Consider the following 72,089-nt stretch of genomic DNA (forward strand, 5'->3'; position numbering starts at 1 on the left):
CAAAGAAAGGAGTTGCACAGATGGAGGAGAGTGAAGAGGAGGATCAGGAGCTGCATCGGTGTCCATCGAAGGTCTAGTCTCATCAATATTTTCTGAGTTAGCTTCAAGTGTTTCAGAAGACAAATACGTTGTATGGTAGACAATACTGAAGATGGAAGGAGGAGGGTGAGTAAAGATTGGGACGACAATGGACTGTACCAAAGTAGGGTGGACGAAAGGGTAGCAGGAACAGGAGATGAAGCATGGAAGAGGACAGAAGAGGAAGGAACCTGGCAGGGGGCAGAAGAGGAAGATACTTTGGAGGGGACAGGAGAGGAAGGTACTTTACAAGGGTGAAGGTGAACCTCCACACTTGTAACAGAGCCAGTTAGAAGTGAAGAACCAGATGCAGAGACTGGAAAGGCAAAATGTGAAGGTGGAAAAAAAGAAGGAGGGGTTGAAGGGGATTTGAGCAATGGGGATATTTTGGACTTCTGCAAAGTGGACGGGTGACTGGGAGGTAGTGTTGGATGAGGTCTTGTCGATACCGGAACTTGTGAGTGAGAAGATGAAGTGAGAACAGACTGAGGCATCGAGGCAGGAACCTCTGAGTCCAGGACAGCAAAAGAATTAGAGACAGGAGTGAATGTGGAAAGGGTAACCACAGAGGAGGCTGCAGAAGGCGGGACCCCAGAGATTGGGGGATGTTTAGAAACACGAGAATAAAAAATACACGGGAGTCTCCCTTGCAAGCATAGTTGAGAGTGCCATAGCATGGGGGAAACCTTTTCCCTCTTTGAGACAACTGATTTCTCGCTCATTTAATTAAATTTGGCAATGATGAGAGCAACAATGAGGCAAGAGAGAGGTAGACTACAAGATGCATTGGTATGGTCACCGGCACCACAGACTGAGCACTCGGCCATGGACCTGCAATACTTCACTGGATGACCAAAATGCCAACAATTTCCACACTATTGCAGTGTAGGGACCACCTTTGGAACCTGTAAATGATGTCCTGCTATATAAACAGAGGACTAGAGCTCACAACAGAGAAATCTTAATCGAACCACACTGCAAGGGCATCGTCTCTGCGCGTGGGCAAAGAGGACACAAGTGTCTAGTTTGAGGATTGGAGGGTCTTGGAGTTACAGCTGCTCCAAAATGTCTTGGCCAAATATCTGGAAATTCTGTTGGACAATGGTATGGGGCAGAATGACAGTACCACTACAAGAATTGAGGGAATGATGTTTTTCAATATTTACTGGAATAGTATCGATACTTGAAAGAAGAGAAAGATCATGAGCTTGGTTAGCACTCTGGACAGTGATGATGTGTGTACCACTCCTGAGAGCATGAAAGGGCATATCCACTAACATGGTACATGAGTGCCTTGCCAATACTATGGTCGGAAAGATAGACAGTAGAGGAAGTCAGTTGCAAAGTGTGTACTTCGAAACAGCATGGAAAGGAAATGCATGACATGCCAGTTTTTCTAAGTAGAATGAGAAGGAAGCGAAGAAGTATCATCACTTAACTGTCATGGGCGTTTAGGTGTGGGACCGAAGTTGGTCTGACGTGGGACGGGCGGGCAATTCGAAAATTGCCATAATGTAGAGGGAGAAGCTGGAAGCATAGTCAAAGAAGAATGGAAGTCAGATGTATCAAAGGAGTCAGTCAGAACCCGGGTACCTGAAGCGGGTGACAAAATGACACCAGCAAGAGGTACAAGGACATCAGAAATGTCCAAAGAGTGGTCATAAAAGATGCAGGGTCAAAACAGGGTGCAGTATCAGAAAGGAACCTGGGGGAGCAGGTTCATGGATTTGGGACTCCATGATTAGGTCACTTCCTTCTGTTTGTTTCATAGAAAAAAAGGGGGGAAAGACGTGTAGGAACAGATCCTAGGAGGAAAAAGGGCTGTAAATCCCCATTTGTGCCCAAGAGTACCCCAGCACCACAAGTAGCGCAGATGCAGCATGGAACCCATGCCATACCTTACCGTTCATGCCAGTAAACCAGTAACTTCACATCCACTGAGCCACCCCAGTGGATAAAAGAGGGGCGGCCGAATACACACCATTAAGCACACCTTCTATGGCCACCACCTAACGGAATCTGAAGGGCAGCTTCCAGAGATACACCTGTCACCTGAAAGTCACCCAAAACCACCCCCAGGAGGCCAGAGAGGGATCGGGACATCCCCAGGTAATCCAGATTCCACGGCAACTTACACCACTGCCAAGGACCTCAACGGAATGGGATGGACCCCAATACCTTTCCCCCTTCCCAGGAACCAGAGTGCCTGTGGGAAGAAAATAGGAAGGGAATAGAGGAGGGATGGGGAGGAGGAAAGGGAAAAAGGGGGGATGGGATAAGGAAGGGGGTATTGGGGGGTAATTAGGTTTGGTCTGAGGAAAGAGACTAAAAGGCCTAATACCTCAGACCAAGAGCCTCTTCACCTCGCAAAGGAGCCCCCCTTGAAGAGGACTCTGTTGATAGAACAAATGGAGTTCCAGCGAAATAGCTATTAGTTTGATCGACTGGAATAATCGAATTGGATGTAAATAGGGCTCAAAGTGGGCTAAATCGTCGATGCGTATATATCGGCGACACCACTAATTTCGCGAGAGTAATTCCTTAAACTTTCCATCCAATTTCGTAATTGTGGTGTCATTACATTTGGGAAAAGATTCTCAATCATTTCATAAGATTTTTTTTTTTAAATTCGATACTGAGATCAAGTTTGTGAGCAGGGGTCTCAACAGTGAAAATGGTTTTCAGTTTGTTTCCCAGTTCAATAATCCTTGAGGTTTGTGTCATTAGATGGCACTCTAGGTTTATAATCCTAGAGTTTTGGGTAAACAGAGAGCACTCTAGGTCTGCCTGGAGTATACATGGAGAGTGTTCCTGGGACCAACGCCCAAGCATCTGGACTGTGACCAGGCCTCATGATGGATTAGGGCCTGATCAACCAGGCTGTTACTGCTGGCCACACGTAATCCAGCATATGAACCACAGCCTGGCCGGTCAGGTACTGACTTTAAGAACATAAGGAACACTGCAGCAGGCCTACTGGCCCATGCAAGGCAGGTCTAAGTTCAAGTGCCTGTCTAGTGCCTGCCTGAAGACATCCAGGGGTGTATTGGCAATCCCCCTGATGTATGCTGGGAGGCAGCTGAACAGTCTTGGGCCCCTCTCACTTATTGTGTTTTCTCTTATCGTGCTAGTGGCATCCCTGCTTTTCATTGAGGGACTGTTGTCATCTGCGAAGTCCTTTGCTTTTGTAGGGAGTGATATCTGTTTGCAAGTTTGGTACTAGTCCCTCTATTCACTCTGTCAGACACTGCAACACAATGGCATCTTGGTACAGAAGAGAAAACACCTTGGACAACTTCTTCAAGTGAGAACCATTTGTTCTGAGAGGGACGCGACCTCTCAGTGGCTACAATCTCACTACTACTACTCTGCACCTCTCTTTCCGAGAGTATTTAAGTCTCAACACTGTCGCTTGATCTTCAGTTAGTTCCAGACTTTGGAACAGAACTTCTCCAGGCTGAGGGACTGACACCCTCAAATCTACCACTTTAAGGATGATGGACTGATTACATCGTCTTCAAATCTCTACTGCTCCTGCCTACTTTCTGTACTCGACTGAAGAAGCCTACTGTGTAGGTGAAATGTTTCGGAATAAAGTTGCCTAAATGTTGCCTATGTGTCTTAACTACCAACTATTCCCTCTAGGATTTTCTATGTGTATATAATCATGTATCTCTCCCTTCTCTGCTCTAGGGAGTACAGGTTTGGGAACTTCAAGCATTCCCAGTAACTGAGGAGGTTCATCACAGTTATGCGTGCTGTGAAGGTTCTCTGTACATTTTTTAGGTCAGCAGTTTCACCTGCCTTGAAAGGTGCTGTTAGTGTGCAGCAATATTCCAGCCTAGATAGAACAAGCGACCTGAAGAGTGTCATCATGGGCTTGACATCCCTGGATCTGAACATTCTCATTATCCACCCTGTCATTTTTCTAGCAGATGTGATTAATACAAAGTTATGGTCCTTGAAGGCGAGATCCTCTGACATGACCACCCCCAGGTCTTTGACATTAGTTGTTCACTCTATTGTGAGGGTGGAATTTGTTTTATACTCCGATTAAGTTTCAATTTCTTAACGTTTTCCATAACAGAGTAATTGAAATTTCTCATCATTGAACTTCATATTGTTTTCTGCAGCCAATTTAAACATTTCGTTGATGTCCACCTGGAGTCTTGAAGTGTATTCAATGGAGGACACTGCAAATTCAGGTGCCATCTGCAAAGGAAAATACGGTGCTGTGGCTTATATCCCTGTCTATGTTCTATATGAGGATGAGGAACAAGCTTTTCACTGCAGCCGACTCAGACTTCACTCGGTTGACTACTACTCTGTGTTCCATTTGTTAGAAAATTATAGATCCATCTACAGACTTTTACAAGTCTATTCATGTCAGGTTGCATCCACTTAAGGAGCACAGCATCAGACCTACTGGCACAAGCTAGTCAGGTCCAACTCACACCCCTCCGCTTTGGTATTTATCCAATCTATTTTTAAAACCCTGCATGTACAAGCCAAGACGTATCTTGCCATGAACAGGTGCTCTTTGGTGCATGTCATCCTACTCGTGCAGTGCATCTAGCTTCCCGTTCTTTATTTCTGACCAATCACAAGCCTTCTCTGAGTCGCTTCAGCTAAGTGGTGATGGCGTTTCCCGGCTTCCCACTGGTCGAGAGAGTAAAATGCAAACACTTGTCACTTGGCATCGCCGAGAGTTGGATATTTCCATCTACTGACACTCATATACTCTTGGATTTTAATCTCTACAATGTCGGTAAGCACTGATTGTTATGTCTAGTGTGCAAATGAATAGTTAGGGTATATTTTGATATATATATATATATATATATATATATATATATATATATATATATATATATATATATATATATATATATATATATATATATATATATATATATATATATATATATATATATATATATATATATATATATATATATATATATATATATATATATATATATATATATATATATATATATATATATATATATATATATATATATATATATATATATATATATATTATTTTTATTATTTTTATTTTCACACTGGCCGATTCCCACCAAGGCAGGGTGGCCCGAAAAAGAAAAACTTTCACCATCATTCACTCCATCACTGTCTTGCCAGAAGGGTGCTTTACACTACAGTTTTTAAACTGCAACATTAACACCCCTATATATATATATATATATATATATATATATATATATATATATATATATATATATATATATATATATATATATATATCTGTGTGTGTGTGTGTGTGTGTGTGTATATATATATATATGCAACAAGATCACAGTAAACAGGTGATTTCAGAATATGAAAAACAACCACTCTGAAAGAATAGAGAAATTCCAAGCGCTTTCGTGACTACTCACATTATCAAGGAATTATGAAAGTAAAGCATCCAAGGAATGTATATAAGGGGTCTGGCCAACACCTCACTATCAGATCCCACTATCAGATCTCTTAAGAAGAGAAGGCATATCAACCATGTTTTCATGGTAAGGGAGAACCAACATATTTTTAGTTGAATAAGGCTGGTTGTCCATTTTTGGAAATATCCAAAATTTATGAAATAGGTAATGATTTAAAATACCCAAGAAATGTAATTGATAAATCTTTTAAAGTTGCTAGAAATACTTTTTACAATTCAAAAAGGGACAACCAGCCTTATTCAACTAAAAATATGTTGGTTCTCCCTTACCATGAAAACTTCGTTGATATGCCTTCTCTTCTTAAGACTTTTAATATTAAAGTTGTATTAAAAAATCTTGATAGAGTAGAAAAAACTTTTGATAAAGAATTCCCCCCAAAATGCTGATGGATGTGTCTATAAGATTCCTTGTAAAATTTGCGGTAAAGTTTATTATGGTCAAACTGGTAAAAATCTCGAACTAAGATTAAAACAACATAAATATAGCATTAGAACTGGACAAGATTACAATGCTCTATTTATTCATGTAAGAGATTTTAACCATCCAATTGATTTTCAAAAAGTTGAGAAAGTAGTATCAAGCAAGTCCATGGTCGATAGGAATATAATTGAATCTTGTTTCATAAAAAGCAGTTTTGACAATAATATGAATATTTCCTTTGGTTTATATAAATTACATCCATTTATAATTAATAGAATTTGGGAAGAATTTAATAATACATTGTGGTAGTCTACAAGCCTCCGGATGCAACATCCCAGCAATTCCAGGAACAGCTGTTAAAAATTGACCACTGTCTGGAAAACCTTCCAGCTCCTGCACCCAACATCTTGCTCCTGGGGGATTTCAACTTAAGGCACCTAAAATGGAGGAATATAGCAAATAATATTGTTGCAGTAATAACACCAGGAGGCAGCTCTGATGAAAACTCACACTCACGCGAGCTTTTAAATCTCTGCACAAAATTCAATTTAAACCAGCAAATAATAGAGCCTACTAGACTGGAGAATACACTAGACCTCATCTTCACTAACAATGATGATCTGATAAGAAATGTCACCATATCAAAAACAATATACTCAGATCACAACATAATTGAGGTTCAGTCATGTATGCGCGGAGCCCCAGACCGACATAATGAGATTAGTCACGAGGGAGCATTCACCAAATTCAACTTCAATAACGAAAACATAAAGTGGGACCAAGTAAACCAAGTCCTAACTGATATAAGCTGGGAAGATATACTAAGCAACACAGACCCCAACTTATGCCTAGAACAGATTAACTCGGTGGCACTCGATGTATGCACAAGGCTTATTCCTCTAAGAAAAAGGAGGAGTAGATGTAAAACAGAAAGAGACAGGCGCTCCCTTTACAGGCGACAGAAAAGAATAACAGAGCGGCTAAAAGAGGTAAATATATCTGAAATGCGTAGGGAGACACTGGTCAGAGAAATAGCAAGCATCGAACTTAAGCTAAAAGAATCCTTTAGGAGTCAGGAATCGCGGGAAGAACTAAAAGCCATAAATGAAATCGAAAGAAACCCAAAGTATTTCTTCTCCTATGCCAAATCAAAATCGAGAACAACGTCCAGTATTGGGCCCCTACTTAAACAAGATGGGTCCTACACAGATGACAGCAAGGAAATGAGTGAGCTACTCAAGTCCCAATATGACTCAGTTTTTAGCAAGCCGCTAACCAGACTGAGAGTCGAAGATCAAAATGAATTTTTTATGAGAGAGCCACAAAATTTGATTAACACAAGCCTATCCGATGTTATCCTGACGCCAAATGACTTCGAACAGGCGATAAATGACATGCCCATGCACTCTTCCCCAGGGCCAGACTCATGGAACTCTGTGTTCCATCCTATGGAGAGGGAGCACGGACACGGGGGTCGTACCACAGTTACTTAAAACAACAGACAGCCCCACTCCACAAAGGGGGCAGTAAAGCAACAGCAAAGAACTACAGACCAATAGCACTAACATCCCATATCATAAAAATCTTTGAAAGGGTCCTAAGAAGCAAGATCACCACCCATCTAGAAACCCATCAGTTACACAACCCAGGGCAACATGGGTTTAGAACAGGTCGCTCCTGTCTGTCTCAACTATTGGATCACTACGACAAGGTCCTAAATGCACTAGAAGACAAAAAGAATGCAGATGTAATATATACAGACTTTGCAAAAGCCTTCGACAAGTGTGACCATGGCGTAATAGCGCACAAAATGCGTGCTAAAGGAATAACAGGAAAAGTCGGTCGATGGATCTATAATTTCCTCACTAACAGAACACAGAGAGTAGTCGTCAACAGAGTAAAGTCCGAGGCAGCTACGGTGAAAAGCTCTGTTCCACAAGGCACAGTACTAGCTCCCATCTTGTTCCTCATCCTCATATCCGACATAGACAAGGATGTCAGCCACAGCACCGTGTCTTCCTTTGCAGATGACACCCGAATCTGCATGACAGTGTCTTCCATTGCAGACACTGCAAAGCTCCAGGCGGACATCAACCAAATCTTTCAGTGGGCTGCAGAAAACAATATGAAGTTCAACGATGAGAAATTTCAATTACTCAGATATGGTAAACATGAGGAAATTAAATCTTCATCAGAGTACAAAACAAATTCTGGCCACAAAATAGAGCGAAACACCAACGTCAAAGACCTGGGAGTGATCATGTCGGAGGATCTCACCTTCAAGGACCATAACATTGTATCAATCGCATCTGCTAGAAAAATGACAGGATGGATAATGAGAACCTTCAAAACTAGGGAGGCAAAGCCCATGATGACACTCTTCAGGTCACTTGTTCTATCTAGGCTGGAATATTGCTGCACACTAACAGCACCTTTCAAGGCAGGTGAAATTGCCGACCTAGAAAATGTACAGAGAACTTTCACGGCGCGCATAACGGAGATAAAACACCTCAATTATTGGGAGCGCTTGAGGTTCCTAAACCTGTATTCCCTGGAACGCAGGAGGGAGAGATACATGATAATATACACCTGGAAAATCCTAGAGGGACTAGTACCGAACTTGCACACGAAAATCACTCACTACGAAAGCAAAAGACTTGGCAGACGATGCACCATCCCCCCAAAGAAAAGCAGGGGTGTCACTAGCACGTTAAGAGACCATACAATAAGTGTCAGGGGCCCGAGACTGTTCAACTGCCTCCCAGCACACATAAGGGGGATTACCAACAGACCCCTGGCAGTCTTCAAGCTGGCAATGGACAAGCACCTAAAGTCAGTTCCGGATCAGCCGGGCTGTGGCTCGTACGTTGGTTTGCGTGCAGCCAGCAGCAACAGCCTGGTTGATCAGGCTCTGATCCACCAGGAGGCCTGGTCACAGACCGGGCCGCGGGGGCGTTGACCCCCGGAACTCTCTCCAGGTAAACTCCAGGTAGAATAGTTTGTTGGTGGGTTATGCAAAGGACCTGTCCAGTTGGGCTGGCGCACGTCAGGTGTTTAACCATTGTGGGATCTGATAGTGAGGTGTTGGCCAGACCCCTTATATACCTTCCTTGCATGCTTTACTTTCACAGTTCCTTGATAATGTGAGTAGTCACGAAAGTGCTTGGAATTTCTCTATTCTTTCAGAGTGGTTGTTTTGCATATATATATATATATATATATATATATATATATATATATATATATATATATATATATATATATATATATATATATATATATATATATATATATATATATATAAAGCCCGTGTGAAGCATAACATGAGTGTACCATGTGTTACAAAAAACGCGATACAAAGAAGCTTAGAGATCTCTAGTGAATACTAGAAAGGACTGCCCTTCTAGCATCCAGCCTGTTACTGGGTTTTCATAACAATTAGTCAGTATCCTTGTCCAATTGTCCATTAATTCAGTATGATTCAATAGTGCTTCAGGATTACAACTGGTAGGCTACTAACTAGAGAAATTAAAATTGAATAAATTTATTAATAATTAAGTTGTCTAGGCGTATATCAAATTAAATTAAATCAATATCAACAAAATAATAATCACTTCTCTCATGTACAGTTGTATTGTGCTGATAGCACATATCACATCTTTGTCTTAAGTACCGTCTAGTACATTAACATTTAATAATACAATATACAAATAAGTTTGTGTGTATGTGTGTAAGTGCTCTAAGTAGTTCGCTTTGTCTCAAGACTCGACTAGACTTAAACAAGTGACTGACAAAGCCCTCAAACAAACTAACTTCTTGACCAACTGGCAATCAGAACAGTCTGCTTGAACAATAACACGACTGATAAACTGAACTACAATATAACAAGCAACTGCAACACAGAATCAGGAACAAGGAGATAATATAATGACACTAAGTAGGGACCATAAGCAGATCCTCCTCAAAAGTCACAAAACTCCCATACTACTGAATCTAAGTTCAGCATAAGAAAATCCCCGACTGTGACAATACACAGATACCAGTACAAATTAGGTCAGAAGCTACAGCTCAGGACCTGAGTTGCTTAGAGTGTCTATGCGACACACAACCTCAGTACAACTTCGAAAATCACTAAGTCTAAACAATGTTCTGTGAACAGAGTCTCCAGAACCTACAACAATAATAAGACAGATACAATCTTCTGACAAGGGCCTATAAGGGAGATTTAGGCACTTGTCAGGAATACGTCCAACCACCAAGAGAGTCTAGCCCAGACTGAATACTTCAGGCGAGGTGAGATCACCCCCCCTCGATCACGTGATAGCTCCGTGGACAGTTGCTGCCCAGCAACTGAAGCCGGCAGAGTAACGAGCAAAGAGCGATAATTACAGTAGTTAGACAGTCAAGACTTGAACTATGAGCACATAATAATATGTTATATCCTACCTAACAAAAGTAACTAAGACAAATAATAATATAAAGCGATATATTCACGATTTAGCTATTATCGCAAATGTAAGCAATATAAAATTACATGAAAAGGTAATATACATAATAATATACATCATATACATTGTGACCCATTCAAGGGTTGCAACACCCCCCAAACACGACAAACGGTTGCACTAGGAGTTGCGTTAATGTCTTTCACATTATTACTGATTACTTATGTCTCTTTAATACAATTTAATATAAAAATGTAGAGTCACTCTTGTGCCAAGTACTTTATAATTTCACAGAGTCTATATCACTAAGTTATACCCCTAGTACTAGGGCAGTACACAATATCGTATCTCTGCATTCTCGTGCTTATGTACATCAGTGTAGAGACAGGATATCGTAGACAAGCATGACACATTGAGGCTCGATCATAGTAGTGAAGAGTGCATATAAACAATAGTCTTGTGCGATAGACAGTAGACAGCATTCCACTCTTAAGTAGTGGTTGTGGAATGCTATGCAGTATGGGCATCTGAATATAAAACAGCTTAAGGTGTGTAGTGAGGGGGGGTCTGTGGCAGGACTGTTCCACCACGCAGTAACATCGCCCACACAACACTACAAACTCATCACTCAGCTTCTGTCTCCTTACGCATATATCACCACTACTGTGAATATATAAATAGATTAATTAGACATGAGTATATATAATTAACATGGGCTGGAGAGATTACGTTACTTTACTGAATTTGACATAGCAAATAACAAAAGGTGTTTGGGCATAAAATTACGTTAATTTAATTAACTGATAATTATTAAGGACGTGACAGAGCATCAGCAATTACATTACAATGACCACTTATATGTTTTATACTAATACAGTAAGGTTGGATTCTGAGTGCCCACCTCATGATCCTAGCATTTTTACTCTTCATAGTGTTTATGTAGGTGAGTGGATTGTGGTCTGAAAAAACGTTAATTTTAAATGGGGAAGTGCCCAAATACACGTCAAAATGTTCCAAGGACACCACAAGAGCTAGAGCCTCTTTCTCAATAGTGGCATAATTTTTCTGGTGTTGTTTAAGCTTAGATGAATAGTAACATATAGGATAGAGAATGTCAGTGGATGTTTACTGTTGGAGCAGCACAGCACCCACTGCATAACCACTCGCGTCTATATGTAAACAGAAGGGAAGATTGAAATTAGGACTCTTCAAAACAGGAGCAGAGGAGAGCAAACGTTTCAATCTTTTGAACGAGTCTGAACAATCTCTAGTCCAGATGAACTGAACTTTGCTACTAGTAAGCTCAGTGAGAGTAGCTGCAATCTGAGAAAAGTTTGGGCAGAACCTGCGATAATATCCTGCCATACCCAGGAATCTCTGTACTCCATTCCTATCCTGTGGCACTGGAAATTCAGAAATTGCACGAACCTTAGCCTCAATAGGAGCAACCTCACCTTGGCCGATACAAAAGCCTAGATAGGTAATCTTGGCTTGACCAAAATTACATTTAGCTAAGTTAACAGTGAAGTTGTAGTGCGCCAGTCTCTCAAACAATGCTCTGAGACGCATCAAGTGCTGTTCCCACTCGTCACTGTACACCACTAAGCCGTCAAGGTAGGCTTCTACTCCCTCTAAGTAGTGGGTCATCTCGTTCATTACACGTTGGAATGAAGAAGCCGTGTTACATAGGCCGAAGGGGGTGACGAGGTAGTTAAACAATCCATCTTGAACAGTAAAAGCAGATATTTCTTGGGCACGTTCAGTAAGCGGGATTTGATAATAGCCTCATAAGAGATCTAAATGGCTGACAAACTGGGCTCTTGACACACGGTCAATAAGGTCATCAATGCGAGGTAGAGGATAACCATCAGGCAAGGTGACAGAGTTCACTTTTCTGTAATCAGTGCACATCCTGAAACTACCGTCGGGTTTAGGCACTAAAATACATGGCGATGCCCATGGACTTTTACTGCGCTCAATAAGTCCGTGAGATAACAGAAAATCAACCTCTTCTCTCAATGCTTTATGCTTTGTTGGACTCATCCTATATGGTGATTGCTTAATGGGTGATGCTCCCTGTACATCAACGTCATGTACACCCAGAGTACAACGTTTAGGATCATCACTGAACAATTCAGCGAACTGCAAAATCATGTTTTTAATATCACCAGCTTTATCAATCCCAAGGTTACTAAGAAAATCGTCTAGTGATTGTAGAGTCACTGAATTTTCTAAACGCACTTCTATACCTCTAGAGATGCCAGGTAGACTGACGTTTTCTTCCTCTGTTCAAGGAAGAATAGATGTAGTAGGTAGAGGACTAGCGTAGTATGTCTTAAGCTAGTTAACATGGTACACATGATTAGATTTCTTTTTCCCAGGCGTACGTACCAAATAATTTACGTCGCTAAGCCTTTTCACTACTTCCAGGGGACCATCATACCTGGTTTGTAGAGCATGAACTGGTACTAATTTCCGAGTCATCACTTTATCTTCCGCTTTAAAAGAGGAAGAGACAGCACACTTGTCATAATGTTGCTTCATTCTAGCTTGGGCTGAAACTAGGTTTTTCGAAGCTAGCTCTCTAGAGGCTGTCAAATGTTGCTGCATTACTGAAGGTGAAGTGCTCAATGATGGATTTGATTTTCCTGTCCACACGTCTTTTAACACTGTGAGAGGACCACGCACTTGGTGTCCGAATATTAATTCAAATGGACTAAACGCAAGACTTTCTTGCTCACTTTCTCTCATAGTGAACAAAAGAATAGGTATACCCTCATCCCAGTCTCTAGAAAAATGTTCACAATAAGCTCTCATCATGGACTTCAATGTCTGATGAAATCTCTCTAGAGCACCTTGTGACTGTGGATGATAACTGGTTGAAAGTACAGACTTTATTCCTAGTTGGGATAATGATTCTCGAAAGATCTTAGAAGTGAAGTTAGATCCCTGATCTGATTGTATCTCTCGTGGCAATCCAACCTGGGAGAAAAATTTCATCAGCGCTCTTACAATAGCACGAGCATTAATTTTTCTCATAGGAATAGCTTCGGGATAGCGTGTTGCAGCGTCCATAATAGTAAATAAGTATTGGTTCCCTAGTTCGGATCTAGGCAAAGGACCTAGAAACACAGGCCTTATCTCTAGGCTTTATTGAACATAGAATATTCATAGTACTTCTGCAACAACAAAATATAATGACTAGTACATCTAATAATGGCTTCTACAGGGATGGTGATGTCTTGCATATGTCAAGAGAAAAGTTATAACTACAGGCCACATATTTAAACTCACCATGTAATCTGCATCACTGATAAATGGATATAGTAGGAGAGAATCACACACCATGTGTTGGCGCCCATGACACACACCAAACTGTTGTTGTTGTTAAGGGCCCCAAGAGGTGGTGCAGTATTATCCTGCTGCTGCTCCCCACAGGACCAGTATCACTACAATCTCCCCCTTCTAAAATATCAGAGACAGTAATCTCCCAAACTGTTAGGTGGGCGACGTACACGTCCCGACCTTCGTAGCCCTTGAGCCTCTTCACCAGGTTCGATATTTTCCAGCGGGGTTTGATTAACTGCTGGAGCAGAATCCTCTATTTCCATAGGGGTAGTCTCAAGGGGCTTTCCAGGAAAAAACGAAGCATCTTTCACATCTATTGGTGTATCTTGAGATTCCACACTAATAGGGATTTCAACTGGGGCTAAATGTCTTGTAGATACTGTAGTCACTTCACCATTTTGGTAGCGAATGTGGGCGTAATGTGGATTAGCTTGCAGGAGCTCTACCTCTTCCACTAAAGGATCCGTCTTGTTCATCCTACGGTGACTCTTCAGGAGAACGGGTCCAGGATGACATAACCAAGTGGGCACGGAGGCTCCCGTAGAGGAACGACGTGAATAGTTGAGGAGTCTTTCATGAGGGGTTGCATTAGTAGCTGTGCACAGCAGTGATCTAATAGAGTGAAGAGCATCAGGTAGGACAGTTTGCCAGTGTTGAACAGGTAGATTGCGCGACTTCAATGTCATTGTAACTGCCTTCCATATAGTACCATTGAACCGCTCCACTTGACCATTGCCTTGAGGGTTGTAGCTTGTTGTTCTGCTGCAGGCAATACCTTTGCTAGCCAAAAACTCCTGAAGTTCGTTACTCATGAACGAGGATCCCCTGTCTGAATGGATATAAGCTGGCATACCAAAAATAGAGAACAACTGTGAAAGACAACTAATAACAGTTGAAGCAGCCATATTTGCACAGGGGAATACATAGGGAAACCTTGAATATTCATCTACTATGTTAAGGAAATACCTATTCTGATTTGTGCTTGGTAGAGGTCCTTTGAAATCTATATTCAATCTTTCGAAAGGCTGGGTGGATTTTATGAGATGAGTCTTCTCTGGCTGATGAAAGTTTGGCTTGCACTCTGCACATACTCTGCATGCTCTGATCACTTGTCGCACATCTTCCACTGAGTAGGGCATGTTCTTTGATTTGACAAAATGGTACAGGCGTGTAACTCCTGGGTGACACAAAGCCTTGTGGAGAGCTGAGAGTGATTGCAAATCATGACATGCTGCTCCACAGTGGGACCTAGAGAATGCATCAGGTGAGATGTTCTCTTGACCCGGTCGGTACAGAATATCAAAGTCATAACACGATAGTTCCATCCTCCAGCGTAATATCTTGTCATTCTTTATCCTACTTTTGTGCCTCTTGTCGAACATATACATCACAGACCGTTGGTCAGTCCTTATGGTGAAATGTCTACCAGTTAAATAATGCCTCCAGTGGCGAACTGCTTCTATGATGGCCTGGGCTTCCTTTTCTACAGCAGCATAACATTTCTCTGATCCTTGAAAAGTTCTCGAAAAGAAGGCTACTGGTCGTCCTGCCTGAGATAAGACTGCAGCAATGGCAATGTCAGATGCATCCGTTTCCACTTCGAATGGTAGGGACTCATCAATGGCTTGAACTACTGAGTTTTCAATGTCCTATTTGAGAGTATGGAAAGCGGCTTCTGCTTCCTTTGTCACAGGAAATGTGGTAGCACTCAATGGGCGGACTTTACTTGAATAGTTGTAGATCCATTGTGAGTAATAAGCAAAGAGACCAAGAGTTCTTCGGAGTGACTTTTTGTCTTGAGGCATTGGAAGTTCCCGTAGAGGTCGTAGTCGTTCAGGGTCTGGGAATATTGAACCTCCTTCCACTACATAACCAAGGATGCTAAGCCTTTTAGTTGAAAAAGTGCACTTTTCCTCATTGTAACTGATATTTTTCTTCTTGGCGGCTTCCAAAAACTTATCAAGGTTTGCATCATGTTCCTCCTGGGTCTTGCCACAAATGGTAACATTATCTAAATACGCGTAAGTTCCCATGAGTTGCTCTTCCTGAATGAGTGAATCCATAATTCGTTGGAAGCAGGCTACCCCATTGGTGACTCCAAAAGGGACTCTGGTAAACTGATACAGGCCAACACTAGCCTGAAACGCTGTGTATGGTTTATCTTCATTCCTTATAGGGACTTGATGATAGGCACTCTGTAGATCAATTGTGCTAAACACATAGTACTGAGCAATTTTGTTCACTGTATCGTCAATTCGAGGTAGAGGGTACCCATCAAGAAGTGTAAATTTGTTGATTGTCTCAGAGTAATCGATAGCCAGTCTCCGTTTCCTATAACCATCTTTAACAACAACAACCTGTGCACGCCAAGGGGAATCACTCGGTTCTATAATACCCTCCTTCAGCAGCCTCTGAGTTTCTTTCTCAATGAACATCCGATCCTCATAAGAATAGCGGCGTGACTTAGCTGATATAGGATGGCAATCCGCGGTAAGATTTGCAAACAGCTTTGGTGGGTCTACCCTTAAAGTGCTAAGTCCACAGACAACAAGAGGAGGCAGTTCACCTCCATATGTTAAGGTGACACTACCATGCAGCTTCTGAAAGTCCTGACCAAGGATAACATCAGAGCACAGTTGTGGCAGAATAGCTAAATGTACATCTTGATAATCCTTTCCATTAACTCTGAGATTTACCTTACAAAACCCTAAGGTCTGAATAGAGAGAGATGTTGACGCCATGGAAACGGTACCTGATGAGTGATGTAGAGTCAAGGAGAGCCGTTTAACTAAGTCAAGGTTGATGAAACTCTCTGAGCTGCCACTATCAATAAGACCATCTACTTCTGTTCCTTTGATGAATACTTTCACAACTGCCTTTGACAGTGAATTTGGAGTAGCCGCAGAAGTCACTGTTGCTAGAGTCGCATGATCACTGGAATGTGTGGAGGCACTAGCTCTTGTTGATGCATTAGCACGACATACTTTAGCAAAGTGACCTTTCTTGTGGCATTTATGGCACATTGCTTCACGAGCAGGACACTTTGGACGTGGATGTCTTGAAAAACCACAAAAGAAACACACCGTACCTGCTGCTGCTGTCACTGAGGCAGGTTCCACAGTAACTTCATTGCAAGAGTCTTGGTCAGGAATTGCAGCACTTACCACTCGAGAAGGCTGAGTGGTACTGTATACTTCAGAATTCTTCTGGGCTGAATCTAGAGCTCTTGCCTGGTCAAAGGCAGCGGCTAAGTCGAGAGTTTTATTCTCCAATAAACGCTGCCTTATTATTGGTGATTGCAGGCCACTGATAAAAGCATCCCTGATGGACTCTTCACAATACTGAGCAGCTGTCACTGCTTGGAAGTGACAGTCCTTACCTAAAATTTTCAGTGCTTGAAAGTATTCCTCTAAGGATTCATCAATCTGCTGGTGGCGAGTTGCAAGGCGATAGCGTGCAAAGATTTCATTTGTAGGTTTAATATACTGAGACTTGAGGGTTTTGATAGCATCTTCGTAGGTATTACACTCAGAAATAGCCTCGTATATCTTAGGTGACACAAAATTGATGAGCAGACTTAGTTTATCTAGATCTTCTTTAGGAAGGGCTCCCAAGAAGTTTTCGAAAGTCTTAAACCAGTGCTTCCATTCCTGAGCAGGCGTTGATAAGCTGGGGTCACAGTCTAGCCTCTCAGATTTCAGTAAACGCTCCATGTTGTGATGTAGTCTAGCGCAGGATCACCACCAGGTAGCCCAGGATTCTATGTTCAATAAATTGTTGTGATAGAAACACAGGCCTTATCTCTAGGCTTTATTGAACATAGAATCTTCATAGTACTTCTGCAACAACAAAATATAATGACTAGTACATCTAATAATGGCTTCTACAGGGATGGTGATGTCTTGCATATGTCAAGAGAAAAGTTATAACTACAGGCCACATATTTAAACTCACCATGTAATCTGTATCACTGATAAATGGATATAGTAGGAGAGAATCACACACCATGTGTTGGCGCCCATGACACACACCAAACTGTTGTTGTTGTTAAGGGCCCCGAGAGGTGGTGCAGTATTATCCTGCTGCTGCTCCCCACAGGACCAGTATCACTACAAAGACATGAGAATGGATCACAATCCACGGTGATAGGAATGAGAGGTGCAGGTGGAGGTGTGTGTGCTGGCTTGCCTGTCACTTGACACACGTGGCAACGTTGCACATGATCAGCTACTGTTTCCTTCATTTTAGGCCAAGTAAAATGTTTTGCCAGTTTACCGAGTGTCTTCTTGACACCCAAATGTCCTCCTATGGGACTATTGTGAGGAAAATCAATGGCTTGTTCACGAAATGTAACTGGTAACACTACGAGATGCTTGACTGTGGTGGAAACACTATCAGCTGACAACTTACATGTATTTTTCTCCATCAGTACACCATTACTATAATAGTAACAATTATCGAGATCCTTTGCTTCACTCTCAGTAACTGCTATATCTCTCAGTCTTTCCAGTGACTGATCAACAAACTGATCCTTGATTAAATCATCATGAGTTAGAAATTTAACGCCAGGTGTGTCCTGACTAGGGTGATGACAGGGTGGAGTTGGTGTTAATGATCCTGGGTGCAGAGCATCACTAAACAACATATTCAAGCCCAAATCATTGTCATCCACTAACTCAACAGGAGACAAGGATGGTTGTTGAATCTTTGACATAGCTCTAGTAATTGTGCTGAGAGGAAATAAAATAGGCTTCTCTCTACAAGCTTCAATGGCATAATTATCACCAGTGTTATTATCAATCACAAGTGGTTCCTTACATATACAAACATGAAGGATATCGTTCCCTATCTGCAAGTCCACTGACCTGATGAGAAATACACCACTGGATATACCCATTTAAATATAACCAGTATAATAGCTTGTTTCAATGTAAATTTTGTGCAGAGGTACTTTTATAACAGCCCCTCCATAGGCTTCTAACAATACATCTATCTTGCAATAGGTGTTATCAGTTATGGTCAGTACATCTTCTCTTAATAACGTAAGATGACTGCCAGTGTCTCTGAAAGTAATTATCTCAGTTAGATGTGATTCGTCAAATCCTACTTTACCTCTCGAAAAGTAAGGACTCATCGCTGAACGAATCTTTTCGTCAGATACACTTTCTGATGCTAGTCATCTATCCTGAGTAACATTATCTAAAACAGTAGGATCAGAGGTATTACTAGGATTTTGGTGCCTTTGTTGCTCTGAAGAGGATACGACTTGTGTGGGGGCGCCAGGTGCACGACTGCTTCTCATATCTCTTTCTAACTTATAGCAATACTCTCTAGCATGTCCTTTTCTGTTACAATAGGTACATTTAACTTTCTTCCTCTCGATATCAGATTTCTGTCTAGCCACAGAGACAGATTCAGGATTGTGAGTTTTCCTGGTGAAGGTATGAGAAGTTACAGTAGCAGGTACATCAGGCCGGCACTGAGCAGCTGATTTACGTTGCCAACTTCTAGAAAAATTTTTAGTTACCTTGTTTCTCTGTGTTTTAGTACATACAAGTTTGTGAGAAATCTTGTAATTGTCTGCTAATGCTGCAGTTTCCAGAATATCCGAGGTAGTATGATCTATCAGATATTCTTGTATGTCAGCAGACATACAGTTGTTAAACGCTTCGTGAAGTAACAGCTGAACTAGAGTGTCATAATTGTTGCACTTGGCAGACCCGCCCAGGGCTCAACATGGCCGACATGGCAGGTTGTGTAGCGGGCTAGCTGCGGGATTTTCAAGGATAGCTCCTGGTCAAAGAGGCTGACCAGGTCCCTACTTAACAGAACTCAGTGTGAATGCTTTGAGAAGATACCAGAGCAGCGAACGGACATCCCAGTGCATCGTTTCAGCGTAAATAGTTGAAGTGTTGTGCAGTTTCAGAGGATTTGGTGTTGTCGAGTCAGGACCAGTCAGCTCCTCCCCCCCCTCTCCGCTGGGGGGGAGGGGGAGGGCGTGTGTAGTAAACAGTGACCCTCTCATAACGCCTCACACCTGCGCGTCTCCCCCGCCTCACCCACCCAACTCCCAGCGCCACCCCATCTGTAGAGGGTACTTCTCCCCTAACCCACGATGTCAGCGATGGCACTGCAGGGAGTGCCGGGCTCACAGGAACTTCCACTACAGGGACAGCATCGTGGAGTTCGACCGAGAGGCAGCTGTCAGGTGTGCCACAGGCAGTGTGTACTCAGTTCCTCAAGCTTCAACATCCGTGCACACGAGGGCCTGGGATCTTCAGTCAACTTGGCGTTCACCAGGACGCTGACATGTCCCTAGGACAGCTCTCCATCGGGCTGCTAACGGAGTCACTGGCTTCTTGGACCTCTTGGGGAGGGTCGATGGTGCTCGTGCAAGCAGCAGATCCCGGGGCAACTTGCTGCTGTTTGCAATGGCTGTCTACCGAGGAAAGACAGGCACCTAGCAACATCTGTTGTTGGGGCAATGGATGAATTCCCTACTATGTTTGTTAACTGCTCATTACTCTGTAATTTGTCTATGATTGTAATCATGTGATAACGTGTTTATCATTCATTACCTTTGAAACTTGTCATGATTTTGACCAGCTCTACCTGGAGCTCATTACCTTTGTAAATTCTCATGATTAATGTGTTTATGATTCATTACCTTTGCAATTATTCATGAGTTTGACCAGCTCTACCTGGAGCTCATTACCTTTGTAACTTGGTCATGATTATGACCAGATCTAGTTCATTACCATTGTAACTTGCTCAGCTATCAAAACTTTGGGGTCCAGTCCCTGGACCAATTATGTACCTCTGTAATCTTTTGACTACCGCCCACAGGATGGGTATGGAGTGCGTAATAAACATATTAAACTAACACTAACTTGGCAGACCTACACCATCTCTCAAATGCAACTTTTTTCTCACTAGCAAACTCTACACAAGTTTGATCTTGCCATCGTTGTAACGTACGAAACGCACGTTGATAACTTACAGGTAACAAGTTATATGTCTCTAGAATAGTTTGCTTGACAGCATCATAACTAATGTACTTGGCAAATGGTAAAGCAGCAGTACAAGTTTGAGCTCTTCCTGTCAAAGCTGTGTGCAACAAGGTAGCCCAGTGTTTACGTGGCTAGTTCATTGCACATGCCTGGTTCTCAAACACATCAAAATAGGTGTCTAAGTCACTTTCAAAAAACTTAGGAACCATGGATGCAGCTTTCTGCACATTAAATGAGTCCTGTGATCTATCAGTCTGTTGTCTTCCAAGATGAACATTTTCTCTCTGGAAATCTTCTTCGTTCAATTTCCTCTGAGCCTCTATATGTGCAGTCTGCAACATTATGAGGCGTTCACACCTCTCAAACTGTTCCTGAGACATAGGACCAGTGGGTACTGGAAGAGTAAGGAATCTAATGAATGAGTCTGGATGGTCCTTAGGTCGGGCACCTTGTCCACGTGTCTCTAGAGAGTCTAGATCTGGTCTAGGATAAGTAGATACAGATGTAGTATATACGGTACTAATATAAGGCTGAGTCATACTACCAGTTAGGAGGGAAGGCGTGAGTGAGAACTGAGCTACACTAGGCTCAGACATTAGGCTCACTTCTGCCTTAGTTGCTCTTTCTTCTACGTCATCAAATAGTCATACTTCATAATTGTAACACTAGGCTTTCTGAATCTGAATCATAATCAGACATCTCTGTATGAGCAGGAAACAGTATGTCTTTAATTAACGCTCTGACAGTTTCTGTGGTGTAATTCCTGTTATACGTCACACCGAGATATTTGGCTACTCGCCAACACGTCTGAAGTTTTAATGTACTCAACTCAGACAAAGTCAGAGTATCAATTAACTGTTTCACTTTGGTATACATCACGAAAATAAGTGTACTACGAGAGAGTGATTATGGGAAGCTATAATCCTAATAGGAATGTTAGTGTTGGTTGTCTTAGAGCTAGAGCTCATAAACAGTAATTCCATCTTCTTGGATCAAGAGACTCAGTCAAGTACATACATTCACCTAGCATGTTGTACAAGACTAAACTCAAAATCTTCAGATTAGGAAAGTACTAAAAGTGTTTGACCATAGTCACTAGTGTGTCAAACTGGACAATTTCTCCAACACCTTGGATCAAGAGCATCCCGGACAGGCCCCCATTTGTTACAAAAAACACGATTCTAAAAAGCTTAGAGATCTCCAGTGAATACTAGAAAGGACTGCCCTTCTAATGGTGAAGCTGGAGATTTTGTCCAGGTAGTCGGGAATTATACGCAGGAAGGAATACATATAAATGACCTCATAGGGGACAGGAGCCATAGTAGGGAAACAAGTGTAGTCAAAGATAAGATAAAACCAATATTGCAAACTAGAAATACCGCAGGAAATAGCAAACAAGAGGACTCCAATAGCAATAGTGAGGATAAATTACCAAAAACAACTGGTGGGAGCTCCATTGTTGGTGCTAGGGAGGATAGGAATAAGACAGGGAAACATGCACCAACAGGGAATACAGTCACAGAAACCCAAGGCAAACGGAAACCAAGCCTGTGCACATACTATGCACTTGGTATCTGCTGGCATGGGAAATCTGGAAAAACAGATGGGACATGCAACTATGACCACCCTAGAAAATGCCATGCCCATATGACAACAGGAAAATGCAAACTCCCTTCCTGTAAGCTTTTTCACCCTGAAATGTGTACCTCTTCAGTACAGGAAAGACTGTGCTATAACTTAAATTGCCAGGCATACCATCTAAAGGGGACAAAAAGATACAAAACATCCAGGCCATGGGAAAACCTGGGTAGCCACAGCCATTCAAGAGGGAGAGGTTTTTTAGTGCCAGGAAGGAAAAAAAACTGGCAGGAAATGGCAGAAATCGTACACCAAATCCAGTCATTCCTGGAGTGGAACCACAGTCGATGGCCTCCACTCCAAACCAACAGATACAGACACTAATGCCGGAAAAAAAATCCCCCCCAGTACCAACAATACCACCAGTCCGATAACATTCTTCTTTGCAAATATACAGGGTCTAAAGCCAGCAACAAACAACAAAATACCTTTCATCCGTGGACTGCTTGCAGAGGCAAAGGCAATGTTCACGGCTTTCACTGAGACCCACATAAAGGATCACTTGGACAACGAAATATGGATCCCAGGTTACAACCTATACAGATGTGACAGAGTGAACAGGCAAAAGGGGGGGGTTGGCCTGTACATTGCAGAGTCACTTGTTTGCACAGAACTGCTTAATGCCTCAAATGACGTAGTGGAAGTTTTAGCAGTAAAGGTCGAGAACCAAAACCTAGTCATTGTGGTAGTCTACAAGCCTCCGGATGCAACATCCCAGCAATTCCAGGAACAGCTGTTAAAAATTGACCACTGTCTGGAAAATCTTCCAGCTCCTGCACCCAACATCTTGCTCCTGGGGGATTTCAACTTAAGGCACCTAAAATGGAGGAATATAGCAAATAATATTGTTGCAGTAATAACACCAGGAGGCAGCTCTGATGAAAACTCACACTCACACGAGCTTTTAAATCTCTGCACAAAATTCAATTTAAACCAGCAAATAATAGAGCCTACTAGACTGGAGAATACACTAGACCTCATCTTCACTAACAATGATGATCTGATAAGAAATGTCACCATATCAAAAACAATATACTCAGATCACAACATAATTGAGGTTCAGACATGTATGCGTGGAGCCCCAGACCGACAAAATGAGACTAGTCACGAGGGAGCATTCACCAAATTCAACTTCAATAACAAAAACATAAAGTGGGACCAAGTAAACCAAGTCCTAACCGATATAAGCTGGGAAGATATACTAAGCAACACAGACCCAAACTTATGCCTAGAACAGATTAACTCGGTGGCACTCGATGTATGCACAAGGCCTATTCCTCTAAGAAAAAGGAGGAGTAGATGTAAAATAGAAAGAGACAGGCGCTCCCTTTACAGGCGACGGAAAAGAATAACAGAGCGGCTAAAAGAGGTCAATATATCTGAAATGCGCAGGGAGACACTGGTCAGAGAAATAGCAAGCATCGAACTTAAGCTAAAAGAATCCTTTAGGAGTCAGGAATCGCGGGAAGAACTAAAAGCCATAAATGAAATCGAAAGAAACCCAAAGTATTTCTTCTCCTATGCCAAATCAAAATCGAGAACAACGTCCAGTATTGGGCCCCTACTTAAACAAGATGGGTCCTACACAGATGACAGCAAGGAAATGAGTGAGCTACTCAAGTCCCAATATGACTCAGTTTTTAGCAAGCCGCTAACCAGACTGAGAGTCGAAGATCAAAATGAATTTTTTATGAGAGAGCCACAAAATTTGATTAACACAAGCCTATCCGATGTTATCCTGACGCCAAATGACTTCGAACAGGCGATAAATGACATGCCCATGCACTCTGCCCCAGGGCCAGACTCATGGAACTCTGTGTTCATCAAGAACTGCAAGAAGCCCCTATCACGAGCCTTTTCCATCCTATGGAGAGGGAGCATGGACACGGGGGTCGTCCCTCAGTTACTAAAAACAACAGACATAGCCCCACTCCACAAAGGGGGCAGTAAAGCAACAGCAAAGAACTACAGACCAATAGCACTAACATCCCATATCATAAAAATCTTTGAAAGGGTCCTAAGAAGCAAGATCACCACCAATCTAGAAACCCATCAGTTACACAACGCAGGGCAACATGGGTTTAGAACAGGTCGCTCCTGTCTGTCTCAACTACTGGATCACTACGACAAGGTCCTAAATGCACTAGAAGACAAAAAGAATGCAGATGTAATATATACAGACTTTGCAAAAGCCTTCGACAAGTGGGACCATGGCGTAATAGCGCACAAAATGCGCGCTAAAGGAATAACAGGAAAAGTCGGTCGATGGATCTATAATTTCCTCACTAACAGAACACAGAGAGTAGTCGTCAACAGAGTAAAGTCCGAGGCAGCTACGGTGAAAAGCTCTGTTCCACAAGGCACAGTACTAGCTCCCATCTTGTTCCTCATCCTCATATCCGACATAGACAAGGATGTCAGCCACAGCACCGTGTCTTCCTTTGCAGATGACACCCGAATCTGCATGACAGTGTCTTCCATTGCAGACACTGCAAGGCTCCAGGCGGACATCAACCAAATCTTTCAGTGGGCTGCAGAAAACAATATGAAGTTCAACGATGAGAAATTTCAATTACTCAGATATGGTAAACATGAGGAAATTAAATCTTCATCAGAGTACAAAACAAATTCTGGCCACAAAATAGAGCGAAACACCAACGTCAAAGACCTGGGAGTGATTATGTCGGAGGATCTCACCTTCAAGGACCATAACATTGTACCAATCGCATCTGCTAGAAAAATGACAGGATGGATAATGAGAACCTTCAAAACTAGGGAGGCCAAGCCCATGATGACACTCTTCAGGTCACTTGTTCTATCTAGGCTGGAATATTGCTGCACTCTAACAGCACCTTTCAAGGCAGGTGAAATTGCCGACCTAGAAAATGTACAGAGAACTTTCACGGCGCGCATAACGGAGATAAAACACCTCAATTACTGGGAGCGCTTGAGGTTTCTAAACCTGTATTCCCTGGAACGCAGGAGGGAGAGATACATGATTATATACACCTGGAAAATCCTAGAGGGACTAGTACCGAACTTGCACACGAAAATCACTCACTACGAAAGCAAAAGACTTGGCAGACGATGCACCATCCCCCCAATGAAAAGCAGGGGTGTCACTAGCACGTTAAGAGACCATACAATAAGTGTCAGGGGCCCGAGACTGTTCAACTGCCTCCCAGCACACATAAGGGGGATTACCAACAGACCCCTGGCAGTCTTCAAGCTGGCACTGGACAAGCACCTAAAGTCAGTTCCTGATCAGCCGGGCTGTGGCTCGTACGTTGGTTTGCGTGCAGCCAGCAGCAACAGCCTGGTTGATCAGGCGCTGATCCACCAGGAGGCCTGGTCACAGACCGGGCCGCGGGGGCGTTGACCCCCGAAACTCTCTCCAGGTAAACTCCAGGTAGCATCCAGCCTGTTACTGGATTTTCATAACAATTAGTCAGTATCCTTGTCCAATTATCCATTAGAATTTAGTATGATTCAATAGTGCTTCAGGATTACAACTGGTAGGCTACTAACTAGAGAAATTAAAATTTAATAAATTTATTAATAATTAAGTTGTCTAGGCGTATATCAAATTAAATTAAATCAATATCAACAAAATAAGAATAATCACTTCTATCGTGTACAGTAGTACTGTGCTGATAGCACATATCACATCTTTGTCTTAAGTACCTTCTGGTACATTAACATTTAATAATACAATATACAAATAAGTTTGTTTGTATGTGTGTAAGTGCTCTAAGTAGTTCGCTATGTCTCAAGACTCGACTAGACTTAAACAAGTGACTGACAAAGTCCTCAAACAAACTAACTTCTTGACCAACTGGCAATCAGAACAGTCTACTTGAACAATAAAACGACTGATAAGCTGAACAACAATATAACAAGCAACTGCGACACAGAATCAGGAACAAGGAGATAATATAACGACACTAAGTAGGGACCATCAGCAGATCCTCCTCAACAGTCACAAAACTCCCATACTACTGAATCTAAGTTCAGCATAAGAAAATCCCCGACTGTGACAATACAGAGATACCAGTACAAATTTGGTCAGAAGCTACAGCTCAGGACCTGAGTTGCTTAGAGTGTCTATTCAACACACTACCTCAGTACAATGTCGAAAATGTTCTGTGAACAGAGTCTCCAGAACCTACAACAATAATAAGACAGAGACGATCTTCCAACAAGGGCCTATAAGGGAGATTTAGGCACTTGTCAGGAATTCGTCCAACCACCAAGAGAGTCTAGCCCAGACTGAATACTTCAGGCGATGTGAGATCACCCCCCCTCGATCACGTGATAGCTCCGTGGACAGTTGCTGCCCAGCAACACAAGCTGGCAGAGTAACGAGCAAAGAGCGATAATTACAGTAGTTAGACAATGAAGACTTGAACTATGAGCACATAATAATATGTTACATCCTACCTAACAAAAGTAAGTAAGACAAATAATAATATAAAGCGATATATTCACTATTTAGCTATTATCTCAAATATAAGCCATATAAAATTATGTGAAAAGGTAATATACATAATAATATACATATACATTGTAACCCATTCAGGGGTTGCAACACCATGCAAATGAAACAAGTGCAACAAAAGAGGCCACAATAAATATGCGGCTGCCCTTTTAGGGCTTTGCTCCAATTTCAGCAAATAAATATTCATAAAAAAAAATTCTGTTGTATATATGAATTCTGTAGTGGACTGGATGTGTACAGAACGTTTCTGATATGCGGGATCCACTTTGTCATCCTCCTTTGTACGTTTTCCAGTGCATTTATATTCATTCTGTAATATAGTGACCAGAACTGTGTAGCATAATCTAAATGAATCTAACCAAAGATATATAGAGTTGAAGAACAACCTGAGTTTTCTATTATTTATGCTCCTTGATATGAAACCAGTCATTCTGTTTGCTTTATTGCAAACATTTATGCACTGTTTTCTTGGTTTTAAATTACTGCTAACCAAAACCCTCGTATACTTTTTGCAGTCAGTAATATTAAGATCTATATTATTTAGTTTATATGTGGCACGAGTATTTTCTTGTCCAGTGTTTATAACTTTGCATTTGTCATATTAAACAGCCTCTGCCACTTCTCCGACCACTGCATCAGTCTATTCAAGCTTCCTAGAATGCTCTAATGTCCTCATTAGAATAAATTAGTTGACCTGTTTTGGGGTCATCAGAAAACTTGCTTATGTTGCTATTTATTCCTTCATCTATGTTGCTTATAAAAATTGTGAACAACAGAGAGCCCAACGCTGACCCCTGTGGAACACCACTGTTGATGCACCCCCACTCTGATTTCTCCCCATTGATGCAAACTGTGAGAACTATCTGTCAAAAACACTTCAACCCAGGAAACAATTCTATTCTGTGTGCCTTAATTTTCCTCAGCAGATTCTGATGTGGAACTATGAAAAGATTTACTGAAGTCCATATACACTATCAAATTCATTACCATGATCTACTTCCTCAAATACCTTGGTGTAAAAAGTTAGTAATGTTATAAGGCATTTGCCTCTCAACCACTGGTGTGAGAGGGCGCTCGTTTTGACTGCTACACCTGCTCTCTGGTGGTTTTCTTTGGCAGTGCATCGACAAAATGGCGGAGGGAAGGGTATGCCGTGTGAACACTGTCTGCATAGAACTGGACAGAGGCACGCTTAGTACTGCAACGATGAATGTCCTATTGCCAAACATCATCAGAGACATCTATGGTGTACTAACAGAGGAATTATATGGTATGGCCCTGAATGGAATGTCAAGAATCTTCGTCAAACTGAATCGTGCCAGTTTATATGACAGGCTCATTGAAGAATTCCAGGAGAAGAGGATAACTGTCAACTTGGCAGTGGATGTCATCATGCACGATGTATCCAAATATTACACATGGGTTAAGGTGCGTAATGTGCGTTTTGAGGCAACTGAGTATGGGCTGAAGGAGGCTTTTAGTAGCTATTGATGGGTGCATTCGGCGACAATGGGAGTCTGAAAGGGTGGGCCATATGAGGGGCTCCCTGAGGAATCCTACACTCTCAAGATGTCGTTGGCATGGCCGATCCCATCATACGTAACGTTGGTGGGACACAGAACGCAAGTTTTTGTGCATTACGCTGGTCAGCAGCGGGCGTGTCGTCTCTCTTGCTCTTATGATCACATGGCGGCACAGTGTCCCAGGCGACAATCGTCCAGAGGGCCGGAAGCGTCGGCAGTGGAGCAACGATTGTGTGATTTGTGGCCTGAGCAGGACGGCGGAGCTGACTTACAGAGTGGTCACTGGAGTGAGGAGGTAGACTGCGAGAAACAGTCGGCTGACAGGTGTGTAATGCTCCCTGAGTGTTCAGAGGATGTGGACGAATTGCCAGGTGAGCAGGGATGTCAGAATAGCACACCCCAGGAGCACTTCATGGACGAGGTACCCCAAGAGTTTTTGGGAATGGCTGTGACTGGTGTCTTCATTGCAGGTGAGGAAGTCACGATGGTCCCATCGCCTGGGGGAGGGATCCCCAGTGCAGGTACCTTGCAGCAGTTGGTGCAAGTGGAAGTTCATCAGGAGCAAGGCCAGGACGTGGATATGAGTGTCAGTTGCAGCTCCAGAAAGAGACTGGCTGGAACGGCAGAGGTTGAGGAGGTTCTCATGCCAGGCCAGCGCCCAGGGAAAAAGGCGTGGGCGGCAGAGGAGTTGAAGGAGGTACGGGCTGGCCCAGTGACCCAAGAGCTATGCAGTAGACGGGCACGGGAGAGTGATGGTGATCAGGTAAATACCTGTGAGGTGCCTGGACGCTAAATGGGGAAAGTCGCAATGAGTAAACCACAGAGGCATAGAGGAAAACCGCCGCTTATATAGCTTTCACGAGTGTTACTCTTAACGTGAATGGTCTCTTGTCGGAGATCAAGCGAGTGTGGCTGGTTTGGTTTTTTGCGCAGGTACCGGGTTGATGTTTGTTTTATACAGGAACATAATTATCGGTATGGATGTGATTTGAGGTTTGACTGTTACAAGATGTATGTTAATTCTCCCAGGCAGTTAAAATGGGGAGTTGCGATAGTCATCAGGGACACCAGCCCCTTGCGTGTCACGGGTTGGGAGAAGGGGGGGTAGTGAGAGTAGATGGGGTCTGGGGTGAGAGGTGCATTTGTCTTATAGGTGTGTATATGCCAGTGTTGGGTAACGTAAGGGTTAAAGCAGATTTTGTGAGGGAGGACTTGTTGTATTTTTTACTGGCTTTGCCAGCAGTCACGATCATCGGTGGGGATTGGAACTGTGTGATTCATGAAAGGGACATGAAACCATGGGGGCGGGGTGTGTACTGAAGGTTCTGCGAGACTCACTGCAAGATGTTGGTGTTGTGGACGTAGTGGGGGGGAGTCGTTTAGTGTCTGAGCATACTTTTGTCAGGCGAGAATATGCGGCGCGACTAGACAGGATTTACATAATGTGGGGTTTAGAGGTAAGGGACGTGCAAACGGTTGATGTAGGTGTCTCAGATCACAGAGGGGTAATAGCTGACTTACAGTGGGAGGAAGTGGTCAGAGTTCATGCTGGTTATTGGAAGTTGAACGTAGGATTGCTTAGGGGTGAGGAAGGGGGTGCAGGGTTCGACGAATGGTGGGGTAGGGTCACTTAGGGTAGGGATAGGGTACTGCAGCTCACTGACTGGTGGAAGTCAAAAGCAAAGCCTTGTATTGCGACCTATTTCCGAGGCAGGGGGAGGGAGGAAGCGAGGTGGCGTTATGGCTTACAAAATTATTTGGAATCACAGCTGAAGGATTGCTACGACAAGGGATGTGGGGGGAGTAGTGAGGCGGAATCTATAAGGGATAGACTTGCGGACATCCGAAACGAACGGTTTAAGGGGGGATAGGCCGTCGGGATTTGCACTCAGGAAGTTTAAGGAAAGGCAGACGAAAACCACCTTGGTGTAAATAGAGGCAGGAATGGGGGGGGGTGGATTTGAGGAGGGTCAAGGCCTATCCACCACGGAACATATCAGTTTGTATGCTGATTTCTGGTTTAGGGAGAAATGGAGGAGGGTTGGTGGGGGAGTGGGTGAGGGACGTTTTGGGGATGAGGGGTTTAATAGGATTTTAAGTGAGCAGGACAGTGACAGACTCGAGAGTAGTATTAGCATAGCGGAGGTGGAGGAGGCAGTTTTTGTGCTGTGCCAGGGTAAAACCCCTGGGATAGATGGCATACCAAACGATTTTTATAGGTGTCATTGGGGGAGTGTCCGGCATTGTCTGGTGGGGGTTTTGAATTGTATGTTGAGTAGTGGGAGGATGGGAAAATCGCAAAGAACGGGTGTCATGGTTTTAGTGCCCAAAAAGAAGAAATACCGAGTTTTGAATGATTACCGTGCAATTACGTTAATGTGCTTGGATTACAAGATTTTTGCTAAGATTTTAGGCAACAGAATGAGGAAAGTGTTGGGTTTTGTGTTACATAGGGGGCAGTTGGGGATTCCGGGGAGAAGGATGAGGGATGGACATGGTTTTATTAGTGATTTTCTAGAGAGTTGTATGGGAGGGGGAATACTGGGTTTAGATTGGGAGAGCACATGTGATTGCATGGACAGAGATTTATTAGGGGTTTGCTTAGAGAGGTTGAGGTTTTGGGAGGGGGTAGAGAGGTGGGTGAACACCCTATATGTTGAGGCAGAGGTGAGGGTACAGGTCAATGGGAGGTTGGGTGAAAGTGTACTGATGGAGAGAGGTTTAAGGCAGGGTTGCCTGCTATCACAGCTGCTTTTTGCGTGTGTGCAGAATCCTTTCTATGAGTCTGTTGAGCGGGTGATGGACAAACAGGAGAAGGAGGGGGGTGCAAAGGGGGCATCATTGAGTATGTGGATGATACTACTGTTTTGCTACGGGGTAAGGAGGAGTTAAGGAGGGTGGGTAGAGTGATTCAGATGTTTGGTATGAATGCAGGGATGCGAGTTAATATGGTGAAATCAAGGTGGGTAATTGGATAGGGGGGGCTTGGGAATGGGGTTAGGATGGACAGTGGTTGACAGAATCAGGGTATGTGGAATATGGTATATGGAGGGGGTGCAGGCCTGCAGAAGGGTAAATTCGGAGTCTGTCATGGGTAAGGCTTTAGGTAGACTGAGAGGTTTAAGTGTGAGGGACCAAACTTTACATCAGAGGGTAGTGGTGGTAAATTCACTTGTCTATAGCAAGGTATGGTGGGTGGCTGAGGTTTTTCCCTTAGAAGTACAGGACATTGTGGAAATGCAGAGGAGGGTGGTAAAGTTTGTGTGGGGATTTGGGAGGGCATGGTTAAGTAAGGAGGTAGTTATGACGGATGTTCAAAGAGGAGGTTTATGTTTGTTGCCTTTAGGACTGAGAGTAATGACTATATATATCAAGCATAGGTATATTAGGGAAGGGGGTGTGAGGGGAGCTAACATAGGCAGAGCTATGGAGGAGGCACATAAATGGTGGAGTGGGAAGGACCTGCGGGTTTGTGAAGATATGTTAAGATTTTTATTGAGAGTGCAACAGGTGGATAACATCAACGTGAAAAGGTTGGTGAGAGTAGTGGGAGGTCAGGGAATTTTGCAAGGGGTAGCCGTGTATCCAACGTATGATTGGGTGGTTATTTGGAAGAATTTTAGTAAGCTTAGGATACCAGCTAGGGTAAGAGAATTAGTGTATCGTTTCATCATAGGGATTCTGGCCTCCAAATAGGTGTTAAGATGTATTGGGTTGGTGGAAGAGGCTTTTTGTCAGTTTTGTGATGATGCTGAAAAGGCGTTTCAGGTGGTCTTCTTTTGTCCCTCCTTGGAGGGGGTGAGATCATGGATGGGTGGGGTTATCTGATTGTTGGGGGGGAGACATTTGCCACTTTTAAGGGCTTTACTGTTAGATGTAACGTGAGTGCCTAGGGATGTGGGAAGGGCTATAATGTATGTCATAGTAGACTATCTGGATATCTCATGGGGAATGAGGGAATTAAAACATCCTCCAACCCCGCCCTAACTCTAATTGCCTCAAACTTTTCATTTTGGATTTCTGCCAACCTATTTCACAAACGTTCCATGTCGTCACTTCACCCCACCCATTCCTCTGCATAACAGTCATTTAACTGACTTTCAAGATAATTTTGTAGACCATAGCTCCACCTCGCCATCTCCTAACCCCGTACTTTAAAAAAATCCGCGATTCCAACTTTGGCTCTCATTTCCCACCAATCCAGCAAATCCATATCCCTATTCCTAGTCTCCCAAAAGGATTTCCACCAATCCTCAAATCCTGTAGCATCACCCTGGTCCCTAAGGAGCCTCATATTCAATCTCCAGTATCCCGTATAAACTCACACTATACCATCTACCCTCAAATCTGCTATAACAACACGATGATCAGAAAAACCCACATCTATAGTCCTTACCCTCTCCACACCTATTCCCTGCCTAACATAAATCCTATCTAACCGTGCCTCATATCCTCTATGAATAAAAGTGTGCTCCACTCCATATCCTCTACTCCCCACCACATCTACCACTCCAACATCCCGCAAAACATCTCTCAAAACCCCCAAAACACAACCCGCCCTCCTCGGAACCACATCCCCATTCCTAATTACACAATTCCAATCCTCGCCAAGCACCGTAAAAGCCGGTAAACCTCTCAAATGATACAACAAAATATCGCATACAAAATCCACCTTCACCCTAGCGTTACTAGTTGCTGGCATGTACACACCTACAAAACAAACCCTCCCGGCCCCCGAAAACCCATCCACCCTGACAACCCTCCCACCCCCCTTCCTCCCAACCCAGGATACGTAAAGAACTGGTCTCCTTTACCACCACAGCCACACCTCCTTTCAACCTCAAAGCATCACTGGTAAACAACCTATAACCTTTCAAAACAAACTCACATCCTAACCTATGGTTATGTTCCTGCAAAAAACAGACATCAATACTAAATCTCCTTAAAAACCACTCTAACCATACCTTCTTGACCTCGGTCTTAATACCGTTTACATTGAAAGTTACACACCTGAAATTACAAGAATGGTGGCTTACCCCTATGCCACTGAGGCTTTCTTGATCCTCCTTTCAAAGGTCTCGGTCCATCTCTAGCAATCCCTCGTTCCTGCCCTCCAACCCCTTCCTGTCCCTTCCCGCCGATCTTTCCATTGGTCCCCCCTCCTCCCGGTCTCGCCGTTTCCACCACAGCTGCCCAAACCTTCCCAGGCCACTGCTCTGGTGTGAGGACCTCATCCACGCCTGATGCCCCCGCTGATCTTTTGCGGGAGCTACCCTCTACACACATATCTTCTTCAGTCACATCTTCTTGATGGACCTCCACCACCACATTGCTCTCCATCCTAACCTCACTCAAGTCTTCCTTATCACGTTTCTGTTCGTCCATCACCTTGACATCACCTAACCTCACATCGCCTTCCACACCATGCTCCGACTCTTCCAAAACAACCTTCAGCACAGCCTCCAAAATCCCTTCCTGAGCTGAATCTGTAGTCCCTAACGGTCTGTCTGACAGCAATATTCCCCCTCCCCTGTTTCCTCTGGTGGTGTAACACACGTCTCTAAAGTCACGTCTGCTCATTCAACCTCCTCACTCCATAGGCCCTTCCCCCGGCCTTCCACATCACCCGACATAACGTCCAAGGCTTCTAACTGCTTGTCTTCAGAAGCATTTCCTGGAACCCTAGGGCCCTGTCTCCTGGGGCATTGTGTCGCCATGTGCCCATAAGAGTCACATAAACGGCACGTCCTCCGCTGCCCCGCATAGTGTACAAAAAATCTGAGTTCTATAACCATGAAATGTGACATACGATGGTATCGGCCTCCTCAGGGTCATTTTTCAGTGTGAAGGATCCTTCCGGCAGCCGCTCGTAGGGGCCGTCCCTCCACATTCCCATGCTCGCCGGGTGTACAGTCATATAACCACTGAACACTTCCTGTAGGCTGTATGCTGTCGCTTCAAAAGGTACATTCCGTACCTTCACCCAAGTAAAATACTTAGAAACATCATGCAAGGATACTTCCACTGTCGAATTGACGCTAATCCTCCTTTCTTGAAATTCGTCGACGATGCTGGAGTAGAAGTCGGCCCTCATGAACTTCACGAAGACCCTTGACGTACCATTTAGCGCCACACTGTACAACTCTTCATTGGGGATGCCATAAACGTCCCTGATAATGCATGGCAGGAGAACGTTCATTGTGGTGCTGCTTAAAGATCCCCTGATCAGCTCGATGCAGACAGTATTTATGTGCCGGCTCATTCGGTCCGCCATCTTGGTGCTAATGCTATGTTTTCCCCACCAGGTGGCGTGCAAGAGAAACTGTAGCAGCGTCCTCTCTCCCTGCAGGTCGAGAGACGAATACGACATAGAAGTTAACAAGAAATTGAAAGAAGCAAATATGCCTCTAAGGATGTGGAATACTAATTCAACACAATTAAGGGAACTGTAGCTGAAATTCCTGGTAGCAAGATTATGCTGGGACTTAAATGGAACACACAGGAAGACACGTTGAGTCTCAGAAGGATAAATAATAAAACATGCCATAAATCACCAAACGTAGTTTACTGTCAGAGGTATCACAATGTTTTGATGCTATAGGACTCGTCTCACCAATTACCATAAAAGGCAAAAAGCTTGTGCAAGATGCATCAAAACTCAAATAGGCTGAGATGAGAACTTGCCTCTAGAAATGAGTCAAGCATGGGATGAAATATCTAAGGAGTTTAAACAACTTCATCAATTTAAATTTCACAGACATACAGGTCAACACATTTCATGTGTTCTGTGAGGCGTCAACCAGAGGTTATGGCGCTGTAGCTTACATGAGTAATGCTGAAGGATGTACACTAATTACTTCAAAGGTCAGGGTAGCACCCTTGAAGGTCAGAACAGTACCACAACTGGAACTGACAGCACTCTATGTAGGTACAAAATTAGCTGTCTATCTCAACAAAGTGCTTGATTATCTCACTATCGAAAAAAACCATGATCTGGAGTGATAATGAAGCTGCTCTCTCTCCAGGTGACATGTTGTCACGTGGTGTCACGTGACATGGTGTCACGTGGTGTCTCACTCCAGAAATTTGTGGATAATAAATTATGGCTCCACGGACCGAACTGGCTCTCATTATACCAGATGCAACAGTCTGATTGAACACAGCAGAAATAAACTGTGATAATTGGTTTAAAAAACCGACAAGTTGAAGATTGAGACATTTATGCAACATATGGGAATCTTTATCGGGGAAACGTTTCGCCACACAGTGACTTCATTAGTCCAATACAAAGCAGAAGGTGTAAGGAGGGGAGGAGTTTGAGGTAATCAGTCCTTCAGCCTGGAATCGATGTGTTCAGTCCATGAATCTTGTAGATGTACACCTTTCTGCTTGGTGTCGGACTGATGAAGCCACTGTGTGGCGAAACGTTTCCTCAATAAAGATTCCCATATGATACATAAGTGTCTTTTATTTTAACAGTTCCCTGATAAAGTAAAAAATCACGAAAGCGCTTGGAATTTCTCTATTTTTCACAGTGATTTTTTTGCATATTTTCATATGAGTTGTTTAGTGTGATGTTATTCATCAGGGGCCACCATAGTGTGATGTTATTCATCAGGGGCCACCATAGTGTGATGTTATTCATCAGGGGCCACCATAGTGTGATGTTATTCATCAGGGCCACCATAGTGTGATGTTATTCATCAGGGGCCACCATAGTGTGATGTTATTCATCAGGGGCCACCATAGTGTGATGTTATTCATCAGGGGCCACCATAGTGTGATGTTATTCATCAGGGGCCACCATAGTGTGATGTTATTCATCAGGGGCCACCATAGTGTGATGTTATTCATCAGGGGCCACCATAGTGTGATGTTATTCATCAGGGGCCACCATAGTGTGATGTTATTCATCAGGGGCCACCATAGTGTGATGTTATTCATCAGGGGCCACCATAGTGTGATGTTATTCATCAGGGGCACCATAGTGTGATGTTATTCATCAGGGGCCACCATAGTGTGATGTTATTCATCAGGGGCCACCATAGTGTGATGTTATTCATCAGGGGCCACCATAGTGTGATGTTATTCATCAGGGGCCACCATAGTGTGATGTTATTCATCAGGGGCCACCATAGTGTGATGTTATTCATCAGGGGCCACCATAGTGTGATGTTATTCATCAGGGGCCACCATAGTGTGATGTTATTCATCAGGGGCCACCATAGTGTGATGTTATTCATCAGGGGCCACCATAGTGTGATGTTATTCATCAGGGGCCACCATAGTGTGATGTTATTCATCAGGGGCCACCATAGTGTGATGTTATTCATCAGGGGCACCATAGTGTGATGTTATTCATCAGGGGCCACCATAGTGTGATGTTATTCATCAGGGGCACCATAGTGTGATGTTATTCATCAGGGGCCACCATAGTGTGATGTTATTCATCAGGGGCCACCATAGTGTGATGTTATTCATCAGGGGCCACCATAGTGTGATGTTATTCATCAGGGGCCACCATAGTGTGATGTTATTCATCAGGGGCCACCATAGTGTGATGTTATTCATCAGGGGCCACCATAGTGTGATGTTATTCATCAGGGGCCACCATAGTGTGATGTTATTCATCAGGGGCCACCATAGTGTGATGTTATTCATCAGGGGCCACCATAGTGTGATGTTATTCATCAGGGGCCACCATAGTGTGATGTTATTCATCAGGGGCCACCATAGTGTGATGTTATTCATCAGGGCCACCATAGTGTGATGTTATTCATCAGGGGCACCATAGTGTGATGTTATTCATCAGGGGCCACCATAGTGTGATGTTATTCATCAGGGGCACCATAGTGTGATGTTATTCATCAGGGGCCACCATAGTGTGATGTTATTCATCAGGGCCACCATAGTGTGATGTTATTCATCAGGGGCACCATAGTGTGATGTTATTCATCAGGGGCCACCATAGTGTGATGTTATTCATCAGGGGCCACCATAGTGTGATGTTATTCATCAGGGGCCACCATAGTGTGATGTTATTCATCAGGGGCCACCATAGTGTGATGTTATTCATCAGGGGCCACCATAGTGTGATGTTATTCATCAGGGGCCACCATAGTGTGATGTTATTCATCAGGGGCCACCATAGTGTGATGTTATTCATCAGGGGCCACCATAGTGTGATGTTATTCATCAGGGGCCACCATAGTGTGATGTTATTCATCAGGGGCACCATAGTGTGATGTTATTCATCAGGGGCCACCATAGTGTGATGTTATTCATCAGGGGCCACCATAGTGTGATGTTATTCATCAGGGGCACCATAGTGTGATGTTATTCATCAGGGGCCACCATAGTGTGATGTTATTCATCAGGGGCCACCATAGTGTGATGTTATTCATCAGGGGCCACCATAGTGTGATGTTATTCATCAGGGGCCACCATAGTGTGATGTTATTCATCAGGGGCCACCATAGTGTGATGTTATTCATCAGGGGCCACCATAGTGTGATGTTATTCATCAGGGCCACCATAGTGTGATGTTATTCATCAGGGGCCACCATAGTGTGATGTTATTCATCAGGGGCCACCATAGTGTGATGTTATTCATCAGGGGCCACCATAGTGTGATGTTATTCATCAGGGGCCACCATAGTGTGATGTTATTCATCATGTTATTAGTGTGATGGGGCCACCATAGTGTGATGTTATTCATCAGGGGCCACCATAGTGTGATGTTATTCATCAGGGGCCACCATAGTGTGATGTTATTCATCAGGGGCCACCATAGTGTGATGTTATTCATCAGGGGCCACCATAGTGTGATGTTATTCATCAGGGGCCACCATAGTGTGATGTTATTCATCAGGGGCCACCATAGTGTGATGTTATTCATCAGGGGCCACCATAGTGTGATGTTATTCATCAGGGGCCACCACAGTGTGATGTTATTCCTCAGGGGCCACCATAGTGTGATTTTATTCATCAGGGGCCACCATAGTGTGATGTTATTCATCAGGGGCCACCATAGTGTGATGTTATTCATCAGGGGCCACCATAGTGTGATGTTATTCATCAGGGGCCACCATAGTGTGATGTTATTCATCAGGGGCCACCATAGTGTGATGTTATTCATCAGGGGCCACCATAGTGTGATGTTATTCATCAGGGGCCACCATAGTGTGATGTTATTCATCAGGGGCCACCATAGTGTGATGTTATTCATCAGGGGCCACCATAGTGTGATGTTATTCATCAGGGGCCACCATAGTGTGATGTTATTCATCAGGGGCCACCATAGTGTGATGTTATTCATCAGGGGCCACCATAGTGTGATGTTATTCATCCACCATAGTGTGATGTTATTCATCAGGGGCCACCATAGTGTGATGTTATTCATCAGGGGCCACCATAGTGTGATGTTATTCATCAGGGGCCACCATAGTGTGATGTTATTCATCAGGGGCCACCATAGTGTGATGTTATTCATCAGGGGCCACCATAGTGTGATGTTATTCATCAGGGGCCACCATAGTGTGATGTTATTCATCAGGGGCCACCATAGTGTGATGTTATTCATCAGGGGCCACCATAGTGTGATGTTATTCATCAGGGGCCACCATAGTGTGATGTTATTCATCAGGGGCCACCATAGTGTGATGTTATTCATCAGGGGCCACCATAGTGTGATGTTATTCATCAGGGGCCACCATAGTGTGATGTTATTCATCAGGGGCCACCATAGTGTGATGTTATTCATCAGGGGCCACCATAGTGTGATGTTATTCATCAGGGGCCACCATAGTGTGATGTTATTCATCAGGGGCCACCATAGTGTGATGTTATTCATCAGGGGCCACCATAGTGTGATGTTATTCATCAGGGGCCACCATAGTGTGATGTTATTCATCAGGGGCCACCATAGTGTGATGTTATTCATCAGGGGCCACCATAGTGTGATGTTATTCATCAGGGGCCACCATAGTGTGATGTTATTCATCAGGGGCCACCATAGTGTGATGTTATTCATCAGGGGCCACCATAGTGTGATGTTATTCATCAGGGGCCACCATAGTGTGATGTTATTCATCAGGGGCCACCATAGTGTGATGTTATTCATCAGGGGCCACCATAGTGTGATGTTATTCATCAGGGGCCACCATAGTGTGATGTTATTCATCAGGGGCCACCATAGTGTGATGTTATTCATCAGGGGCCACCATAGTGTGATGTTATTCATCAGGGGCCACCATAGTGTGATGTTATTCATCAGGGGCCACCATAGTGTGATGTTATTCATCAGGGGCCAGCATAGTGTGATGTTATTCATAGTAGTGATGTTATTCATCAGGGGCCACCATAGTGTGATGTTATTCATCAGGGGCCACCATAGTGTGATGTTATTCATCAGGGGCCACCATAGTGTGATGTTATTCATCAGGGGCCACCATAGTGTGATGTTATTCATCAGGGGCCACCATAGTGTGATGTTATTCATCAGGGGCCACCATAGTGTGATGTTATTCATCAGGGGCTACCATAGTGTGATGTTATTCACCATAGTGTGAGTTATTCATGTGATGTTATTCATCAGGGGCCACCATAGTGTGATGTTATTCATCAGGGGCCACCATAGTGTGATGTTATTCATCAGGGGCCACCATAGTGTGATGTTATTCATCAGGGGCCACCATAGTGTGATGTTATTCATCAGGGGCCACCATAGTGTGATGTTATTCATCAGGGGCCACCATAGTGTGATGTTATTCATCAGGGGCCACCATAGTGTGATGTTATTCATCAGGGGCCACCATAGTGTGATGTTATTCATCAGGGGCCACCATAGTGTGATGTTATTCATCAGGGGCCACCATAGTGTGATGTTATTCATCAGGGGGCCACCATAGTGTGATGTTATTCATCAGGGGCCACCATAGTGTGATGTTATTCATCAGGGGCCACCATAGTGTGATGTTATTCATCAGGGGCCACCATAGTGTGATGTTATTCATCAGGGGCCACCATAGTGTGATGTTATTCATCAGGGGCCACCATAGTGTGATGTTATTCATCAGGGGCCACCATAGTGTGATGTTATTCATCAGGGGCCACCATAGTGTGATGTTATTCATCAGGGGCCACCATAGTGTGATGTTATTCATCAGGGGCCACCATAGTGTGATGTTATTCATCAGGGGCCACCATAGTGTGATGTTATTCATCAGGGGCCACCATAGTGTGATGTTATTCATCAGGGGCCACCATAGTGTGATGTTATTCATCAGGGGCCACCATAGTGTGATGTTATTCATCAGGGGCCACCATAGTGTGATGTTATTCATCAGGGGCCACCATAGTGTGATGTTATTCATCAGGGGCCACCATAGTGTGATGTTATTCATCAGGGGCCACCATAGTGTGATGTTATTCATCAGGGGCCACCATAGTGTGATGTTATTCATCAGGGGCCACCATAGTGTGATGTTATTCATCAGGGGCCACCATAGTGTGATGTTATTCATCAGGGGCCACCATAGTGTGATGTTATTCATCAGGGGCCACCATAGTGTGATGTTATTCATCAGGGGCCACCATAGTGTGATGTTATTCATCAGGGGCCACCATAGTGTGATGTTATTCATCAGGGGCCACCATAGTGTGATGTTATTCATCAGGGGCCACCATAGTGTGATGTTATTCATCAGGGGCACCATAGTGTGATGTTATTCATCAGGGGCCACCATAGTGTGATGTTATTCAGGGGCCACCATAGTGTGATGTTATTCATCAGGGGCCACCATAGTGTGATGTTATTCATCAGGGGCCACCATAGTGTGATGTTATTCATCAGGGGCACCATAGTGTGATGGGGCCACCATAGTGTGATGTTATTCATCAGGGGCACCATAGTGTGATGTTATTCATCAGGTACACCATAGTGTAATGTTATTCATCAGGGGCCACCATAGTGTGATGTTATTCATCAGGGGCCACCATAGTGTGATGTTATTCATCAGGGGCCACCATAGTGTGATGTTATTCATCAGGGGCCACCATAGTGTGATGTTATTCATCAGGGGCCACCATAGTGTGATGTTATTCATCAGGGGCACCATAGTGTGATGTTATTCATCAGGGCCACCATAGTGTGATGTTATTCATCAGGGGCCACCATAGTGTGATGTTATTCATCAGGGGCCACCATAGTGTGATGTTATTCATCAGGGGCCACCATAGTGTGATGTTATTCATCAGGGCCACCATAGTGTGATGTTATTCATCAGGGGCACCATAGTGTGATGTTATTCATCAGGGGCCACCATAGTGTGATGTTATTCATCAGGGGCCACCATAGTGTGATGTTATTCATCAGGGGCCACCATAGTGTGATGTTATTCATCAGGGGCACCATAGTGTGATGTTATTCATCAGGGGCCACCATAGTGTGATGTTATTCATCAGGGGCCACCATAGTGTGATGTTATTCATCAGGGGCACCATAGTGTGATGTTATTCATCAGGGGCACCATAGTGTGATGTTATTCATCAGGGGCCACCATAGTGTAATGTTATTCATCAGGGGCACCATAGTGTGATGTTATTCATCAGGGGCACCATAGTGTGATGTTATTCATCAGGGGCCACCATAGTGTGATGTTATTCATCAGGGGCCACCATAGTGTGATGTTATTCATCAGGGGCCACCATAGTGTGATGTTATTCATCAGGGGCCACCATAGTGTGATGTTATTCATCAGGGGCCACCATAGTGTGATGTTATTCATCAGGGGCCACCATAGTGTGATGTTATTCATCAGGGCCACCATAGTGTGATGTTATTCATCAGGGGCCACCATAGTGTGATGTTATTCATCAGGGGCCACCATAGTGTGATGTTATTCATCAGGGGCACCATAGTGTGATGTTATTAATCAGGGGCACCATAGTGTGATGTTATTCATCAGGGGCCACCATAGTGTAATGTTATTCATCAGGGGCACCATAGTGTGATGTTATTCATCAGGGGCACCATAGTGTGATGTTATTCATCAGGGGCCACCATAGTGTGATGTTATTCATCAGGGGCCACCATAGTGTGATGTTATTCATCAGGGGCACCATAGTGTGATGTTATTCATCAGGGCCACCATAGTGTGATGTTATTCATCAGGGCCACCATAGTGTGATGTTATTCATCAGGGGCACCATAGTGTGATGTTATTCATCAGGGGCACCATAGTGTGATGTTATTCATCAGGGGCCACCATAGTGTGATGTTATTCATCAGGGGCCACCATAGTGTGATGTTATTCATCAGGGGCCACCACACGACTCTTCACAATGTTCCCACTAAACTTTACTGTTATTCATCAGGGGTCACCACACGACTCTTCACAATGTTCCCACTAAACTTTACTGTTATTCATCAGGGGCCACAACACGACTCTTCACAATGTTCCCACTAAACTTTACTGTTATTTATCAGGGGCCACCATAGTGTGATGTTATTCATCAGGGGCCCACCATAGTAAACTTGATGTTATTCATCAGGGGCCACCATAGTGTAGTGTGATGTTATTCATCAGGGGCCACCATAGTTATTCATGTGATGTTATTCATCAGGGGCCACCATAGTGTGATGTTATTCATCAGGGGCCACCATAGTGTGATGTTATTCATCAGGGGCCACAACACGCACACCATAGTGTGATGTTATTCATCAGGGGCCACCATAGTTTGATGTTATTCATCAGGGGCCACCACACGACTCTTCCACACATAGTGTGATGTTATTCATCAGGGGCCACCATAGTGTGATGTTATTCATCAGGGGCCACCATAGTGTGATGTTAATCATCAGGGGCCACCATAGTGTGATGTTATTCATCAGGGGCCACCACACGACTCTTCACAATGTTCCCACTAAACTTTACTGTTATTCATCAGGGGCCACCACACGACTCTTCACAATGTTCCCACTAAACTTTACTGTTATTCATCAGGGGCCACAACACGACTCTTCACAATGTTCCCACTAAACTTTACTGTTATTCATCAGGGCCACCATAGTGTGATGTTATTCATCAGGGGCCACCACACGACTCTTCACAATGTTCCCACTAAACTTTACTGTTATTCATCAGGGGCCACCACACGACTCTTCACAATGTTCCCACTAAACTTTACTGTTATTCATCAGGGGCCACCATAGTGTGATGTTATTCATCAGGGGCCACCATAGTGTGATGATATTCATCAGGGGCCACCATAGTGTGATGTTATTCATCAGGGGCCACCATAGTGTGATGTTATTCATCAGGGGCCACCATAGTGTGATGTTATTCATCAGGGGCCACCATAGTGTGATGTTATTCATCAGGGGCCACCATAGTGTGATGTTATTCATCAGGGGCCACCATAGTGTGATGTTATTCATCAGGGGCCACCATAGTGTGATGTTATTCATCAGGGGCCACCATAGTGTGATGTTATTCATCAGGGGCCACCATAGTGTGATGTTATTCATCAGGGGCCACCATAGTGTGATGTTATTCATCAGGGGCCACCATAGTGTGATGTTATTCATCAGGGGCCACCATAGTGTGATGTTATTCATCAGGGGCCACCATAGTGTGATGTTATTCATCAGGGGCCACCATAGTGTGATGTTATTCATCAGGGGCCACCATAGTGTGATGTTATTCATCAGGGGCCACCATAGTCTGATGTTATTCATCAGGGGCCACCATAGTGTGATGTTATTCATCAGGGGCCACCATAGTGTGATGTTATTCATCAGGGGCCACCATAGTGTGATGTTATTCATCAGGGGCCACCATAGTGTGATGTTATTCATCAGGGGCACCATAGTGTGATGTTATTCATCAGGGGCCACCATAGTGTGATGTTATTCATCAGGGGCCACCATAGTGTGATGTTATTCATCAGGGGCCACCATAGTGTGATGTTATTCATCAGGGGCCACCATAGTGTGATGTTATTCATCAGGGGCCACCATAGTGTGATGTTATTCATCAGGGGCACCATAGTGTGATGTTATTCATCAGGGGCCACCATAGTGTGATGTTATTCATCAGGGGCCACCATAGTGTGATGTTATTCATCAGGGGCCACCATAGTGTGATGTTATTCATCAGGGGCACCATAGTGTGATGTTATTCATCAGGGGCCACCATAGTGTGATGTTATTCATCAGGGGCCACCATAGTGTGATGTTATTCATCAGGGGCCACCATAATGTGATGTTATTCATCAGGGGCCACCATAGTGTGATGTTATTCATCAGGGGCACCATAGTGTGATGTTATTCATCAGGGGCCACCATAGTGTGATGTTATTCATCAGGGGCCACCATAGTGTGATGTTATTCATCAGGGGCCACCATAGTGTGATGTTATTCATCAGGGGCCACCATAGTGTGATGTTATTCATCAGGGGCACCATAGTGTGATGTTATTCATCAGGGCCACCATAGTGTGATGTTATTCATCAGGGGCACCATAGTGTGATGTTATTCATCAGGGGCACCATAGTGTAATGTTATTCATCAGGGGCCACCATAGTGTGATGTTATTCATCAGGGGCCACCATAGTGTGATGTTATTCATCAGGGGCCACCATAGTGTGATGTTATTCATCAGGGGCCACCATAGTGTGATGTTATTCATCAGGGGCCACCATAGTGTGATGTTATTCATCAGGGGCACCATAGTGTGATGTTATTCATCAGGGCCACCATAGTGTGATGTTATTCATCAGGGGCCACCATAGTGTGATGTTATTCGTCAGGGGCCACCATAGTGTGATGTTATTCATCAGGGGCCACCATAGTGTGATGTTATTCATCAGGGCCACCATAGTGTGATGTTATTCATCAGGGGCACCATAGTGTGATGTTATTCATCAGGGGCCACCATGGTGTGATGTTATTCATCAGGGGCCACCATAGTGTGATGTTATTCATCAGGGGCCACCATAGTGTGATGTTATTCATCAGGGGCACCATAGTGTGATGTTATTCATCAGGGCCACCATAGTGTGATGTTATTCATCAGGGGCCACCATAGTGTGATGTTATTCATCAGGGGCCACCATAGTGTGATGTTATTCATCAGGGGCACCATAGTGTGATGTTATTCATCAGGGGCACCATAGTGTGATGTTATTCATCAGGGGCCACTATAGTGTAATGTTATTCATCAGGGGCACCATAGTGTGATGTTATTCATCAGGGGCACCATAGTGTGATGTTATTCATCAGGGGCACCATAGTGTGATGTTATTCATCAGGGGCCACCATAGTGTGATGTTATTCATCAGGGGCACCATAGTGTGATGTTATTCATCAGGGCCACCATAGTGTGTTGTTATTCATCAGGGCCACCATAGTGTGATGTTATTCATCAGGGGCACCATAGTGTGATGTTATTCATCAGGGGCACCATAGTGTGATGTTATTCATCAGGGGCCACCATAGTGTGATGTTATTCATCAGGGGCCACCATAGTGTGATGTTATTCATCAGGGGCCACCACACGACTCTTCACAATGTTCCCACTAAACTTTACTGTTATTCATCAGGGGTCACCACACGACTCTTCACAATGTTCCCACTAAACTTTACTGTTATTCATCAGGGGCCACAACACGACTCTTCACAATGTTCCCACTAAACTTTACTGTTATTCATCAGGGGCCACCATAGTGTGATGTTATTCATCAGGGGCCACAACACGACTCTTCACAATGTTCCCACTAAACTTTACTGTTATTCATCAGGGGCCACCATAGTGTGATGTTATTCATCAGGGGCCACAACACGACTCTTCACAATGTTCCCACTAAACTTTACTGTTATTCATCAGGGGCCACCATAGTGTGATGTTATTCATCAGGGGCCACCACACGACTCTTCACAATGTTCCCACTAAACTTTACTGTTATTCATCAGGGGCCACCATAGTGTGATGTTATTCATCAGGGGCCACCACACGACTCTTCACAATGTTCCCACTAAACTTTACTGTTATTCATCAGGGGCCACCATAGTGTGATGTTATTCATCAGGGGCCACAACACGACTCTTCACAATGTTCCCACTAAACTTTACTGTTATTCATCAGGGCCACAACACGACTCTTCACAATGTTCCCACTAAACTTTACTGTTATTCATCAGGTGCCACCATAGTGTGATGTTATTCATCAGGGGCCACCACACGACTCTTCACAATGTTCCCACTAAACTTTACTGTTATTCATCAGGGGCCACAACACGACTCTTCACAATGTTCCCACTAAACTTTACTGTTATTCATCAGGGGCCACCATAGTGTGATGTTATTCATCAGGGGCCACCACACGACTCTTCACAATGTTCCCACTAAACTTTACTGTTATTCATCAGGGGCCACCATAGTGTGATGTTATTCATCAGGGGCCACCATAGTGTGATGTTATTCATCAGGGGCCACCACACGACTCTTCACAATGTTCCCACTAAACTTTACTGTTATTCATCAGGGCCACCATAGTGTGATGTTATTCATCAGGGGCCACCATAGTGTGATGTTATTCATCAGGGGCCACCATAGTGTGATGTTATTCATCAGGGCCACCATAGTGTGATGTTATTCATCAGGGGCCACCACACGACTCTTCACAATGTTCCCACTAAACTTTACTGTTAATATTTTGTCTTCCAGTTATCTTCTGCACTATTCAAGTTACATAAGTTCAAAATCCGACATAATTTTTTTAAATTTTCAGAATTAACAAATTTCTCTCAAATCTATTTTACCAAATAGACTTTTTGACATTAAATATCTTCACTCTGATAATCTCATGAGAATTATTCTTCAGAAATATACTGAAATTACTAAAATAGTAGAAAAGGAGACATTGAAAATACTGAGACGCAAACAAAATATTTTAATCAAGTTACTGAAATATAATGGAAATAAAGTGTGATAGATCATTGTTATAATAAACTCAGAAGAGTTTATAATGAACTTAAAAATAAACTAAAATGCAAATTAGACAATGCAAATAAAAACAATGACTGGGCTAAACATGCTAAAAATAACTATATAATTAGCTTGTGTGATGAAACAGTTAAGAACACAACTGCTGCTCCAGGTTCCAGTCTAAGTTTTACAACCTCTAAAGTCAATAGGTAGTAGGTTGGTAGACAGCAACCACCCAGGGAAGTACTACCGTCCTGCCAGATGACTGTGAAACAAAAACCTGTAACTGTTTTGCATGATGGTAGGATTGCTGGTTTCTTTTTCTGTCTCATAAACACGCTAGATAACAGGGATATCTTGCTACTCCTACTTACACTTTGGTCACACTTCACAGACACGCACATGCATATATATATACATACATCTAGGTTTTTCTCCTTTTTCTAAATAGCTCTTGTTCTTCTTTATTTCTTCTATTGTTATTACAACCTAGGCTTTCAAATGGCCTGTTAACCCAGGTGTAATGGGAGCAAATAAACACAGTAGAAAAAGTTTAGACTTATATTATCCTTCACCAAATTTAGAACAGCAATATGTACACTATGTACAGTAATAAATATAGTGCACGTCACGGTAAGCAAGGCAGAAATAGAAGCCACAAGAAAGCAGACCGTGCTTCAACCAGCTCTAGAATGGGAATGACAAGGGCAGACAGGAGAGCGGTATCCACATAACCTCTGCGATTGTCAATCCCACCTTCTTATTGGCTAGAACCTGGTCACTAGTTGAACGATGGGGCCCCATCATCAACTCTTAGCAACCTGGTTCGCTGGTTGGGGGAGATAGCCTGTAAATGAGGGTGTGTCCATGCGCCGAATAAAGGTTACGTACTCTTTGCATGCCACACCCCCACCCCCGAGAAGGCTCAGGATTAGGCTGCCACCTCCCAGTGGTAACCGTGCCGCCATGGCACAAAATAATGGGACCGCCTATCCTCTCCACCATCCAACTCTTAGATAGAGCTCAGCTTTCCTAGTGCCTGAAAGCCAAACCCTAAACTCAGAGTGAGACAGCAGTCAGATAAGCCAACATAGGTCCAAGATACAAGCGGACGGTAGCCCGTATCCCCTCACTAAAAAAAACCCCCACATCAGGGGATAAAAAAAAAAGAGCTTGAAAGGGGGGTTACCACAAATACATCCTAACCTAAATAAAATATTAAACTAGACTCTTGACAAAGAGTCTGCCAACACATTTTCTTTGCCGGCAATGTAACGAATTTTGAAGTTATAGGGCTGCAGCCTGAGCGTCCAACGCATAAGCCTTGTGTTGTGATTCTTCATGGCTTGGAGATAGACTAACGGGTTGTGATCACTGTAGACTGTGACCACCTGCGATGTCTGGCCCACATAAACATCGAAATGCTCCAAAGCCATTACCAGCGCGAGGGCTTCTTTTTCAATGGTAGAGTAAGCTCTCTGATGTGGCTGGAACTTAGCTGAAAAGTATGCTACAGGCTGCAACTCCTTGTTCCCGATTTGTAATAGTACCGCCCCAACCCCAGACTCACAAGCATCAACCTGTAATGAAAAAGGTTTGGAGAAGTCTGGAGACAGGAGAATGGGTGCAGAGCACAATAATCTTTTTGCTTTATTAAAAGCAGTGTTACAATCTGACGTCCAATTAAAGGGAACTTTATGACTGGTAAGAGAGGTAAGAGGGGCTACAATATCTGAGAAATTCTTACAGAATCTTCTGTAAAATCCTATCATGCCTAGGAAACGTTGAAGAGATTTCCTATCATGAGGAACTGGATAATCTTTAATCGAAAGAACTTTAGCAAGTTTAGGTGCAACATTACCACTACCTACTTCATGGCCTAGAAAAGTGATAGTGGCCTGGCCAAAGGAAGATTTAGATAAATTAACTGTTAATTGGGAATTCTTAAAGGTCTCAAACAGAGCTTTAAGTCTAAGTAGGTGTTGATCCCAAGTATCAGACACCACAACAATATCATCTAGGTATGCTGCCGTGCCTTCAAGTCCTTTAATAGCCTGATGGATGAGTTTCTGGAATGAAGAGGGGGAATTTTTCATTCCGAAGGGGGTAACTGTATACTGATAATGACCTCCTGGAATTACGAAGGCAGAGATTTCCTTCGCCTTATCTGTCAAAGGTACCTGATAGTAACCTTTAAGGAGATCTAATTTGGACACAAAAGTAGCCTTACCCACAAAGTCAATTACGTCATCCAGACGAGGAAGAGGGTAAGCATCTGTAATTGTGACCTCGTTCACTTTACGGTAGTCTGTGCACATACGAAACCCTCCATCAGCCTTCTTTACTAGGATGCACGGTGAAGCCCATGGACTAGATGACTCCTCCACTAAACCATGTTCTAACAAGAAGTCTACTTCCTGCTGAAGTAACCTTTGCTTTTCAGGATTAGCTCTGTAGGGGGAGAGTTTAATTGGTTTAGATTTTCCCACATCTACATCATGGTAACCTAACGTACATTTTTTCGGCACATCCGAAAAAATATTAGGATATGACTGTAGAAGCTCAGTTAAATTGGTTGCTTGTATTTCAGATAATCCATCCATTAACGGGCTAGGATCCTTGAGGAGGACAGAATTTGAAAGTTTAGTATTAATTTCAGAGATAGAGTGCAAAGAGTCAGAGTCGTCCTCAGAGGTAGAGGACAGAGTCATTACTGGGACTTTATCTGGTGTATGAAAGGCCTTGATTTGATTTATGTGGTAAGTTTTTGTTTTTGAGGTCTTATCAATGGGAGCTACCACATAATTTAAATCAGATAATCTACTTACTATCTGCATAGGTCCCGTAAATCTAGCTTTCAAGGTGTGGCCAGGTATAGGTTCCTGCACCAACACCTTGTCTCCTGGATGGAAGGAGCGGAATTGTGCACTTTTGTCATACCTCTGTTTCATCTTACTTTGAGCTATCTTTAGGTTAGCCGTGGCTAACTCACGTGCCACCTGCAACCTTGAAGACGGGTTGTAGAGTGCTGAGCTTACGTCTTCTCCCATCCATCCTTCTTTGAGCACCCGAAGAGGACCTCGTACATTGTGCCCAAAGATCAGCTCAAACGGACTATACCCTGTAGACTCTTGCACCGTCTCTCGTACTGAGAATAGCAACAACGGTAGAGATTCATCCCAATCTGTCGGAAAGTGCATGCAAAAACTTCTCATCATTGTTTTTAATGTTTGGTGGAATCTTTCCAAGGCGCCTTGGGACTGAGGGTGATAGGCAGTGGATAAGTTGTGAATTATCCCTAACCTAGTTAATACTTCCCTAAATGCTTTGGCAGTGAAGTTAGTACCTTGATCACTTTGTATAGTTTTAGGAATGCCAAAACAAGAAATGAATTTTGTTAAAGCTTTGAGAATAGCTTTAGTATTGATACTACGCATTGGGATCGCTTCAGGATATCTGGTTACTTTATCCATAATTGTAAATAAATACTGATTTCCAGACTTTGACTTAGGTAGTGGACCTACACAATCTATAATTAAATCTGCAAAAGGTTCTCCATCAGCAGGTATGGGTTGGAGAGGTGCAGGTTTAATAGAATGTCCAGGTTTTCCAACTTGCTGACATTCTCGGCAACACCTAATATGATTCTTCACATCTTTCTTTAATTTTGGCCAATAAAATTCTTTTGTGATTCTATACAAGGTTTTTGTAATTCCTAAGTGACCTCCTGATGACGTATTATGAGCTATATTTAATATCTGAGGTCTATACTTGGTTGGAACCACTAACCTGTCGTATAATTGCCGGCCCTCTATCTCCTTACCAGTCTCAGTGCATACCAAATAATCATTTTTAACTTCATACTTGACTGGATGACCCAAAGAGGATTTACCCATGGCTGCCTCAAAAGTGAATTTTAACGAAGGGTCCTTACGTTGTTCCTCCCGGAAGGACAGTCCCTCGGGCATGGAAACAGAGACATCTGGCAATCCTGCAACCTGGGAATAGGAAGGCTTGATCGGGGTCTGTTCACTTGATTTACGAGACTCCGGCCGGTGTGTCTCATAAAACAACGTGGCTATTCCGAGATCGGAGTCGTCCAAGGATAGGTCAACATTCTCCCCAGACAACCCTTGGGATGTTGCCCGAGTTATGGCCAACACTGGAGAAGCATTAATCATTATAGGTTCAGGACACGAAGTAACAGTAGTAATGTTATTACCCAGTAATAACATGGCATTTTTCATGGGAAATCCTTTTGAGATACCTACAGTCAAGTACCCAGTGTAATATTTGCACTGTACATAAATTTTATGCAAAGGAACTGAATATATAGCTCCTCCGTAAGCTTCCAATAAAACTGAGGAATTCAAGGAAGTATTCTCTGAAAGGGGTAATATTCCTTCTCTGACAAGTGAGCAATATGCTCCAGTATCTCTAAAGGTATTTACTTTAGTTGGTTCTGAGTGTTCCTGAAGGGAAATAAGACTTTCGCAATAATAAGGGGCCATACCTTTTTCTACTTCTCTAGGGGACATGTTACTAGGGATATTAGAGATTTTCCCGATGGGTTGAGGTTTTTGGGGGCAGTTGGAACTGATATGACCTACTTTATTACACCTGAAGCAGACGACAGGCTTGCCCTTTACTCCCTGATGACGTTGCAAGTGGTGTCGTTCTGGCTGGTGCCTCTCTGGATATTGTTGTCGAGATGCTCCATAAGTAGTTTGCCTCTCCGCAGGGGGACCATATGTTGAGAAGCGTGGCTCACCAGGTGACTTGGTTCGATGTCGTAGACGCTCTCCCTCCGGCTGGCACTTCATTCTCCAATGTTGTCGATCTCTGCTCACGCCAGACTGTTGAAAAGAGAGACGGGACCGCTCGGACAAGGAGCGGTTCGTTTCGAAGGTATCAGCCAACCTGGCCGCCTCCAATGCAGTGGTTAAGTCACGATCCTGCAGAAAGACACGAACCTCTGGTCCCACAGACTCCAGCAGGTTATCAATCAGAATAAGCTGCACCAACTCCTCAAAGTTAGAGACACCACTCGCTTTATACCAGCTGGTAAAAGCTTTGGTTTGCTGTCTCACAAAGTCCACCAGGGATTGACCAAGCTGCCGCCTGTTCAATTTGAAGGTCTTACGATATTTAGCTGGGATACATGTATATGCTCCCAACACTGTGGTCTTCACTACTTGATAATCAGAGAATTCAGCGTCAGTTAATACCGACGTAAATTCCTGTGCCTTACCCAATAATGCTGTATGAACCAACGCTGCCCAGTGCTGTTCCGGCCACCTCAAGGCTCGAGCCTGATTTTCGAAGCTTTCGAAAAATTGCTCTGGTTCGGCCTCATTGAAGCGGGGAACAAGCTGTACTGCTTTTTGTAAACTGAAATCGTTTACAGAATGCGAAAACTGCCTCCTTTCTCTTTCCCTATCAAATTCTTCCCTTGCGAATGCTCTCTGTTCCCTAGTTTGCTCAAGATTGATTTTTGCCAGCTGAAGTGCCAACGACGCTGATTCACCCTGAGACAACCCATGTGCACTATACTGACCATTTTGCTCCGTAGGTGTATCATCTTCCTCCTGCGAGAACATAGTAGTTTTTGCCCTAGCTCCCGTAGAGGGAGGAGTCTGATGTGCCATCTCTTCTTCAATAAGTATGTCAGCAATAAGTGAACGCAGTTGCGCAGCTGTAAGAGTGCGTTTATAGGGAATGCCAATGGAACGAGCAATTTGCCAACAACGCTGTAGGGACAATTTAGGTAGGTTATGCAAAGTATATGCCGACACCAGGCGTCTGACTCGTCTAGGTGGCATAAGTTATTCGCTATGCACAGTACGAATACCCCAACGTAACACGTTAATTTGCAGAACACGCTTAGCTATGCACAGTACGATTGCAAAATACGCATACAAGCAAAGCCGACTGCACACAAGATTGACCGTAGCGAAGCGAGCACACTGAACAAGCTAGTAGCGAGCTGTTGAACGATCACACAATAGCAAGGCTGATCATAAGCAACTGACACGCAAAATTTGTAAAGCGAAGCGAAACAGCAAGCTACACAATGTTCCTGCTACAAGCTTCACCCTAAGCTCAACCGTTTCTCTAAGTCCAGCTCCCGGACAGGCCCCCATATTACAACCTAGGCTTTCAAATGGCCTGTTAACCCAGGTGTAATGGGAGCAAATAAACACAGTAGAAAAAGTTTAGACTTATATTATCCTTCACCAAATTTAGAACAGCAATATGTACACTATGTACAGTAATAAATATAGTGCACGTCACGGTAAGCAAGGCAGAAATAGAAGCCACAAGAAAGCAGACCGTGCTTCAACCAGCTCTAGAATGGGAATGACAAGGGCAGACAGGAGAGCGGTATCCACATAACCTCTGCGATTGTCAATCCCACCTTCTTATTGGCTAGAACCTGGTCACTAGTTGAACGATGGGGCCCCATCATCAACTCTTAGCAACCTGGTTCGCTGGTTGGGGGAGATAGCCTGTAAATGAGGGTGTGTCCATGCGCCGAATAAAGGTTACGTACTCTTTGCATGCCACAATTGTCCATGGGGAAGTGGAAAAGAATCTTTCCTCCGTAAGCCATGCGTGTCGTATGAGGCGACTAAAATGCCGGGAGCAATTGGCTAGTAACCCCTTCTCTTGTAGACATTTACTAAAAAAGAGAAGAAGAAAAACTTTATAAAACTGGGATGCTTAAATGTGCGTGGATGTAGTGCGGATGACAAGAAACAGATGATTGCTGATGTTATGAATGAAAAGAAGTTGGATGTCCTGGCCCTAAGCGAAACAAAGCTGAAGGGGGTAGGAGAGTTTCAGTGGGGGGAAATAAATGGGATTAAATCTGGAGTATCTGAGAGAGTTAGAGCAAAGGAAGGGGTAGCAGTAATGTTAAATGATCAGTTATGGAAGGAGAAAAGAGAATATGAATGTGTAAATTCAAGAATTATGTGGATTAAAGTAAAGGTTGGATGCGAGAAGTGGGTCATAATAAGCGTGTATGCACCTGGAGAAGAGAGGAATGCAGAGGAGAGAGAGAGATTTTGGGAGATGTTAAGTGAATGTATAGGAGCCTTTGAACCAAGTGAGAGAGTAATTGTGGTAGGGGACCTGAATGCTAAAGTAGGAGAAACTTTTAGAGAGGGTGTGGTAGGTAAGTTTGGGGTGCCAGGTGTAAATGATAATGGGAGCCCTTTATTTATTTATTTATTTATTTATTTATTTATTTAAAAATTTGAGCACACATACAGAGGTACAACAAATACAGGTAAGAGCAGTATGCCAAAGCCACTTATACTATGCATAGCATTACGGGCTGGCTTAAAATTAACTTAAGATTAACTAAGCAATGATGAAATCAGTGATAAAACATTAATGTAAACAGGTTACTATAAAGCACAAGTGAGTATTACAAAGACAGGTCATATGGTTGTATGCATTGTTGTACATTCAGTAGAATGGAGTATTCTGTTAGGTAGTGTATTTAAAAAATAATAAAGTTAGATTGGGTTTTAGGTTTAACATTTATGTGATATAATTGTGAGAAACATTTAAGATATACAATTTATAAGGTTCAGTTATTCAGTATTTATTTGGTTTTGGGTGAGTAAGTGATCTTTGAGAAGAGACTTGAATTTATAAACAGGTAGTGTTTCTTTTATATTTACAGGTAATGAATTCCAGATTTTAGGGCCTTTTATGTGCATTGAGTTTTTACATAGTGTGAGATGGACACGAGGAACATCAAAGAGTGATCTGTGCCTTGCGTTATGGTCATGTGTTCTGTTGAGGTTGGCAAGGAGATGTTTGAGGGGAGGGTTAATATCAGAGTTAAGTGTTCTATGTATGTAATAGGTGCAGTAGTAAGTATGGATGTTTTGTATGGTGAGGAGGTTTAGTGTATTGAATATTGGTGGAGTGTGCTGCCTATAGTGAGAATTTGTTATCATTCTAACTGCAGCCTTTTGTTGGGTAATTAGTGGTCTGAGATGGTTACTTGTTGTTGAGCCCCATGCACAAATTCCATAGGTGAGATAGGGGTAAATAAGAGAGTGATATAGGGCCAGGAGGGCTGACTGTGGAGCATAGTACCGTATCTTCGATAGTATGCCTACAGTCTTGGAAATTTTCTTAGAAATTTGTTGTATATGTGTATGAAATTTGAGCCTATTATCAAGGTGGATTCCTAAGAATTTTCCCTCTGTTAGCTTTGTGATAGGTGATCCGTTTATCATTATGTTAAGAGGGACATCTGTAGCTCTGTTACCAAACTGAATGAAGTAGGTTTTGTCAATGTTTAGTGTAAGTTTGTTAGTTCTCATCCAGGTAGATATTTTCTGTAATTCGGTATTTACAGTATTGGCTAGCGTGACTGGGCTCGGGTGGGAGAAGACGTATGTAGTGTCATCTGCAAATAGTGTGGGTTTGAGTAATTGCGAAGCATTTGGTAGGTCATTTATGTATAGGAGAAAGAGAAGAGGGCCAAGGACACTTCCCTGTGGGACACCAACTGATTGAACTTTGTATAGAAAGGGGTTTAGTTATAGGTAATACATATTTTAAGAAAAAGAGGATAAATAAGTATACAAGATATGATGTAGGGCGAAATGACAGTAGTTTGTTGGATTATGTATTGGTAGATAAAAGACTGTTGAGTAGACTTCAGGATGTACATGTTTATAGAGGGGCCACAGATATATCAGATCACTTTCTAGTTGTAGCTACACTGAGAGTAAAAGGTAGATAAGGGGGCCGTCGGGCAAAATCTGTAACTCTGTTGTTTACTGTCCGATTTTCTCCAGTTTTGGTACACAAGACAAAGTCGTTTCACTCTTTCTTGGAAATATTTATCAAAAATATACCTCAAACAACAACTGAGAAATGACTGATTTACTGAAAATGCCCTAGTGTCCAAACTTTCTCTTATATGGGACTACGTAAGGTTCTTTGGATACTTGGTGCCGAGAGAACAATGCTTATACTATTTTTCTGTGACCCCTGCTCTCTAAATAAACTTATCTTTATTTCACAAAAAAAATAAAGTTTGTTAGTTCCTGGAATATTGCAAAAAAATCTGCCCTTTACTCCCAGATAACTCCCAAAGTATTTGGAATATTTCCAAAATTTGGTCACCGAAAAATGGAGAAATCATTATTCTACAACTTTTGTGAGTATTATATTCCATTTAATTCAGTAATAAAGCGAGAAGTTTCGACTTTAGGTGAATAAGTTACTTCCGAGATATCGGCCATTACTTGAATTATATAACATGAGCTATGTAACTGGGGAGCTCCCTCAATCTTGGACCAACAGCCTCATCATTCCAATTCCAAAGCCCAATCAACAAAATGCATTTCGCCCAATATCTCTTACTAGCTGCTTGTGTAAAACATTTGAGAGAATGATTCTTATCGTCTCTTGTACAGAATCAAAAAAATTTTGTCTCCCCGGTTACATGGTTTCATGCATGGAAGGAGCGTGCATCATTGCATAGCCACATTTCTCACTCTGCACACTGACAGCTCATACACTACCTTCCTTGACCTTAAATCCGCTTTCGATGTAGCCAACCGACATGTAATCATTAGTGAACTTGCCAGAATGGATGTTGGAGGATGGCTTCTCTGCTGGATTAAAGGCTACCTGTCAAACAGAAAATCGTCTGTGTTGTTCCAGGGACATAGAAGTGTAACTAAAGACTTTGAATTAGGAACACCACAGGGAGGTGTGCTCAGTCCCACACTGTTCAATATTCTAATTAATGCATTACTTAATGCTATGCCTAGTCAGCCCCATCATTATGTGATTAGTTTTGCTGATGATATAATGATTCACACTACCGGATTCTCCAATACCCAAAACATTCTTAATCATGTACTAGCCTCGTGTCAGGACCTGGGGTTGATAATCTCTACTGATAAAACAAAGATACTCAATAGGCGTCCTCCTCGACAGAGAGGCACAGTTCGTCAGATCCAGTAGCATGATGGGTCTCTTCTAGAATATGTAAGCAGATACAGGTATCTAGGCTTTGAGGTTCCACTACTTGGACCTGTTGTAACAAGACTTTGTCGCCAATACAAAGAAAGACTAAGAGCACTTAGAGTTGTGGCTGGGTTTCACCCCAGGTATGGTGCTAATGTTAAAATTGTGAAAATGATGTATCTTGCTTATATTAGATCATTGGTTGATTATGCTGCGCCACTACTTGCTCTTGTGTCTGACTGGAAGCTTGGAGGGCTGGAAAAACTGCAGAACGAAGCAATGAGGATCATTTTAGGATGTCCTCGTACTGCCAAAATTTTAAATATGCAAAAAGAACTTGATATTCCAAGCATCAGAGATCGTGTTACTGAAAGAAATATCCTAATTGGGGTTAATATGCTCAGGAAAGCCTGTTCAAACCCCTGCACAGAAGCCCTCCAAACTTTCCTCAGCACTGGTGAACACTCCTCCAGATGGATCGAAAAAACTGGAACCGACCTCCGCATGAATCAGATACATGATCTATGTCAAGTAAGGCAACAGCGGCACTTCTCCGCTCCATGGAATATTACCCCATTCCAAACTACCATTCCTCCATTTCCCCCCAAACTACTTCTTAAATCACAACCAAAACTTCGCCTTGAAGCCAAACATGAGGCCTTAAGCTGTATTGATAATTTAGTCACACAGCACACACTCTCGCAAATTATTTACGCTGATGGTTCTGTTCACCAATCCACTGGTGCAGCTGGTAGGGCTGCTGTTGTCGTACAGAGTGATGGCTCTCTTAAAGAAATTGGAGCACGCATCAATAATTGGGCCTCTACCCTTCAGACAGAACTGTTTGCCATACTCCTTGCACTGAAATGCATCTATGTATCAAAGATTGACAGTTTAATTGTAACTGATTCTCTGTCATCCATAAATGCTCTCAACTCATTAAGCATAAATTGTGGCATGCTTGTGTCAGAAGCCAGACACAGGTATGGTAGGATTGTGGACAGTGGAGTCAGAGTGCACATGCTGTGGATTCCATCTCACATTGGTCTTCAGATGTATGATAGAACTGATAAATTGGCTAAGCTGTATGCTTTCAAAGAGGGAGTAGATTACAATCTTGGCTTGTCAGGTAGTAGTTTGAGAACAATAATACGAAAAGAACTTCAACTGAATTTTATGGACTTAAGGCTCAGGGAGACTGACACCAGTGAGTCCATCTATCATCACTCTATCATGCAGGAGGAGCCACATGTCTATGGTGCATCCAACAAAATAAGTAGACTCTTGGATGTCACTACTGCCCGGCTCCGGCTGGGTTACAAGTATCTTTGGCAGGTTAAATCACCACCACCAGATGTAGACCAAACGAAATGTAAGCAAACACTATAACATATTTATTAGAAAACGTTTCGGTCCTGGGACCTTGATCAAGTGATCAAGGTCCCAGGACCGAAACGTTTTCTGATAAATATGTTATAGTGTTTGCTTACGTGTCTTTCTAAACCAACTTGTCGGTATTTATTACCAAGGTTTATACCAAACGAAATGTAAACTTTGCCAGATGGACAATTGTCACACCCTGCATCATTATGTACTGGAGTGTGATAAAATTAATGAATTTAGAAACAACTCGCTCATAAATGTTCAAGAAATGGCAAAGTATTTTATCCACAGTGGTATATTGCAGACCATTCTGGAGAAATACCCTGACTTTGCTAGCTGTAAATAAAGCATTACCACATGTGTACATGTGTGCATGTGTGCATGTGTGTGTGAGTGTGTGTGTGTGTGTGTTTGTGTTTGTGTGTGTGTGTGTGTGTGTGTGTGTGTGTGTGTGTGTGTGTGTGTGTGTGCATTCACCTAGTTGAGATTGCAGGGGTCGAGTCCAAGCTCCTGTGTGTTTACCTGGAGAGAGTTCCGGGGGTCAACGCCCCCGCGGCCCGGTCTGTGACCAGGCCTCCTGGTGGATCAGAGCCTGATGAACCAGGCTGTTGCTGCTGGCTGCACGCAAACCAACGTACGAGCCACAGCCCGGCTTGTCCAGTGCTTGTGTGTGTGTGTGTGTGTGTGTGTGTGTGTGTGTGTGTGTGTGTGTGTGTGTGTGTGTGTGTGTGTGTGTGTGTGTGTGTTTGTGTGTGTTTGTGTGTGCATGTGTATGTGTATGAGTGTGTGTGTGTGTATGAGTGGGTGTGTGTGTGTACTCACCTATTTGTACTCACCTATTTGTGGTTGCAGGGGTCGAGTCTTAGCTCCTGGCCCCGCCTCTTCACTGGTTGCTCTTCACCTGTATGAGTGTGTGTGCGTGTGTGTGGATGAGATTGTGTATGTGTGTACTCACCTATTTGTGGTTGCAGGGGTCGAGTCCTAGCTCCTGGCCCCGTGTGTGTGTGTGTGTGTGTGTGTGTGTGTGTGTGTGTGTTTATGTGTGTGTGTGTGTGTGTGTGTATGTGTGTGTGTGTGTGAATTTGTATATGTGTGTGTGTGTGTGTGTGTGTGTGTGTGTGTGTGTCTCAACAATCAATATTTGCACCAATAACTCACTACAGTTGTGACCGGGTGTGGAAGTGTGAATTGCTCATTACACTATAATTTGTTCATGATTGTAGCCATGTATAAACGTAAGTAACCATTCTTACAGAATTCATTACCTTTGTAACTTGTGAGTTCATTACCTTGTACCTAGTTCAGCCATCCAAACTTTGGGGCCCAGTCCCTGGATCCATTACGTACCTCTGTAATCTGTAAATACCTTTGTAACTTGTAATGATTGTGACTAGACCTACCCGGAGTTCATTACCTTTGTAATTTGTGAGTTCATTACCTTTGTAAATTGTGAATTCATTACCTCTGTAACTTGCTCAGCTATCAAAACTTTGGAGTCCAGTCCCTGGACCAATTATGTACCTCTGTAATCTTTTGACTACCGCCCACAGGATGGGTATGGGGTGCAAAATAAACATATTAAACTAACTAACATACTCTCTCCCTCCAATCTGATATCCAATCTTTCATCACCTAATCTTTTTGTTATCCTCATAACCTTACTCTTTCCTGTATTCACTTTTAATTTTCTTCTTTTGCACACCCTACCAAATTCATCCACCAATCTCTGCAACTTCTCTTCAGAATCTCCCAAGAGCACAGTGTCATCAGCAAAGAGCAGCTGTGACAACTCCCACTTTGTGTGTGATTCTTTATCTTTTAACTCCACACCTCTTGCCAAGACCCTCGCATTTACTTCTCTTACAACCCCATCTATAAATATATTGTTATTTCACTAGAAAAAAATTATTAGTCATTTCATGTTCTATATTTACTTCATACAGTTAATTAATATACACAACACAACATAGAATTCCACCACAAAAATATGATCATAACTGGCTTGCAATCTCCTCTATAAACACGCTAGATAACAGGGATATCTTGCTACTCATACTTACATTTTGGTCACACATTTATATATATATATATATATATATATATATATATATATATATATATATATATATATATATATATATATATATATATATATATATATGTATATATATATATATATATATATATATATATATATGCATACATATATATATATATATGCATATATAAAGGTGAATACAGGAAAGAGTAAGGTTATGAGGATAACAAAAATATTAGGTGATGAAAGATTGAATATCAGATTGGAGGGAGAGAGTATGGAGGAGGTGAATGTATTCAGATATTTGGGAGTGGACATGTCAGCGGATGGGTCTAAAGATGAGGTGAATCATAGAATTGATGAGGGGAAAAGGGTGAGTGGTGCACTTAGGAGTCTGTGGAGACAAAGAACTTTGTCCTTGGAGGCAAAGAGGGGAATGTATGAGAGTATAGTTTTACCAACGCTCTTATATGGGTGTGAAGCATGGAGCGAGGAGAAGGCTGGAGGCAGTGGAGATGTCATGTCTGAGGGCAATGTGTGGTGTGAATATAATGCAGAGAATTCGTAGTTTGGAAGTTAGGAGGAGGTGCGGGATTACCAAAACTGTTGTCCAGAGGGCTGAGGAAGGGTTGTTGAGGTGGTTCGGACATGTAGAGAGAATGGAGCGAAACAGAATGACTTCAAGAGTGTATCAGTCTGTAGTGGAAGGAAGGCGGGGTAGGGATTGGCCTAGGAAAGGTTGGAGGGAGGGTGTAAAGGAGGTTTTGTGTGCGAGAGACTTGGACTTCCAGCAGGCATGCGTGAGCGTGTTTGATAGGAGTGAATGGAGACAAATGGTTTTTAATACTTGACGTGCTGTTGGAGTGTGAGCAAAGTAACATTTATGAAGGGATTCAGGGAAACCAGCAGGCCGGACTTGAGTCCTGGAGATGGGAAGTACAGTGCCTGCACTCTGAAGGAGGGGTGTTAATGTTGCAGTTTAAAAACTGTAGTGTAAAGCACCCTTCTGGCAAGACAGTGATGGAGTGAATGATGGTGAAAGCTTTTCTTTTTCGGGCCACCCTGCCTTGGTGGGAATCGGCCAGTGTGATAATAAAAAAATATGTAGTCAATGTAAAATGTGGATACAGCCTCAAAATTTCAGATATCCTATTATTAACCACTGAATCAACAATGCACCATATAATGCCATATTGTCTATTTCTTCCATAGACAGTAATCAGGAAGAACCAAAATATATACACACACATACACAAAAAAAATGAAAAAAAAAAAAACAATATTTGAAATTAAAGAAAGGTAGGACTTAACAATCTCAGTTAAGAATACTTCCATCAGCTGTTGTTGTAGTAGTATAGTAGTAGTAGTAGTAGAGGTGAAAAGAGGTAAAGTTACAAAAGAAGAAAGACACAGTTGGATTAGAGCAGAAAACCCAATAAGAATCACATAGGATAGTTAAGGCATAAGGAATTAATTGTCATCAATACTTGTTCTTAATGTATTATCACCTGGGTAATGACCAGTTAGCACACTATCAGGGTTTTGATAAAGCACTTGCATGGACACTATGTACATGGCTCAAGGCTGAATGAAAATGTTAAATAAAAATTGCAATTTAATAAATCAAACACACTACAAAAAAAAATGCTATTTGTCACAAAAACACTTTTAAACACTTGCCAGATACCTGTAAAAGATCACTCACATAAGTATACACTCTGCCATAACAACAACTGCCCTTATATAGTCTCTTAACATGATTTTAAACAACGTGTGTGTTTGTACTTTCCTGATCCATATGACACACAAGCTCCTCCCTCAGACCAGAATCTTATTATATATATTTTCTACTAGTGTATTCCACATGCCTAACTTGAAGTCTGGTAGTACTGTGGTTCCCTCCAGGAACCAAGTTCAGCAGTACTGTGGTTCCCTCCAGGAACCAAGTTCAGCAGTACTGTGGTTCCCTCCAGGAACCAAGTTGAGCAGTACTGTGGTTCCCTCCAGGAACCAAGTTGAGCAGTACTGTGGTTCCCTCCAGGAACCAAGTTCAGCAGTACTGTGGTTCCCTCCAGGAACCAAGTTGAGCAGTACTGTGGTTCCCTCCAGGAACCAAGTTCAGCAGTACTGTGGTTCCCTCCAGGAACCAAGTTCAGCAGTACTGTGGTTCCCTCCAGGAACCAAGTTCAGCAGAACTGTGGTTCCCTCCAGGAACCAAGTTCAGCAGAACTGTGGTTCCCTCCAGGAACCAAGTTCAGCAGAACTGTGGTTCCCTCCAGGAACCAAGTTCAGCAGAACTGTGGTTCCCTCCAGGAACCAAGTTCAGCAGGTCAGCTGTTTTAATAATCTTCCTGGCCTGCTAGTGTACTCGCATATAATCTAGTGATACCAGTGAATAGCAGAATACAGTGTTGTAGTAGCAACTAACCAGTATTATAATGGTACTTAGTGGAGTGGAGTGACTTTCATTAGTTTCTTTTTTCTTGAAATACCAGACGTATACTGTGAATTTCATATAACCTGTAGTTACCAGCGGTTGCAATATACACAACGAGAAGCAATTATTACTACAGAAAAAGCGTCCTTCCTCCAATATTTGCACCAGTCAACTATAGTGATAATATGGCATTTATTGTGGTGGAGACGGAAAAAAAAATAGAAAAGCTAGATACAGCGATTAATAAACAAGGGTTGAGGTCGACCGTTCGTCATTGTAGGAGTGCCAGCAGTCACCGGCTCTTCAACACGCAAGTTATACTTTTGTATCAATCAAATCACATATTACTCGGGTAGATAATTTCCAGTAGATCCTTCATGTGTTAGCTCAAATCACCGACCAGAATGGTTTAAATAAGTGACCCACTGATCAGATCAGATAGACTGGTCCGAACCCTTGACTGGTCCGAACCCTTGACTGGATCGAACCCTTGACTGGTCCGAACCCTGGTTTCAAACGGTTTCGTTGTGCACTACCTAGCAGGTTATTAATAGAATATTCAAGAGGTTGCTAGTAGAATTGCAGTAAATCAACCATTCAAATCATTATGAAGCTGTGTGTAGTCTGTGGTCAGTCAAACAAACGGGCTTCCACATGCATAAATTGTCATTTTTGTGGAAATTGGTGTCACGCCCCTTGTGCAGATATCCAAGAACTAGCTACAAGCAGTATTAAAACAGGGAAGTGTTTTTGGGTATGCCCAAATGAGATAAATCTGTGGACTAAAATCACAAGGGTATTAAAAGAGGTCAACATCAAAGATGCTTTCATAGAAAACCTGGAAGCTTTCTACAACAGATGGGAACATAAAAAGTCTGGGCTGAATGGTACTGCCCTTGATACTGGCCATGTAGTCAGAAACTGTAAGGCTGGAGATGATGTCCTGGTAGTCAGTAAATGGGGGGCTGATAGTGCTGTCCTGGGAGACAGTAATGGTGAAGCTGGAGGTGCTGTCCTGGGAGACAGTAATGGTGAAGCTGGAGGTGCTGTCCTGGGAGACAGTGGTGGTGAAGCTGGAGATGCTGTCCTGGGAGACAGTAATGGGGAAGCTGGAGATGCTGTCCTGGGAGACAGTAATGGTGAAGCTGGAGATTTTGTCCAGGTAGTCGGGAATTATATGCACGAAGGAATACATATAAATGACCTCATAGGGGACAGGAGCCATAGTAGGGAAACAAGTGTAGTCAAAGATAAGATAAAACCAATATTGCAAACTAGAAATACCGCAGGAAATAGCAAACAAGAGGACTCCACTAGCAATAGTGAGGATATATTACCAAAAACAACTGGTGGGAGCTCCATTGTTGGTGCTAGGGAGGATAGAAGTAAGACAGGGAAACATGCACCAACAGGGAATACAGTCACAGAAACCCAAGGCAAACGGAAACCAAGCCTGTGCACATACTATGCACTCAGTATCTGCTGGCATGGGAAATCTGGAAAAACAGATGGGACGTGCAACTATGACCACCCTAGAAAATCCCATGATCATATGACAACAGGAAAATGCAAACTCCCTTCCTGTAAGCTTTTTCACCCTGAACTGTGTACCTCTTCAGTACAGGAAAGACTGTGCTATAACTTAAATTGCCAGGCATACCATCTAAAGGGGACAAAAAGATACAAAGCATCCAGGCCATGGGAAAACCTGGGTAGCCACAGCCACTCAAGAGGGAGAGGTTTTTTAGTGCCAGGAAGGAAAAAAAACTGGCAGGAAATGGCAGAAATCGTATACCAAATCCAGTCATTCCTGGAGTGGAACCACAGTCGATGGCCTCCACTCCAAACCAACAGATACAGATACTAATGCCGGAAAAAAAATCCCCCCCCCCAGTACCAACAATACCACCAGTCCGATAACATTCTTCTTTGCAAATATACAGGGTCTAAAGCCAGCAACAAACAACAAAATACCTTTCATCCGTGGACTGCTTGCAGAGGCAAAGGCAATGTTCGCGGCTTTCACTGAGACCCACTTAAAGGATCACTTGGACAACGAAATATGGATCCCAGGTTACAACCTATACAGATGTGACAGAGTGAACAGGCAAAAGGGGGGGGGTTGGCCTGTACATTGCAGAGTCACTTGTTTGCACAGAACTGCTAAATGCCTCAAATGATGTAGTGGAAGTTTTAGCAGTAAAGGTCGAGAACCAAAACCTAGTCATTGTGGTAGTCTACAAGCCTCCAGATGCAACATCCCAGCAATTCCAGGAACAGCTGTTAAAAATTGACCACTGTCTGGAAAACCTTCCAGCTCCTGCACCCAGCATCATGCTCCTGGGGGATTTCAACTTAAGGCACCTAAAATGGAGGAATATAGCAAATAATATTGTTGCAGTAATAACACCAGGAGGCAGCTCTGATGAAAACTCACACTCACGCGAGCTTTTAAATCTCTGCACAAAATTCAATTTAAACCAGCAAATAATAGAGCCTACTAGACTGGAGAATACACTAGACCTCATCTTCACTAACAATGATGATCTGATAAGAAATGTCACCATATCAAAAACAATATACTCAGATCACAACATAATTGAGGTTCAGTCATGTATGCGCGGAGTCCCAGACCGACATAATGAGATTAGTCACGAGGGAGCATTCACCAAATTCAACTTCAATAACAAAAACATAAAGTGGGACCAAGTAAACCAAGTCCTAACCGATATAAGCTGGGAAGATATACTAAGCAACACAGACCCCAACTTATGCCTAGAACAGATTAACTCGGCGGCACTCGATGTATGCACAAGGCTTATTCCTCTAAGAAAAAGGAGGAGTAGATGTAAAACAGAAAGAGACAGGAGCTCCCTTTACAGGCGACGGAAAAGAATAACAGAGCGGCTAAAAGAGGTCAATATATCTGAAATGCGTAGGGAGACACTGGTCAGAGAAATAGCAAGCATCGAACTTAAGCTAAAAGAATCCTTTAGGAGTCAGGAATCGCGGGAAGAACTAAAAGCCATAAATGAAATCGAAAGAAACCCAAAGTATTTCTTCTCCTATGCCAAATCAAAGCCGAGAACAACGTCCAGTATTGGGCCCCTACTTAAACAAGATGGGTCCTACACATATGACAGCAAGGAAATGAGTGAGCTACTCAAGTCCCAATATGACTCAGTTTTTAGCAAGCCGCTAACCAGACTGAGAGTCGAAGATCAAAATGATTTTTTTATGAGAGAGCCACAAAATTTGATTAACACAAGCCTATCCGATGTTATCCTGACGCCTAATGACTTCGAACAGGCGATAAATGACATGCCCATGCACTCTGCCCCAGGGCCAGACTCATGGAACTCTGTGTTCATCAAGAACTGCAAGAAGCCCCTATCACGAGCCTTTTCCATCCTATGGAGAGGGAGCATGGACACGGGGGTCGTCCCACAGTTACTAAAAACAACAGACATAGCCCCACTCCACAAAGGGGGCAGTAAAGCAACAGCAAAGAACTACAGACCAATAGCACTAACATCCCATATCATAAAAATCTTTGAAAGGGTCCTAAGAAGCAAGATCACCACCCATCTAGAAACCCATCAGTTACACAACCCAGGGCAACATGGGTTTAGAACAGGTCGCTCCTGTCTGTCTCAACTATTGGATCACTACGACAAGGTCCTAAATGCACTAGAAGACAAAAAGAATGCAGATGTAATATATACAGACTTTGCAAAAGCCTTCAACAAGTGTGACCATGGCGTAATAGCGCACAAAATGAGTGCTAAAGGAATAACAGGAAAAGTCGGTCGATGGATCTATAATTTCCACACTAACAGAACACAGAGAGTAGTCTTCAACAGAGTAAAGTCCGTGGCAGCTACGGTGAAAAGCTCTGTTCCACAAGGCACAGTACTCGCTCCCATCTTGTTCCTCATCCTCATATCCGACATAGACAAGGATGTCAGCCACAGCACCGTGTCTTCCTTTGCAGATGACACCCGAATCTGCATGACAGTGTCTTCCATTGCAGACACTGCAAAGCTCCAGGCGGACATCAACCAAATCTTTCAGTGGGCTGCAGAAAACAATATGAAGTTCAACGATGAGAAATTTCAATTACTCAGATATGGTAAACATGAGGAAATTAAATCTTCATCAGAGTACAAAACAAATTCTGGCCTGGTGGTTAACGCTCTCGCTTCACACGGTGAGGGCCTGGGTTCGATTCCCAGCCAGAGTAGAAACATTGGACGAGTTTCTTTCCACCTGTTGTCTATGTTCCCCATCAGTAAAATGGGTACCTGGGTGTTAGTCGACTGGTGTGGGTCGCATCCTGGGACACTGACCTAAGGAGGCCTGGTCACAGACCGGGCCGCGGGGGCGTTGACCCCCGGAACTCTCTCCAGATAAACTCTCCAGATAAACACCAACGTCAAAGACCTGGGAGTGATCATGTCGGAGGATCTCACCTTCAAGGACCATAACATTTTATCAATCGCATCTGCTAGAAAAATGACAGGATGGATAATGAGAACCTTCAAAACTAGGGAGGCCAAGCCCATGATGACACTCTTCAGGTCACTTGTTCTATCTAGGCTGGAATATTGCTGCACACTAACAGCACCTTTCAAGGCAGGTGAAATTGCCGACCTAGAAAATGTACAGAGAACTTTCACGGCGCGCATAACGGAGATAAAACACCTCAATTATTGGGAGCGATTGAGGTTCCTAAACCTGTATTCCCTGGAACGCAGGAGGGAGAGATACATGATTATATACACCTGGAAAATCCTAGAGGGACTAGTACAGAACTTGCACACGAAAATCACTCACTACGAAAGCAAAAGACTTGGCAGACGATGCACCATCCCCCCAATGAAAAGCAGGGGTTTCACTAGCACGATAAGAGACAATACAATAAGTGTCAGGGGCCCGAGACTGTTCAACTGCCTCCCAGCACACATAAGGGGGATTACAAACAGACCCCTGGCAGTCTTCAAGCTGGCACTGGACAAGCACCTAAAGTCAGTTCCTGATCAGCCGGGCTGTGGCTCGTACGTTGGTTTGCGTACAGCCAGCAGCAACAGCTTGGTTGATCAGGCTCTGATCCACCAGGAGGCCTGGTCACAGACCGGGCCGCGGGGGCGTTGACCCCAGGAACTCTCTCCAGGTAAACTCCAGGTAAACTGTGGTTCCCTCCAGGAACCAAGTTCAGCAGTACTGTGGTTCCCTCCAGGAACCAAGTTCAGCAGTACTGTGGTTCCCTCCAGGAACCAAGTTCAGCAGTTCTGTGGTTCTCTCCAGGAAACAAGTTCAGCAGAACTGTGGTTCCCTCCAGGAACCAAGTTCAGCAGTACTGTGGTTCCCTCCAGGAACCAAGTTCAGCAGTACTGTGGTTCCCTCCAGGAACCAAGTTCAGCAGTACTGTGGTTCCCTCCAGGAACTAAGTTCAGCAGAACTGTGGTTCCCTCCAGGAACCAAGTTCAGCAGAACTGTGGTTCCCTCCAGGAACCAAGTTGAGCAGTACTGTGGTTCCCTCCAGGAACCAAGTTCAGCAGAACTGTGGTTCCCTCCAGGAACCAAGTTCAGCAGTACTGTGGTTCCCTCCAGGAACCAAGATCAGCAGTACTGTGGTTCCCTCCAGGAACCAAGTTCAGCAGAACTGTGGTTCCCTCCAGGAACCAAGTTCAGCAGTACTGTGGTTCCCTCCAGGAACCAAGTTCAGCAGTACTGTGGTTCCCTCCAGGAACAAAGTTCAGCAGAACTGTGGTTCCATCCAGGAACCAAGTTCAGCAATACTGTGGTTCCCTCCAGGAACCAAGTTCAGCAGAACTGTAGTTCCCTAAAGGATCCAAGTTCACCAGTACTGTGGTTCCCTCCCGGAACCAAGTTCAGCAGAACTGTGGTTCCCTCCAGGAGCCAAGATGAGCAGTACTGTGGTTCACTCCAGGAACCAATTTCAGCAGTACTGTGGTTCCCTCCAGGAACCAAGTTCAACAGTACTGTGGTTCCCTCCATGAACCAAGTTCAGCAGTACTGTGGTTCCCTCCAGGAACCAAGTTCAGCAGTACTGTGGTTCCCTCCAGGAACCAAGTTCAGCAGTACTGTGGTTCCCTCCAGGAACCAAGTTCAGCAGTACTGTGGTTCCCTACAGGAACCAAGTTCAGCAGTACTGTGGTTCCCTCCAGGAACAAAGTTGAGCAGTACTGTGGTTCCCTCCAGGAACCAAGTTCAGCAGTACTGTGGTTCCCTCCAAGAACCAAGCTCAGCAGTACTGTGGTTCCCTCCAGGAACCAAGTTCAGCAGAACTGTGGTTCCCTCCAGGAACAAAGTTGAGCAGTACTGTGGTTCCCTCCAGGAACCAAGCTCAGCAGTACTGTGGTTCCCTCCAGGAAACAAGTTCAGCAGAACTGTGGTTCCCTCCAGGAACCAAGTTCAGCAGTACTGTGGTTCCCTCCAGGAACAAAGTTCATCAGTACTGTGGTTCTCTCCAGGAACCAAGTTCAGCGGTACTGTGGTTCCCTCCAGGAACCAAGTTCAGCAGTACTGTGGTTCCCTCAAGGAACCAAGTTCACCAGTACTGTGGTTCCCTCCAGGAACAAAGTTCAGCAGTACTGTGGTTCCCTCCAGGAACAAAGTTCAGCAGAACTGTGGTTCCCTCCAGGAACCAAGTTCAGCAGAACTGTGGTTCCCTCCAGGAACCAAGTTCAGCAGTACTGTGGTTCCCTCCAGGAACAAAGTTCAGCAGTACTGTGGTTCCCTCCAGGAACCAAGTTCAGCAGAACTGTGGTTCCCTCCAGGAACCAAGTTCAGCAGTACTGTGGTTCCCTCCAGGAACCAAGTTCAGCAGTACTGTGGTTCCCTCCAGGAACGAAGTTCAGCAGAACTGTGGTTCCCTCCAGGTACTAAGTTCAGCAGTACTGTGGTTCCCTCCAGGAAACAAGTTCAGCAGAACTGTAGTTCCCTAAAGGATCCAAGTTCACCTGTACTGTGGTTCCCTCCCGGAACCAAGTTCAGCAGAACTGTGGTTCCCTCCAGGAGCCAAGTTGAGCAGTACTGTGGTTCCCTCCAGGAACCAATTTCAGCAGTACTGTGGTTCCCTCCAGGAACCAAGTTCAACAGAACTGTGGTTCCCTCCATGAACCAAGTTCAGCAGTACTGTGGTTCCCTCCAGGAACCAAGTTCAGCAGTACTGTGGTTCCCTCCAAGAACCAAGCTCAGCAGTACTGTGGTTCCCTCCAGGAACCAAGTTCAGCAGAACTGTGGTTCCCTCCAGGAACAAAGTTGAGCAGTACTGTGGTTCCCTCCAGGAACCAAGCTCAGCAGTACTGTGGTTCCCTCCAGGAACCAAGTTCAGCAGAACTGTGGTTCCCTCCAGGAACCAAGTTCATCAGTACTGTGGTTCTCTCCAGGAACCAAGTTCAGCGGTACTGTGGTTCCCTCCAGGAACCAAGTTCAGCAGTACTGTGGTTCCCTCCAGGAACCAAGTTCAGCAGTACTGTGGTTCCCTCCAGGAACAAAGTTCAGCAGTACTGTGGTTCCCTCCAGGAACAAAGTTCAGCAGAACTGTGGTTCCCTCCAGGAACCAAGTTCAGCAGAACTGTGGTTCCCTCCAGGAACCAAGTTCAGCAGTACTGTGGTTCCCTCCAGGATCAAAGTTGAGCAGTACTGTGGTTCCCTCCAGGAACCAAGTTGAGCAGTACTGTGGTTCCCTCCAGGAACCAAGATCAGCAGTACTGTGGTTCCCTTCAGGAACCAAGTTGAGAAGTAATGTGGTTCCCTTCAGGTGCCAAGTTCAGCAGTATTGTGGTTCCTTGCAGGAACCAAGCTCAGCAGGAGTGTGGTTCCCTCCAGGAACCAAGTTGAGCAGTACTGTGGTTCCCTCCAGGAACCAAGTTGAGCAGTACTGAGGTTCCCTCCAGGAACCAAGTTCAGCAGTACTATGGTTTAATTCAGTAACCAAGTTCAGCAGTACTGTGGTTCCCTCCAGGAACCAAGTTCAGCAGTACTGTGGTTCCCTCCAGGAACCAAACTCAGCAGAACTATGGTTCCCACCAGGAACCAAGTTCAGCAGTACTGTTTTTCCCTTGAGGTACCAAGCTCAGCAGTACTGTGGTTCCCTCCAGTAACCAAGTTCAGCAGTACAGTGGTTCCCTCCAGGAACCAAGTTTAGCAGTACTGTTGTTCCTTGCAGGAACCAAGTTCAGCAGAACTGTGGTTCCCTCCAGGAACCAAGTTCAGCAGAACTGTGGTTCCCTCCAGGAACCAAGTTCAGCAGAACTGTGGTTCCCTCCAGGAACCAAGTTCAGCAGAACTGTGGTTCCCTCCAGGAACCAAGTTCAGCAGTACTGTGGTTCCCTCCAGGAACCAAGTTCAGCAGTACTGTGGTTCCCTCCAGGAACCAAGTTCAGCAGTTCTGTGGTTCTCTCCAGGAAACAAGTTCAGCAGAACTGTGGTTCCCTCCAGGAACCAAGTTCAGCAGTACTGTGGTTCCCTCCAGGAACCAAGTTCAGCAGTACTGTGGTTCCCTCCAGGAACCAAGTTCAGCAGTACTGTGGTTCCCTCCAGGAACTAAGTTCAGCAGAACTGTGGTTCCCTCCAGGAACCAAGTTCAGCAGAACTGTGGTTCCCTCCAGGAACCAAGTTGAGCAGTACTGTGGTTCCCTCCAGGAACCAAGTTCAGCAGAACTGTGGTTCCCTCCAGGAACCAAGTTCAGCAGTACTGTGGTTCCCTCCAGGAACCAAGATCAGCAGTACTGTGGTTCCCTCCAGGAACCAAGTTCAGCAGAACTGTGGTTCCCTCC

This window comes from Cherax quadricarinatus, unplaced genomic scaffold (genome assembly GCF_038502225.1).
Source record: "Cherax quadricarinatus isolate ZL_2023a unplaced genomic scaffold, ASM3850222v1 Contig703, whole genome shotgun sequence".
NCBI classification, from domain to species: domain Eukaryota; kingdom Metazoa; phylum Arthropoda; class Malacostraca; order Decapoda; family Parastacidae; genus Cherax; species Cherax quadricarinatus.